General features: G+C 43.1%; 1 protein-coding gene across 1 annotated transcript; it reads left to right on the top strand.

Annotated features, from left to right (window-relative positions):
- Positions 1–32728: 32728 nt before the first annotated feature.
- Positions 32729–60617, top strand: LOC124620250 (cytochrome P450 4c3-like). The gene is made up of 2 exons (XM_047146918.1): positions 32729–32920; positions 60177–60617. The coding sequence occupies exons 1-2, from the start codon at positions 32729–32731 to the stop codon at positions 60615–60617; spliced, it is 633 nt and encodes a 210-aa protein (XP_047002874.1).
- The last annotated feature ends 6633 nt before the right edge of the window (positions 60618–67250 follow it).

The following is a 67250-nucleotide window of genomic DNA, read 5'->3' on the forward strand; positions in this document are numbered from 1 at the left end:
GTTTGTATTAGCTGCAACAGAAATATTTTTCCTTAATGGAAACCTCAGGTACCCATCTATGAATGTTTAGTTTCTTCATCACGCACAAGTACTTCCATCTGTTGGGCATCATTTCAAAAAATCAACAAATGCATATAGCAGCGTTGAGCAGGTCGTGACTGCCAGAATTCAGAAAAAGTTGTTGGTTAAGTACACTCCACTGCATAATTAAATATTATTATTGTTATTTTGCATGGTAATTATTCAATTAGCAGTTTATTTATTACAATAGGGAATATCTCAAAATTATTTATTTTAGTCCATAAAAAGAAGCCAAATGTTCAAAGTATCTATTGAAAATGCATACTTACATTGATATGCACGATGTATCTAAAATCATTTAAAAAATCAAAAAGTTAAATATGTCTGCGAACCAGCAAATGTATAAATCTGAAGAGGTTGAAAAAATGAGCCAACCAGTTGCAAAAGAAAGGTTTATTAGTCCTTGACCTAGGTTTCGATACTTCTAAAAAAACTTCTTCGGAAGGAGTGGGCCCTAAAACGTATATAATCGGTTACAAAAATTATTTTTACAAACATAACAAAACAGTAATAATAGAAAAAATTTATGAGGTAAGCATACTCACTTGTAACATCACATGGTGGTACAATAGATTAGCTGAAGCCGAGCGGCTCTTGTCATGTATAAATATACATTAGAAGAACTTGAATTTTATAAATATCTTTCTAAGAGAGTCGGTAACATTTTGAACGATTAGTTGCAGTTCGAGAGTAAGCACTTCCTTGATGGATTTAAACCGCTGCTTCGGGCATGGATGTGTGTGATGTCCTTAGGTTTAAGTAGTTTTACGTTCTAGGGGGCTGATGACCGCAGATGTTAAATCCCATAGTGCTCAGAGCCATTTGAATCATTTTTGAACGGCAACATAATACGTATTTATCTATCTCCGCTAATATCGGCGAATGTGACATTTCCCCCAAAATATTTATTCTCTACTATTGACCTACTGACATTTCCTATCATTGGGTTTCATTTTTCGTGGCCTTATGAACACATGTTCCTGTAGTTCATATTCCAAAAATAATATTGGTACAGTTACGCAGAAGGTTCTCAGTTTTACAGTACAATATAACTTTATTCATTTTGTTCTGTCCCCCACCCGTTTTGGTAACAGAAGTAATTTTTTGTAATAGTTATCTTCTGCACGCTAAATCTATTGCTGTATCACGTTGCTACATAAATGTTTTACAGATAATTTTGTATTTAATGTGTACCTGGAAAATTATCGCATTTATTAGTGGCCTTCTATAAGAGGTTGTCGTATTACATTAATGTAAAATTATTACTTAACACCAGCAAGACGCAGTGCTTACAAAAGAGTGTTACAAAAAGGTACGGCCAAACTTTCAGGAAACATTCCTCACACACAAAGAAAGAAAATATGTTATGTGGACATGTGTCCGAAAACGCTTACTTTCCATGTTAGAGCTCATTTTATTACTTCTCTTCAAATCACATTAATCATGGAATGGAAACACACAGCAACAGAACGTACCAGCGTGACTTCAAACACTTTGTTACAGGAAATGTTCAAAATATACTCCGTTAGCGAGGATACATGCATCCACCCTCCGTCGCATGGAATCCCTGATGCGCTGATGCAGCCCTGGAGAATGGCGTATTGTATCACAACCGTCCACAATACGAGCACGAAGAGTCTCTACATTTGGTACCGGGGTTGCGGAGATAAGAGCTTTCAAATGCCCCCATAAATGAAAGTCAAGAGGGTTGAGGTCAGGAGAGCGTGGAGGCCATGGAATTGGTCCGCCTCTACCAATCCACCGGTCACCGAATCTATTGTTGAGAAGCGTACGAACATTTCGACTGAAATGTGCAGGAGCTCCATCGTGCATGAACCACATGTTGTGTCGTACTTGTAAAGGCACATGTTCTAGCAGCACAGGTAGAGTATCCCGTACGAAATCATGATAACGTGCTCCATTGAGCGTAGGTGGAAGAACATGGGGCCCAATCAAGACATCACCAACAATGCCTGCCCAAACGTTCACAGAAAATCTGTGTTGATGACGTGATTGCACAATTGCGTGCGGATTCTCGTCTGCCCACACATGTTGATTGTGAAAATTTACAATTTTATCACGTTGGAATGAAGCCTCATCCGTAAAGAGAGCATTTGCACTGAAATGAGGATTGACACATTGTTGGATGAACCATTCGCAGAAGTGTACCCGTGGAGGCCAATCAGCTGCTGATAGTGCCTGCACACGCTGTACATGGTACGGAAACAACTGGTTCTCCCGTAGCACTCTCCATACAGTGATGTGGTCAACGTTACCTTGTACAGCAGCAACCTCTCTGACGCTGACATTAGGGTTATCGTCAACTGCACGAAGAATTGCCTCGTCCATTGCAGGTGCCCTCGTCGTTCTAGGTCGTCCCCAGTCGCGAGTCATAGGCTGGAATGTTCTGTGCTCCCTAAGACGCCGGTCAATTGCTTCGAACGTCTTCCTGTCGGGACACCTTCGTTCTGGAAATCTGTCTCGATACAAACGTACCGCGCCACGGCTATTGCCCCGTGCTAATCCATACATCAAATGGGCATCTGCTAACTCCGCATTTGTAAACATTGCACTGACTGCAAAACCACGTTCGTGATGAACACTAACCTGCTGATGCTACGTACTGATGTGCTTGATGCTAGGACTGTAGGGCAATGAGTCGCATGTCAACACAAGCACCGAAGTCAGCATTACCTTCCTTCAATTGGGGCAACTGGCGGTGAATCGAGGAAGTACAGTACATACTGACGAAACTAAAATGAGCTCTAACATGGAAATTAAGCGTTTGCGGACACATGTCCACATAACATCTTTTCTTTATTTGTGTGTGAGGAATGTTTCCTGAAAGTTTGGCCGTACCTTTTTGGAACACCCTGTATAACGCCCACTGCTTTCCTATTTCCCTTATCGCCAAAGTTTCCGTAGTGTTAAGCGGGAGTTTTTTTCTTTTTTCTTTTTAGTGACGTTGTTGGAGCTTATTTGGTCTTATTTCTCCCATCCCTTGTAATAGTGGTCTTTTGTAAATAGAACTCTAGCCTCTGCACGCCTAATTTGTTTTCGATATTACTCTGTCAGCAAATGAATTAGTAATTTTATACGCAATGTATACCAGTAGATCTATTGCAGTTTTAGCAGCCTTGTAGAAGAAATTTCATTTTTACTTCAGTGTAAAAGCTGTTATTTAACACAAACAAGTCGCAGTTCTTACGCGCATGTAGTTACCGTCCTCTGCTGCCCAATATTTCCTGATCACTTGAGGCTGTATATTTGAATAGTTGGTCTTTGTCTCTGACTTGATGCACATTTAACTTATGCAAATATTTTGTCCTACGACTCCTGTTATAATTTTTTGTTGGCAAGAGCCTATACCAGTGGGCATTTACCAGCGGGAATTTATTCTGAAGTACGCTAAATGTAATCTGGCTATTATCTAAAGCCACAGCATATGATAAGTCTTGTTTTTATGTCAGTTTTAGATAATGCAGGAGCCGCTCGGCTCCAGCTAATCTAATGTACCACCATGTGATGTAACAAGGGGGTATGCTTACCCCAAAAAAAACATCTGAGGTCATCAGTCCCCTAGACTTAGAACTACTTAAACCTAACTAACCCAAGGACATCACACACATCCATGCCCGAGGCAGGATTCGAACCTGCGACCGTAGCAGCCGGGTGGTTCCCGACAGAAACGCCTAGAACCGCTAGGCCACCGCGGCCGGCAGAAAATTACAATTAATAACAACTTAAACTGGAACGATCACATAGATGATGTGGGGAAGGTGAACCAAACACTGCGTTTTGTTGGCAGAACACTTAGAAAATGTATTAGGTCTACTAAAGAGACTGGCCAAACTATCATTGTCCGTGCTCTTCTGGAGTACTGCTGCGCAGTATGGGATCTGTATCAGATAGGGTTGACAGAGGACGTCGAAAAATTTCAAAGAAGACCACCTCGTTTTGTAATATCGCGAAATTGGAGGGAGGGAGAGAGAGACAGAGAGTCACAGATGTGATAACCGAGCCGGCCGCGGTGGTCTAGCGGTTCTAGGCGCGCAGTCCGGAACCGCGCGGCTGCTGCGGTCGCAGGTTCGAATCCTGCCTCGGGCATGGATGTGTGTGATGTCCTTAGGTTAGTTAGGTTTAAGTAGTTCTAAGTTCTAGGGGACTGATGACCTAAGCTGTTAAGTCCCATAGTGCTCAGAGCCATTTTTTTTTTTTTTGTGATAACCGACTTCGAGTGGTAATCACTAAAACAAAAGTTTTCTTCAGAATGAGGCGTCCAGCGGCCTCCCCTATTACAAGATGCATCTAAACCACAAACCTATGCACCAGCACCCCAAGCGGGCATATCTGTAACTACATACTGGTTCATGCGAGATATACCTGGCGCACACCAGCAGTAGACGGTAATAACGCGGGAAACGCAAACAGAACTGTCTGACCTCTTCTAAAGTCGTTTGTTCTACCGCGCGAAGCTCAAGGGGCGCTGTGTGACATATTGGAATGTTACTCGTTCAAAATATTTATGTGAGCTCAAAGTTCCTACTTAATACGATATTCTTTCCATCATTGCTTATTAAGTGATTGTTATTCTCTTATGTAGGTTACTATTGTTCTGAATTACAGACTCAACAGTTAGTTTTATATTATGACACTTGCTTATACAGGTATAAGTACTTATAAATTTACTTTTTACAGCTGTTTGCACATGGAAGACCCACTACGCACGCCCCACGCCATTATAATCCCCTGCTGACATGTGGTTGTCTCCATACCCGTACACGTCCATCCGCTCGATACAATATGAAAAGAGACTCATCCGACCAGGAAACATCTTTTCCAGCCATTAACGGTCCAATGTTGGCACTGACGGGCCCAGGCGAGGCGTAAAGCTTTGTGTCGTGCAGTCATCGAGGGTATACTAGTGGGCCTTGGGCTCCGAAAGCCCATATCGTTGATGTTTCATTGAATGGTTCGCCCGCTGACATGTGTTGATGGCCCAGCATTGAAATCTGCAGCAATTTGCCGATGCGTTGCACTTCTGTCAAGTTGAACGATTCTCTTCAGTCGTTATTGGTCCCGTTCTTGCAGGATCTTTTTCCGGCCGCAGCGATGCCGGAGATTTGATGTTTTACCGGATTCCTGATATTCACGGTACGCTCGTGAAACTGACGTGCGGGAAAATCCCCACTTCATCGCTACCTCGGAGATGCTGTGTCCCCATCGCTCGTGCGCCGACTTTTAACGCCGCGTTCAAGGTCACTTAAAACTTGATAATCTGCCATTGCAGTAGCAGTAACCGACCTAACAACTGCGCCAGATGCTTGTGTTACATAGGCATTGCCGACCGCAGCGCCGTGTTCTCCCTGTTTAGATATCACTGTATTCGAATACGCATGCCTATACTAGTTTCTTTGGCGCTTCAGTGCATAAGGAGAGATGGGAGAGGAAAAATGGGCTTAATGCGACAGCTCACGATAATCGGAAAATACGGGCTAGAATCCTGGTCCAGCACAAATTTTCATGTGTCGCTGTCGGGTGGTAAATCTATACCTGACATAGATGACTATAAATTCGCAGTCAGCTTCATAATTTCGAAATTAATTTCGTGCGCCTGTGGATCAACATCAGTATCAGTTCTTTCAGACGTGCATGCAAGTTTCTACGAAACTGGTGTTTTAGGTACATTACGCTACATATTCACCATAAAATAAACAATAATAGGAGAAATATGTGAAGCACGGTGACAACAGACCACACGGCAAGACCGCAAATTTTGAACTGTCTGTTAATCGTCGAAAACAGTACTGCATTACTCTCTCTGTCTTCTCCACAGGAGCTGAAGAAATTCGTGGACAAATTCAACGACGCTGGACGCTTCTTGTGCGAGCAACTAGCAGAAAGCAAAGGAGCAGAAGTCGAAGTGTCCCACTCACTCGTTCACACTACATTCCGCTCGGCTATAGCCACTATTTTCGACCTCGACCTGAACTGGATCTTTCCAGATCAGCACCGGCAGTCTGAAGTGATTGATCTGTGGATTGATTTCGGAGAAGCTTTATCGGTAAGTTGATGAAATATCCTTTGACTTATATTTAAACTTTCCATCACTGACGGAACCGCGAGATTGCAGTCATACAGTGATAAAATGGCCGTAAGAACGAATTTTCCTCAGATTGCAATAAAATTAACTGTCACCTTGTTTTACAATGATCTACTCCGAAGAATTCAGCCTCATCTTCTGATATTCTGATATACCCATTGACATTATATAATTACAGTTTTACTGTAACACACTGCATACATGAGACAATTGTACTGCTTTTTGACTATATGTTAACAACTCGGGCTTTTATAACACGACGTTACCCTGTTTAATCATATGGTTTTGACTTCGCTTCTGGCACAAAAACCCGTGACAGTGCTGGAGTATGCCATATACGCAGTGGTGTTTGTCAATTTAAGGCATAAACTAACTGGTAACTCCGTTACATGATGTTTTACAAAAGTACATTGGACTATATCATTGTATTAATATTTCTTGCGTGTGACTATATGAAATTGTAAATTTATGTGCGTTTCTAACTTTAATGTCAGGACATTAAATAGTCTCACGAATAGATCAAACCATTTGTTAACACATGTTCAACAAATAATGGAATTATTTCATCTACGCAATGGTGTATTGTTTAATGTGAACGGTAACATCTGAAGATGAAACTAAAATCCTCGAAACTGAATCCGGCAGCAAGAAATTTAAAGCCACTTAATTGCAGTGTTAGGCAAATTAATTCTTACTCTAGGTGTTACGACTTGTTTACGTCCGAAAATTTTGGTAACTTTCGTATCATTTGTCAAATTTTCTAACGGGCTCAGTCAGTGCCTCTGTTACATGGACCACCTACTTTTTTCTTTTGAATGCTTTCTGCTAGGAAAAGTCGGTAGGACGTAACGATAAAAAGACTTTCTACTAACGTAAGTATCGCAAGTACCAAGAGCAGTTTAAAACGCGACCACATCCAGTACACTTCATTTGTGACTGATTCTCGTCTTGCGCCTGTATGAGTGGAACGTATTTGCTTCGTTGCAGAAATCTTCATGTCCTGGGAGTCCCCATACAGCTTTTGGATCATTATCTACTTATAGCATCAGGCAAGGCTAAAGTTTTAGAATTTTGAAAGTAATTATATTTTCCGAAACAATTTACACAGCCCAACAATGCAGACTTCGCCTCTGAAAACCGAACCACTACTACCGCTGACGTGGCCTCAACCACGCCGCTTTTACAGTAATGCATAACTGTTAGTTACATTGTTTATTTCATACTTTTAATGAAAATACAATGACAGTTTACCTAGCTAATGAATTTCGTGTTGAGAATATCATTGGCAGTTTCCAAAGATCTTTACAGCACAATAATTTCATAAATCCATCGAGGTTCCGATACTCAATTATATAAACAGTAACAATGACAGGAATATAAATATGAGTTATTGTGGCATTACGGGAACTAAACGATCCTAGTACTTTCTTTGATATCTTAGATTTACCATGTTCTTGTGAGCTATTAATTTTTATCTAGAAAGATATAGAAATCAATATTCTGATCTTTGTTTATGATCTGACAATCGTCAGAGGCTTTGTACTTTTTAATTACAAATTTCAACAAGATAAATGTATTACTGTATCGTACACTTACGTATATGCCGCAGAAGTTGACTCCTGTGAGTAAACCCAACACGCAGTATGAATATTGTAATCCCCGATTGGAAGAGGTATAGGTAGTTTCGTTTTATCCAACACCGTTCCGTTAAATTTCAAGTTCATAATGTAAACTTTGGCCAACTCGACGTAATGCTGCCCTTGTGGTCTTCATTGTGACCATTGGTCTGATTCAGCTCTTCTTGCCAGTCTATCTTGTGCACGTCTGTTCATCTCTGCAAAACCCGTTTGAAGCTGCACACTATAGTTCAACCTTCGTCTCCCTCTACAATTCACCCCGACCCCATTCTCACACACTTTTCTCCATAAACAAATTTGCGAGCAACCGGAGGCATATACTGATAAACCAAAACAATTAGGTCACTGCCCACCGCGACGTTGGGTGCCACCTGGTGGCGTTGTGGGCACGTGACGCCATAACAAAAGTACGTAAGTGAGGCAGACACGAAGACCGAAGATATGGGCTCCAAATGGGGAAATCCATTGGGGTAAACGACCTTGACACAGAGCAGATCTTTATTATGCAGATCCTGTGAACTAGTATCTCGAAAACGGCGAAATTGGTCGAATGTTCACGCGCTACTGTCGTGAGCGTCTACTGAAAGATGTAGAAGGAAAGTAAGACTGCCACTAGGCGCTAAATCATTGGACGTCCACGACTCATCACAGAACGTGGGGTTCGGAAGCTTGTCTGGTCTGTAAAGTAGAACAAATTGTGATCTGTGACATTTTTGACGAAAGAGCACAGTGCTGGCGAACCCACAAGTGTTTCGGAGCACACGTGTCGTCGGAAATTGTTGAACCTGGAGCTTCACAGAGGACCACCCCTATGTGTTCACCTCTCCTCTGCAATTACCTCCTTGAGATCCAAATAAGTTACTGATCTGCTATCTTTTTCCGTTGAAGAGATCATTATTACATTTCTTTCAGCTGCATGCCACATGAGAGCCGAAAGAAATCTAGATCCGTTGACCTTTTCTAAAGGAGAAACCAAAGGACAAAGATGAATAAGCAAGAGATTAGAAACTGTAACGTTTAGTAACAGTAAGTGTGGAATGCTGGAACATAATTCAATAGTTAAAACTGGTCAGTGATGAAACCAAACTGCAAAAGGATCGAATAGTTGAAAACGACACAAAGTAGTATGTCTCTGTCTCTTATTTTCCGCGTGTGGTGCTGTACACTCATTAGTAGAGGATTTACAGAAACTACATGAACAGTTTATAAAAATTTAAATATGAATAACATTAGATTGCTTAATGCTGGACACATCTCAAAAAAGAAAAAAGTCAATGACATAAAAGAGGAGTTGTTGAACATTTTATAGTCAATGACATAAAAGAGGAGTTGTTGAACATTTTATAGTAGTTAACAGAGCTATATCACAGCAAGTTATTAAAGAATGAATCAATAAAATGAGGTGTTACATTTTTACAGAGCTATTTATTTATTTAAAAAGCGCTGTTACCGGTTTCGAGCCGACAGGTTCATCTTCAGACGGCTAGTTCACGTTTTACATTAGCTTTCGCCTTTTGTTTTCGCAACTGATGAAATTTCCTTGGGGTGGTGGTGCCAATGAAAAATCCGCGCTATTATCTTCTAGTGTAGATTTCTTATGATCTTGCAGCAGCGAAAACTGTATGGTGCACTTTTATACTTCATTTATATACAATTCATTTAATCGTATTGAAAACCTTAAACAAGATAACACAAAAGTCATTTACTCATGTTGTGAACATTTATTAGTTGCTTAATGATATTTCCTCATGGTGCTGAATTGATTAAAACATGTAAATAAGAAAGGAAATAATGTGTATAAAACCATAAGCGAGAATATATAACTTCCAATTTTTAGAAACAAGGATACTGCAAAACTTTTAAAGCAGTAGAAGGAAAAATAGATACAATAGAGACAACGCTTATGACTGATGAACTCAGGCAAGATGAATCTGTTTGTAAGAAGCAATTTATGTCAAAGGCAACAGGAGAAAGAAAGCCATTTTATCAGAATAATTTAGAAAATCTTTTAGGAATCTAGTACACTAATACAGGACCTTAAAATAAATATGTACTGAAGCTTCTTCAGATGACTTCTGTACAATAATAATGATGTTATTATGTTTATTTGAATATGATACTTTAATTGCAAAACTTAATTAAATACTGTATAATTCGATTATCTGAGTAAACTCTTTCACTTGATGATTAAAATTCTTCCGAGTATTGTAACATGTCAATGTATAAAATACTTTAATTGTAAATTGTAAAAAACAACGTTTCAAGTGTATTACAATGGCCTTCATCCGGTCAAGACTGTTATGGTGGGGGAAAGGGGTCTCTGTTTATGGCGGGCGATCAGTCTCAATATGTCAACCAGTCTTACCCTGAGGTAGGTGGTTGTAACATTGTCAAAACGTTAGTTTTACAATTTATAATTAAAGGTTTTTATACAATGACATCGTACAACACCCAGAAGAATTCTAATCATCATGACACTGGCTGCAGAAGCTTACACAATTATGGCTTCCACTTGGGTTTCTCTTGCTTCGATATAGAAACCTCATTGCAGTACAAATTCAGCAGTCCTACTATTTTCAGCAATTTCATATAATCCATCAATATATATTTTTTTCTATTTGTGACTGAATTATTGGCAATGAAACAATTACAACTTACAAGTTTAGTTATACATACAGAAAAAATTACAAATCTGCAGAAACCAGGAAGATTAAGTAAATCAAGCTATGAGATTTTTGATAATCATGCATTATGTGAAATTAAGATTGTGAAAAGGTTTTTGTAGCTGATAGTAAGTATGTTTGTATTGAAAATGTCGTTAATACGACCAGGTAAATAATTATAGGTGTACTGCACAAGTCTATAACACATTATTTGAGTTACATATTTTATTTGTGAAAACAGAACTTTTTTTAAAAATCAAATACTAAATTTGAGATAATTCAAATGTAGAGGTAAGGACTGTACATTAATTAATTTTAATCACTGTGCATATTTTTATCTATATTAACCAAAATAAAAATTAGTACACTAGTATACTCTGGTAAAATTTGTGGGGCGTCTTTTTGAACATAACTTCTCTATTATTATTTCCACAATATTTATTTGTTTGCAGAAGTACATGTTTTTACAACCTACTGTGGCAAGTAGAACATGATTTCTAGTTGTATTTTATATCCACACATATTTATAACAACATTTGTTAACAGTTTATGTAAAATGTATCTCGTTTTATACTCCTTATAATACTGAATATTTCAAACAAATTCGTTTCAGTGTTGAGGCTATCAAAACTACTCATATAAATCACTTCAGGTTACAGTATTATCCCTTTAGTACATTACAACTGATGAGTAATATGAATGCCTAGTCTCACAGATCTTTTCTAATACTAAAACTCATATATCTTCGTTGACAGGAAATTTTATACCGTCCAATGACCATATTCAGCTGGACCAGGTGGATGACTAAAGAAGGTCGGATATTGACAAAATTCAAAACTGTTGTCAGATACATAACTGACCGTGTATTCGCCTTAGGCAGGAAAAGACTTGATAGTTCAAAGGCCAGTGAAAGATCGCTCTTGGCTTGGATTCTTAAAGAAAAGAATTCAGGAACGACATTTACTGACAAGGAACTTCATGATGAAGTGAGTATCCTCACCCCAGAGATGTAAGTAAATTTTCCATACTTGTTACATGTGTCACAAGAGTGACTCGTTTGTGGTATCCTTATGCATTATATGTCCAACAGGGAACAGAACTAGATATCAGAAACTATCTTTGGTAGGCTTGTAAGCAATGAATTTTTGAAAAGTTAAGGCACCATGCTTGTTATGGGGTGGCAGCTGTGCTGTTTAGCATGCTCCTAAGTTGCTATAGTCCAATCTCTTGTGATCCACCGACAAGAGAAGCATCCCATAGGGTCAAGCAAATTAATTTGAAGGAAATGATAGCGCCATGTAAACGGAAATATCTTTCTCAAAGAATAACTATTATGGATGACCCAAGTATGAAAATCGGTGTACGACACCTTACAGTTAGATATATTAATGACAGAAGGCATAATCTATCCATAACGGAAACAAGCGGTCTCGACAACAATCAAATTGATTATCGCAACTCAGTAACACTTGAATTACCCACTACGAAAAACCACTGAACATTTAACGAATATACAAAGGATTATAATTGTGAAATATAACCTTGGCGTGGGTTGGTGGCCATGATAACAGCATAATTATGAGAATAATTCGTGGATATGACAATGAATGCAAAAGTGATTGTTTGGTTACAGAAAGACTACGGAAAAAGGGCACAAACACCAATAAATCGCCTAAGTGCACAATGAAAGCAACTATCTGGCTGCGAAGGGTTAACACTGTGCAGCTGGCTCCTGCAGAAAATTAACTGGATCGTGTCCCTACCACATCAGCGCTTGCAACGCTGGCCAATTACTAGAACATTTTTGCCAGCATAAATGTGGAAGCCAACAGCAGTAGCGACTTTGGTTATGAGTTCACCTTGCCCTCTATACTCAGTACTCAAGTGTAAACATCCTTCTATATGACAGCCAGGCTCGCCTCATCAGTTATCTTTTCTATTGCTGGCCTGTAAGTCTTCATTCCATGAACACCTAGAAGCAAGCGTTCTCTGTCTTTACGCTCTGGAACCTGGTTGTCTCTGTCAGAGCCGGCATGGCACTGACCAATAGATGCAGGCAATGCGAGTTCCATGCAGTAAAAAATTTGTAATACAGTTACACAAACTCTTATGCTTGCAGTTTTCTTTATTACAAACCAATTGTGCTGTGGCCTGGGGATGAAGGCAGGAGAGTTCTCTTGATCTATGATATGATTATGAAGCGAACCTATCGAAAGTCTTGCATGCAGGCACACTCGAGAAAATGTGTGCTCTACAGAAAATAACACTATGAGCAAATAGGAATATTTTTTTCTGAAATTTAAACCAAAACGATCGATTGTGGTGTGGCAGCTGATGCAACAGCGTTTCTCATGTTGGCCTCTGGAAGGCTACACCTGGCTAAGATTTTTATCTTTCTAAGAAGATTCTTCGGACAATTTTATTTTTTGCCACATAGCTGCTCGTGTACATTGTTTAGAGTGCGGTGATTGTACAAAGTGTATGTGGTTTTTGCTATCTGCAGTGAAATGCAGCTCGGATATAAGTTCATGACTCTGACTGTTTCTTTAAGAAAACTCATTTCTCTTCCCAGCCAGCTCGAAGGCTTTCGTCTGCAGTCTTTCAATGTAATAAAAGAAGGGAAAAGGAGAAGTAACTGACTGCTGAGGCACTGGTGTACTGTTTTTTGTCTGCAGTGTACCGTAGCAGAGCATATAATATCCTGTGATGTGTCAGTTTTACAGAAAACCTGTCATGGAACAATGTGAAGTTCTACAATTTTTGTAAATTATGAGACAACGACGCTTGACTGTGTATTTGCAGCTAATTAAATAAAAAAACTGACTAAATATGCTAGCTGTAGGAACGTCAACAGGTAACATTACAACAGTTTTGACGCATAAAATTTCTTTTACGACCACAGCTTTTGAATTTCAGATATCCTTTACCAAATAATATCAGAAATATCACTAGAACAGGAAACAGTTATATGCCCAGCATATTAATATAAATCTTTTTAGGTTACCTTTTAGGATTTGTTTATTATTGCTATGGGGAAAGAAAAGATTGGCAGGCAGACTATTATGGAAGTTCATAAAACGTACTGGCGATGAGGGTATATGAAACTGCTCACTGTCGACAGTAGCACATTGTCCGGCAGTATGCATAAAAGATGTGTTCGATGGAGGTGATGGCAGCAATATGGAACAGGAGAGATAACTGCCAGCTAGGACTCCCTGATAGTCATCACTTATGGGCGAAAGCAGAAACCTGTTGCGTCGTACCAGTAAACGTTGAAAGTCTTACATCAGGATGAGAAGTGGTGTGTTTTTATGTGAAGGCTAGCATCGAAGTATCCACATCAAGGAGGTGACAGAGGGTTTCTCCCCTAGCATTCTGCAGAGTTCTGTAACAATGTGTTCATGCATCTGATTGGTCAGCCCTGGTTCTCCATCTCGCCAATCCAAAGACACAGCCCAGGATGGGAAAACTCATTTAATGAAAGTGGTTTATTTTTTTCGCTTTTTAATGTGTCCCTTGCTAATACGATGAGAAAAATTCGTATCACCGACGACATTTTATACGAGTAGTTAACACTCAAGTGTAAAAATATGCTGTTTTGGTGATTTAAATAAAAATATTTCGCACATACTACTTCAATTAGTAAATTTTGAATTTCATTCCTTCGGCTCTTCTTTTTGGGCAAGCGTTACCTGTATCAGTAAAAATGCTATTATCACCTTTACATCCAGTCTCAGCAAGCTACCATTGCCAGATTGTATCCACTAGCTGCGGGCCTGCTACCCATGCTACGTCAAAATGTTACCGACTTGCTGCCTTTCAACTAGTCGAACTTCCATCTGCTATTGGCTGACGACTTTGACGTTCCATAGTTCTACCTCAGCCATACAGGTGTTCCTCTCCATCACCATCTGAATGGGAAAATTTTCTTCCTGTCTATCATCGCCTGTGCAGGTACAACTCGCCACAGCAAGCCCCCACTGACCATGCGGAGGACCACGATTTGATTCTGCACACACCTTGCACCGAGCTGCATATTTGTAACAGTCGGCCCAGCTGCATGTGTTGGCTGTCGGAATCCGCCCTGCTCTGACTGTAGGGTCAGCGCTGCATGTGGAGTGCTGAACACACCACATCACTGGGCCACTATCTGCTGACATGGTGATGCCACATATCAGCTGCGGGAGGAGGGCGCTTGCTTGCCTCAACAAGTTTCGCCAACAGAGTCCAGCCTGTCCCTTGGGGGCGTTTGCCATCTTCTTGTACCAACATGACTGTTTTAGTTTGCTGTGGAATGAAAAGAATATTTAACATTGTCGTTTACATGTCGGAACATCAGACAATCGTCTGGTAAGCACCTGTCGTACCACATGAGACCATGCTTAGGGTGGTGAAGCACAACCCTGTCTGACAACTAGCAGCTGAGTTCTGCCACTCACTGCAGCGGTCATCAACCCCGGTATCTAAAAGTGGCACCAGAAGTGTTGCTGCCACAGACAGATGGATCGAGGATGACGTCACCAGCTCCAGGTTGAAGCATCAAGAACGCAGTGTGGTGAGTTCACTGTCTGTTGCCTTTTTTGCCTGCACATGTCATGGAGGGTCAGCGTGTTTTCTAGCAGGTTTCTAATGGTGTTGTGCCAATTGATCTCAGATAGCCATTTGAGGTCGTGTAAAAATTTATGCTAATTTGCGACAATTAATATGCACAATCACTTATTCTGAATTAGCTATGTGGCGCATTGTTTTGGTATATATAAAATACAAATGGTTCAAATGGCTCTGAGCACTATGGGACTTAACATCTGAGGTCATCAGTCCCCTAGAACGTAGAGCTACTTAAACCTAACTAACCTAAGGACATCACACATATCCATGCCCGAGACAGGATTCGAACCTGCGACCGTAGCAGTTTCACGGTTCCGGACTGAAGCGCCTAGAACCGCACGGTCACCGCGGCCGGCTATAAAGTACAGAACAGCCACTTAGGAACAGACGTTGGGTAAGAGAAAGATGTGTTATAACACTTTAGGTGTTTTTCTCGTCAACACAATTTGTTTTCCTATTGTCTGAGACAAAAGTTGTATAATGCCAACGTCGGAAACACAGCTGATGCCCACTCAAGAAGCGATTGAATCTTTGATAGATTAGGCAACTCAGTTGAAGGAAGGTAACGGAGACCTGCATAAGCAAGTAGATACATGGTACATGGAGATGTAAATGCAGCTAGTTCCCAAATAGAGGACAGAGCCATGGCCAGTGTAACCGCTCTGTTTTGGTCTAGCTGCAGCCTGTTTGCTTAATCCTCTTCAGGCTAGACATCTGAGTATGTGTTGGCATTTATAGACGGTATATTAGCAGCTATATGTCGCGGTTTCTAGACAAATGAACAGTTGTTACAAATGACCAAATTGCAAAGACTTACGTATCACAAGGACTTAAGAAATGCGCTTACATTCGAGCAGTTTAAAGAAGGTCTCGTACACTGCAATATGAAGGAAAATAACTCTATATTCTGTCCTAAACAGCTGAGTGGGGTGCTCTAGAGGCGAAATGAATCAAGGTAAATTTTGTCGGCAGAATAAGACAGATTAATACTAACAGTTATGAGTTGACAGAAGCGAAGAAAGTCACTTTCCACGAAGTGCAGCATAGCGCAGGGCATTGCGTGCTTTCCTAAAAGACTACCACCGAATATGTCACGGAGGGTACATACAAAAAACCCAAACGATCTGTCTACCGCTATCAGGGTACAGCAAACAAGGAGTATCTTCCGTGTCGATGTAATGTGTTGCTGTTGTGGGCGTTAAGGTGCAACGACAGACAGAGTCGCCTGACACTATGTAAAGGATGTGGAGTGGTTGGGTAGTGAGAGCAGGATCGTCGAAACAAGAAGCAAAATCGGCAACGACGAGGTAATCAAGTCGTTAAACACCAGTGCCAATTCCCAGTTGCGCCATATGACGCTCCCAATAAATTTCAGTGATGCGAAGACTTTTGCAGAGGAGACGTTAGAGAGCGGAAGTCATTATTAGGCACAGGGGCTTACATGACAAGTCTTGGCCTCTTGTGTAAGAGGCGGTTTAATCCTGCACATTACGGGTTACATGGCATAGGGACTAATAGTGCAGAATCGCTTGGCTCCGTGATATTAGGTTTCCAGGTTGGAGAAAAACTGTTGTGAGAGAGTATGGCAGTTCTGCCCCATACCGGCGCAGTGTACGTCGCGATCCGAGGGTTAGATTTTGCAGTACTATACGAGGTGCATTCAAGTTCTAAGGCCTCCGATTTTTTTTCTAATTAACTACTCACCCGAAATCGATGAAAATGGCGTTACTTCTCGACGTAATCGCCCTGCAGACGTACACGTTTTTCACAACGCTGACGCCATGATTCCATGGCAGTGGCGAAGGCTTCTTTAGGCGTCTGTTTTGACCACTGGAAAATCGCTGAGGCAATAGCAGCACGGCTGGTGAATGTGCGGCCACGGAGAGCGTCTTTCATTGTTGGAAAAAGCCAAAAGTCACTAGGAGCCAGGTCAGGTGAGTAGGAAGCATGAGGAATCACTTCAAAGTTGTTATCACGAAGAAACTGTTGCGTAACGTTAGCTCGATGTGCGGGTGCGTTGTCTTGGTGAAACAGCACACGCGCAGCCCTTCCCGGTCGTTTTTGTTGCAGTGCAGGAAGGAATTTGTTCTTCAAAACATTTTCGTAGGATGCACCTGTTACCGTAGTGCCCTTGTGAACGCAATGGGTAAGGATTACGCCCTCGCTGTCCCAGAACATGGACACCATAATTTTTTCAGCACTGGCGGTTACCCGAAATTTTTTTGGTGGCGGTGAATCTGTGTGCTTCCATTGAGCTGACTGGCGCTTTGTTTCTGGATTGAAAAATGGCATCCACGTCTCATCCATTGTCACAACCGACGAAAAGAAAGTCCCATTCGTGCTGTTGTTGCACGTCAACATTGCTTGGCAACATGCCACACGGGCAGCCGTGTGGTCGTCCTTCAGCATTCGTGGCACCCACCTGGATGACACTTTTCGCATTTTCAGGTCGTCATGCAGGATTGAGTGCACAGAACCCACAGAAATGCCAACTCTGGAGGCGATCTGTTCAACAGTCATTTGGCGATCCCCCAAAACAATTCTCTCCACTTTCTCGATCATGTCGTCAGACCGGCTTGTGCGAGCCCGAGGTTGTTTCGGTTTGTTGTCACACAATGTTCTGCCTTCATTAAACTGTCGCACCCACGAACGCACTTTCGACACATCCATAACTCCATCACCCCATGTCTCCTTCAACTGTCGATGAATTTCAATTGGTTTCACACCACGCAAATTCAGAAAACGAATGATTGCACGCTGTTCAAGTAAGGAAAATGTCGCCATTTTAAGTATTTAAAACAGTTCTCATTCTCGCCGCTGGCGGTAAAATTCCATCTGCCGTATGGTGCTGCCATCTCTGGGACGTATTGACAATGAACGCGGCCTCATTTTAAAACAATGCGCATGTTTCTATCTCTTTCCAGTCCGGAGAAATAAAATCGGAGGCCTTAGAACTTGAATGCACCTCGTACTTAATTCGGAAGACTACGGGCGTCTGAAGGTTTACATCCTGACATCAATTACTTTATCTTGTAATCCATTCACTTGTCTACCTGATCATGTGTCTGCTAAAACAGGGACCAAAAGGTTTCCATTACACGTTGATCGAATAGAATTCCTTCAACAATCATAGTACACTTCACCTCCAGACATTAGTTTTACCAGCTCTTCTTTAAAGAGGTCACAGAAATCATAGATCAGTAAAAAGCAACAGCTTTACCGGCTATGACTACTTCTTCCAAAGTACTAAAATTTTGTTCTTACTCGGTTACGACGATCTTGATTAACATTTTAAATCAATCGATGAATCAAAGTGTATTTCCAGAAAGACCGAACCTATCGGTACTGACACCAACATTTCGGCTGTCTTCCTATCCTTGGGACGCTATCTGTACTTGGGTTTCATATGTTGATCAACGAATTGGACCACTGGGAAGGAGGCGCATTGGACACGAGTTGTCGACCTAGGTACATACCACACAATAGACACGTCTGGACAAACCCCTTGCATAAATGCCACATAGTTGCAAATGAAGCCCTGAGTTACTTAAAATCTAATTGCGTACTCAAGGTCAAAGTGTGATAGCGTCTACAACTGTTACTATCAAACGCCATCAAAACATTCACAACAATGTTTCACTGAATGAACAGCTTATCACTTTCATAAAAAAGGCTTCCAATCCCCTTCGGTCCGCGAATGCGCCGCAACGTACGAATATGTTCCAGAAAGCAGCGTGCGAAAATTCGATTTTTCAGGGGGTCTTATATCGGGTTGTATTAGTAACAGAGATAAGAGCTTAAATATTTTAGGTAGCCCTTGAACTAGCGACCATCTGCGTAGCTGTCGGAAGAACGAATATACTGTAGCCGCCTTAGAGTTTTTTTTTTTTTTTTTTTTTTTTTTTTTTTTTTTTTTTTTTTTGCCTTAGGTGTGGTCTAGGGTGGAGCATAGGTGGCTTGTAAAAGTACCATTTATTCATGGGCGGTTCCTGAGAAAACCACGAAAGAACTTGATTTTTGTGTACCAAAAATACCAATACTTCTAAAATTTCTGTTCATGGCACATCGTCGAAGATCTTAAGATGATGTTCTCGGGGAAATTTGACAATTTTTTCGATATCATAATTCGTCACCGAGATCCAGATGCTCAAAGTTGACCTACTTATGCAGAACACCGTGAACACCGACTTTTAGGCTTTTTGCATCATGGATAGCAATTATCTAAATAAATAACCATAGAAAATGACTCAGATCTGAACCATACTGTATACACCATTTTTCAAATTTACGGAAACATTTATACATTAACAAGATATACCCGGATCCATGATTTTTAGGTACCAAAAGTACGAATTGTGGGGATAGTCAGTGCTGGAATTTCTCTTCATGGCAGATCGTCGAAATTTCAAGGAAACATCCTGAAGATGATGTTCTCGGGGAACCATGAAACTTTTTTTTCGACATCATTATCAGTTACCGAGATGAAGAGGTAAAGTTACCATACTTGTGCACGAAGAATAGCATGTGATATCCGGTCTGAGGTGAATTCTAGTTGTGACTAATAAAGTGAATACATGGCAAGGGTTCTGGGGTTATTGCAACGGTTGTGAGGTCACCAAACTGTGACCTCATTCCTTTACCAGTAAAAACTTGTGACACCCTGTCACTCTTTAACGGGAACCCGTCCGCCGCTCGTGGTCTCGCGGTTGCGTTCTCGCTTCCCGAGCACGGGGTCCCGGGTTCGATTCCCGGCGGGGTCAGGAATTTTCACCTGCCTCGAGATGACTGGGTGTTTGTGTTGTCCTCATCATTTCATCATCATCCAGGAAAGTGGCGAAATTGGGCTGAGCAAAGGTTGGGAAATTGTACGGGCGCTGATAACCGCGCCGTTGAGCGCCCTACAAACCAAACATCATCATCATCATCATTAACGGGAACTTCACGCCTATACGCGCTGTCCTGATCTGGAAATTATTCGATGACAGTGCAAGTAATTTACAAGAAAATACTTTGTCACACGAAATGGTTCGTACTAGCAAATCAAAGACCGCATTTTTTGGTTTACTCTAGCTGTTGCCTAAAAATATTGTCCATTTTTACTTAAAGTAGTATAAAGTGAAATTGCGTTGGAGGGGAGACGATTTTGTGTTAACCTTATATTTTACATTTTTGTTGCTTGTACACTGAGGAGCCAAAGAAAGTGGTACACCTGCCTAATATCGTATAGGGCCCTCGCGAGCATGCAAAAGTGCCGCAGCTCGACATGGCGTGGCATAGACTCGACTAATGTCTTAAATAGTGCTGGAGGCAAATGACACCATGAATCCCGCAAGGCTGTCCATAAATCCATAAGAGTGCGAGGACGTGGAGATTTCTTCTGAACAGTACGTTGCAGGGCATACCAGATATGCTCAATAATGTTCATGTCTGGAGAGGCCGGTGGCCAGCAGAAGTGTTTAAATTCAGAAGAGTGTTCGTGGAACCACTCTGTAGCAATTCTGGACATGTGGTGTGTCGAATTGTTCTGCTGGAATTGCCGAAGTACGTCGGAATGGACAATGGACATGAAAGGATGCAGGTGATCAGACAAGATGCTTACACACGCGTCTCCTGTCAGAGTCGTATCTAGACGTATCAGGAGCCCCATATCCCTCAAACTGCAAACGTCCCACATCATTACAGAGCCTCCACCAGGTTGAACAGTCCCCTGTTGACATACAGGCCCATGGATTCATGAGGTTGTCTCCATATGCGTACACGTCCATACGCTAGATGCAATTTGAAACGAGACTCGTCCGACCAGGCAGCATGTTTCCAGTCATCAATAGCCTATGTAACTGTTGACGGGCTCAGGAGGGGCGTAAAGCTTTGTGACGTGCAGTCATCGATGGTACACGAGAGGGTCTTCGGCTGCGAAAGCCCATATCGATTACGTTTCGTTGAATGGTTCGCACGCTGACACATGTTGACGGCCCAGCGTTGAAATCTGCAGCAATATACGGGAGGGTTGCACTTCTCCCACGTTGAACGATTGTCTTCAGTCGTCGTTGGTCCCGTTCTCGCAGGATCTTTTTCCAGCTGCACTGATGCTGGAGATTTGATGTTTTACCTGAGTCCTAATATTCACGCTACACTCGTGAAATGCTTGTACTGGAAAATCCTCACTTCATTGCTACCTCGAGGATTCTGTGTCCCATCGCTCGTGCGCCGACTATAGCACCACGTTCAAACTCACTTACTTCCTTATAACCTGCTATTTTAGCAGCAGTAACCAATCTAACAACTGCTCCAGGCATTTGTTGTCTTACATAGGCGTTGTCGACCGCAACGCCGTATTCTCCCTGTTTACATATCTCTGTATTTGAATGCCGGCCGAAGTGGCCGTGCGGTTAAAGGCGCTGCAGTCTGGAACCGCAAGACCGCTACGGTCGCAGGTTCGAATCCTGCCTCGGGCATGGATGTTTGTGATGTCCTTAGGTTAGTTAGGTTTAACTAGTTCTAAGTTCTAGGGGACTAATGACCTCAGCAGTTGAGTCCCATAGTGCTCAGAGCCATTTGAACCATTTTTGTATTTGAATACGCGTGCCATTACCAGTTTCTTTGGCTCTTCAGGGTATGTGTCAAAGTGTGTACAAGTGTTGCAGTATACAAACAGTCAAAACTTTACTCACTTACGAAGTTCGTTTTATACAAGCAGCACACCCTGCTGTAACAGGGAAAACAAGGGATCCAGCTGAAACATCCTCCTGTCGAAACACAGAAAAGTCTTTTAAGACTGTCAGAAAAATGGGGAACCAACCGCCTCAATCCACGTTCCGCCTTCCTCCCAAAAACTGTGACTTGCGAACATATTTGCGCTTTCTTGTGCTAAAAGAAAGTATGAGAAATAAAGTAATGGAGAAAGAAATAGCAAACAGTGCCAGTAGGAGAGAAAGAGAGAGGAAACAGTGATGGTGGGAGAGAGAAAGTGGCAGTGAAAGCGATATGAATGAATTCAAGGGCAATAGAAGCCAAAGATATTGGAGGTAGTGACGGCCAGTGATTGACAGTGGCAGTGAAAGAGACAAGTAGATGGAGGTAGTAGCAGTGGGGGAAAAAGGGAGAGGAGACAACGGAAACGAAAAAGAGACTTGAGCCAAGACCATACATAGCCTGTGGGGTCTTTCCCCCCCCCCCCCCCCCCCCTCCGCCCGCCAACACGCCTCTCCCCGCCCCCCCTCATCCCACCCCCATCCCACAGACTGGAGAACTTTAAAACTAGAAAATTTGCCTACTTTCCGACATCTCCTATATCCTTGTGTCAAAATTTCAAAAGGGTGAAAACCCGAGCATACCATCTCCAAAGACACACGTGAAGACGAGACAGTGGTGGCTGCACAGAAACAAAGCAGACTGTAAGTGAGAAAGAAAGAGACAGTGTCAGTGTGAGTGAAAAAGATTGAGACAAAGACGATGACAGTAGAATAGAGAGACAGTGAAAGTGGTGGAAAGGACGAGTGAGAATAAAGGGATGAAGACAGTGATAGTTGGAGAAACAGACTGGATAAAGTGGCAATGGGACAAAAGGGAGACAGTGGGTTCAAAGTGGGTCTGAGCACTATGGGACTTAACATCTGTGGTCATCAGTCCCCTAGAACTTAGAACTACTTAAACCTAACTAACCTAAGGACATCACACACATCCATGCCCGAGGCAGGATTCGAACCTGCGACCATAGCAGTCTCACGGTTCCGGACTGCGCGCCTAGAACCGCTAGACCACCGCGGCCGGCCGAGACAGTGGGAGAGAGACATTTATAGACAGTAGCAGTAAGGGTAACGCCGAGTACGAAGGCTTCACTACAAAGACTGGATAAAGGTGTTTAGAATTTCTGTGTTAAGACAGTGAGAACATGTTCGCATGTCAAAAATTTTAGTGAGGAATGTGGGATGAGAAATGAGGCTGGTGGTTCCTTACTTCTCTGTCAGTATCTTTTTAAAGAGGGGCAAATTTGCCTTTCTGTGCTCCTGTAGGAACATTTTTAATCTGGTTAAAAATGCCTCAAACCAGTTGTGCGTTCAGACAGGCGGGAACCCACCCCATCAATTCATCTAAACGCTTCTCTTCAAATACGAACCACCATCAAAATTGATTTAAGAACATATCACTGTATTTTCACTGTATTTATACAGCAGTGCGCCACTACGATTCCATAACCTGAGTTGACAATCAAGTTACAATTATGTCCTTCAGAAACAGTCCTGTCTTGCCGCGTATATCTTTATAACACCAGCTGCAACTTAGACCTCTTTTATTAGACAATATTTTAAATAAACTCAGAGTACAGCCGCCGAGGTCGTGTTCTCGTTGGCGGCTGCCCGCTGTTAATGGTCTCGTCCACCGATCGGCGTGCAGACAGCGGCGTAGAGTTATTTACATCGCTCGTTCTGCAGCATTTTTAACTACGATTAGGCGTAGAAACTGCCCCCATTATGGATGGTGGTTGTGTTCTTAGCTGCCTCGACATTAAACAACATCCCTGGACAACTAGACCGGTAGATTGCCTAGGAAAGTAAATTAATACAGTCATTATAAGCGTGCCGTTACAGCATAAAAAAAAGAGAAGAGCTAGGGCTCTCTCATCATGGACCAATCTTCTTCCTTTCTGTGTTTTCGAAAACTTTTATATAGTAGCTTAGAATATTTAACTACCTTTGAGGGAGTAAACCTTTAAAAACAGCTCAATTTGGCTTCTGGAAATTCGTGAAACAAAGACTTTTCTTTTTTACGTTCTTCTGGGTCCACAGCGTGATATAAGTCTTGTAACAAAATTAAATATACTCTGACGGAAAGAAAAATTAGTACACCCTTTTAAAGGTTTCCAGTTGACTGAAGATGTAATGTTGCGACAGTGTACATGGAGTACATGAAATGATACATTTACAGATCAATACCACAAGCGATTCTAAGGCATCAGGTATCGACCTATGCTGAAACACCCGTATTAGTATACTGTGTAGCCTCCACAGGTGGCAATACAGACGCTGACTCTGGCATTCAGTCGATCGTACAGATGGAGGATACTGTCCTGGGGTACATTATGCCACGCCTGCCCGACCTGTTCACATAGTTCTGTAACAGTTGCAGGTTGAGAAGACGCTTCAGTCAATTCTCGTCCCATCGTATCCCACACGTGCCCGATTGGAGCCAAGTCCAAAAATCGTGCTGGCCGCGGAAACTGCTGTACGTCTTGCAGAGCACGTTGAGTTTCACATGCAGTGTGTGGATGAGCATTATCCTGTTTCAACAACACGTTCTCTTCCTGTTGCGAGATAGGCAAAAGAAGGGGGCCAACTAGGGTGACCAACTTTTCTAAACGAAAATAAGGGAGATTCTTATATCCTTGACAAAAAATAAGGGAGATTAACAGCACGGTAAAATTTCGCCAAAAATCAAAGCAGTATTTGTGAAAGTAGACTATTTATTTACACATCACAATTACTTATACATATTTTGCAACATTTTGCCTCAGTCAGTAGTTTTACATGATTTTTAGAAAATTCAAGGAATTCGCTACACGAATAAGGAAAATTCATGACAACTTGTAGTTCAGATTTGATGAAGTTTGTGCTATTTCTGTTCCTTACATCAGTTCACTTATTATTCATAAGAGAAAATACTCTCCCAGTGAGAGCATTACTTCCTAGTATACTCATAACAAAACAAACCAGCTTACCCAAGTTATCAAAATTAACATTATTTGATTTCAAAGTTGTAAAAACCTGTATCCATTTCCGGCTAATATTACCATCTAAAGAGACAGTACATTTAATTGTATCATTAGAACTACAAAACTCCTCACATAATTCATCTTCATTAATACAATCCAGCTTAAGATATTCTACAACTTCATGCATGTCATTGAATGTCAATTCCCTTTTTAGACATAGTGGGATTAAACTCTTTAAACTATTAACAAATTTACTACCTAAGTAAGAATATAAACAATCATAGAATTCAATGAAGCTGTTCTCACTACTAGATTTCAAATTTAAATCAAGAACAGAGGCTAATAATTGATGAGTACCACCACCAAAAAACCTATCTCCCTTTCTCTGTCTAATTTTACGAATTAGTAAGTTTACAGCTTCATGAGATTCCATAATACTAAGGTCGGAATTCTCCAAATACTTTGCTTTTTGAATGAAAACATTTCCAATATTCACAAAAAACTAATACAAGCTTGAACAATTGTTTCTACTTCCGTATTTAATTGTAAAAAGACTTTTTCAGAACTTTAGGACAGTCTGATTCATCTATGCTTTTAAAATAGCTTTTTATAGGCTCCCCATTTTTAAAAGCCTTTCTACAGCAGGAGTGAGAGATAACCATCTAGTATTCACATGTCGCAAGATTTCAGACCATTCCATATCAACAAATTCAAAAAACGATTTTAACGTTTCCCTTCGTTTGGCAGAACAGGAAAAGTGACTATATATTTTTAACACCAACACTCAACATCTACATATTGTAAGCAGTTGCAAGCACATTTCATTGCATTATAAAGTACATGAAGTATGACAATTGGAAACATTTTCCTGTTTAAGTGATTGGAGGCATCTGTTGCTAAAGAAAAGAACATGAAACACTTCTTGGGGGTCATTTAAAACTTCCAGAAAATGGGGCCAATACGTTCATTATCATCATTTCAGCTTTAGTTCGTCCGCAAGATATTTTCTTTGACACATTAGATTCACTGAACACGTTTTTCGAAACTTTGACAGCACAGTCGAAGCTTCTATAGCTATATATATATATATATTACCGTTCTGGGTGCTGTAAACAATCGTTCTTGCCGCCATGCGTGATGCTAAACTCCCGTTTGCAAATTGAGCAGTTTGCTTTATAAGCATTTGACCGTGCTGGTCCATTCCAGGAATATAAAGCTTCCCATTTCGTAAGATACGTACACATATACTTTGTTTTCTTTTTTGGTGGCGTTTTAGCTTCGTCTTCGCTGCCCATCACAAAATCTTGAACAAGTTAACGTCGATTCACAGTAAGCACTGGCACAGAAACAAAGTCACATCTAACAGCCAAGCGTCGGTCGATCATTTCAAAGATATCGATAGACCTAATGTCGACATCTATGGTCGAAGGTCGATATAGAATTAGTTGTCTCTGGTGTCTACCAACGAATCCTGAAAGTGCGTGCAAAATTTAAATGATTGAAAAATATTTTTACATACCGGTACGTGATAAGAAAAATAAAGTTAAAAACGGGAGATAAACGGCCACTGAACCTGAAACGACGGGAGCCGGGAGATTATGAAAAAATGTCTCTAAATATGGGAGATCCTGGGAAATACGTGAGAGTTGGTCACCCTAGGTCTAACAGTATTCTGCGCATATCGACTGCTCGTTAGCGCACACTCCAGAAACACCAAAGGTGAACGGGAGTTGTAGCTGATCGCACCTCAGACCGTAAGGCCTGTGGTGCGGCGAGTGTGTCTTGGAGGAATACACTCTGTGAGACAGCGCTACTCACCAGCTCTACGTCATACGCTCAAACGACCGTTATTTGCTTGTACCAGTCGAGCCGTGCACTTCGATGCTGTGACGTCATTGGAAGACGAGCTAGAGCAGTTCGTGCTCGTAGTCCCACTGCTAATAACCGGTTCGCAACAGTTCGTGTAACACGTCTAGGCTCACGAGCCTCTTTGTTTGAGCTGTGGTAGCGCACGATCCGCCACTGCCGCCCTTAACAATACGGCGATCCTGATGGACATCTGGGCTGCGTGGACGTCCAGAATATCGTCTGCAGGTGTGAGGATGTTCACACGATCACTGATACCAGCGACTTTGCACAACTGATGCAGCATGCCCAACTTGTGCGGCAAGTCTCCGAAAGGAACATGCCACCACTCAGAATGCCGCAATTTGACCTCTTTCAAAATCACTCAGTTGCTTGTGGGATGTACAAGTGCGACTCCGTGGCATGGCTACATTCTTGGTTCACACGTCTGCATCACACAGAGCCTACTGGCTGTGAGCATTCCCCATTAAACGGTAGACCAAATGGCGCTGTGGTAGCTATCCCATTATGCTGTTCCTAACAGTTACCTGTATAAAAATGAATACAAACGTCTCAAAAATGAGATCGACAGGAAGTGCAAAAAGGCTAAGCAGGGATGACTGGAGGACAAATGTAAGAATGTAGAGGCTTATCTCACTAGGGGGTAAGATAGATGCTCCATACAGGAAAATTAAAGAGACGCAGTTCTAAGCAAAGAAGGGAAAGCAGAAAGGTGGAAGGATTATATAGAGGGTCTATACTAGGGCGATGTACTTGAGGACAACATTGTGGAAATGGAAGAGGATGTAGAAGACGATGAAATGGGAGATATGATAGTGAGTGATGAGTTTGACAGAGCATTGAAAGAAGGCCCCGGGAGTAGACAACATTCCATTAAAACTACTGATAGCCTTGGGAGAGCCAGTCCTGACAAAACTCTACCATCTGGTAAGCAACATGTATGAGACAGGCGATAAACCCTCAGACATCAAGAAGAATATAATAATTCCAATCCCAAAGAAATCAGATGTTGACAGATATGAAAATTACCGAACTATCAGTTTAATAAGTCACAGCTGCAAAATACTAACGCGAATTCTTTACAGACGAATGGAAAAACTGGTAGAAGCCGACCTCGGGGAAGATCAGTTTGGATTCCATAGAAAAATTGGAACACGTGAGGCAATACTGACCCTACGACTTATCTTAGAAGAAAGATTAAGGAAAGGCAAATCTACGTTTCTAGCACTTGTAGACTTAGAGAAAGCTTTTTACAATGTTGACTGGAATACTCTCTTTCAAATTCTGAAGGTGGCAGGGGTAAAATATAGGGAACGAAAGACTATTTACAATTTGTACAGAAACCAGATGGCAGTTGTGAGAGTCGAGGGGGATGAAAGGGAAGCAGTGGTTGGGAAGGGAGTGAGACAGGGATGTAGCCTCTCCCCGATGTTATTCAATCTGTATATTGAGCAAGCAGTAAAGGAAACAAAAGAAAAATTCGGAGTAGATATTAAAATCCATAGAGAAGAAATAAAAACTTTGAGATTCGCCGATGACATTGTAATTCTGTCAGAGACTGCAAAGGACTTGGAAGAGCAGTTGAACGGAATGGACAGTGTCTTGAAAGAAGGGTATAAGATGAACATCAACAAAAGCAAAACGAGGATAATGGAATGTAGTCGAATTAAGTCGGGTGATGCTGAGGGAATTAGATTAGGAAATGAGACACTTAAAAGTAGTAAAGGAGTTTTGCTACTTGGGGAGCAAAATAACTGATGATGGTCGAAGTAGAGAGGATATAAAATGTAGAAGCGTTTCTGAAGAAGAGAAATTTGTTAACATCGAGTATAGATTTAAGTGTCAGGAAGTCGTTTCTGAAAGTATTTTTATGGAGTGTAGCCATGTATGGAAGTGAAACATGGACGATAAATAGTTTGGACAAGAAGAGAATAGAATCTTTCGAAATGTGGTGCTACAGAAGAACGCTGAAGATTAGATGGGTAGATCACATAACTAATGAGGAGGTATTGAATAGAATTGAGGAGAAGAGGAGTTTATGGCACAACTTGACAAGGAGAAGGGATTGGTTGGTAGGACATGTTCTGAGCCATCAAGGGATCACCAATTTAGTATTGGAGGGCAGCGTGGAGGGTAAAAATCATAGAGAGAGACCAAGAGATGCATACACTAAACAGATTCAGTAGGACGTAAGTTGCAGTAGATATTGGGAGATGAACAAGCTTGCACAGGATAGAGTAGCATAGAGAGCTGCATCAAACCAGCCTCACGACTGAAGACAACAACAACAACAACATATGTACTACTATCCCCCAGGTCGCATATCCCGTCGCCTGATCAAAATCGACGCCGTCTTTCCAAGTGTACAATATTTTTCATTTCCTTACCGCAATAGGCCTGTTTCAGTTTAAGATGCGATCGTCAAGTTATGTCTAATTACTCTTGACTTCCATATTACAAATTTGCTCTCAGGAATTCCTTCCTATACAGCCGGCCGGAGTGGCCGAGCGGTTAAAGGCGCTACAGTCTGGAACCGCACGACCGCTACGGCCGCAGGTTCGAATCCTGCCTCGGGCATGGATGTGTGTGATGTCCTTAGGTTAGTTAGGTTTAAGTAGTTCTAAGTTCTAGAGGACTTATGACCACAGCAGTTGTGTCCCATAGTGCTCAGAGCCATTTGAACCTTCCTATACAAATACAACCTAAATACTCGTACCTTGGGCAGCACCCACTGTTGTTAAAAAGGACCAACAAGTTTTTGAAAACACAGATCACAAAGTCACAGACAGGAATTTAACACAAGCTGCGGTATCCACCAATGTGATGTGGAAGTCACGAATAACTGGACATAGCTTGACAGTAGCACCTGTTCCCGAAATGGGCTCATCGCAATAAGGGAATTACATTGAAGCAGCGGAATTGGGTTCATATACATTCAATTTAAGACTAAAAGGTAGATGTTGTGTACATGTACAGACAAACAGATGATTATATGTGATTTTATGTGTATAGACTGGAACGGTGAGTGAAAATTTTTACCAAGGCTGGGATCGAACCCCCCAATCTATATACATGAAATCCTATCTGTATGAGACAAGCAAATTTTCTGAAATTGTGTCATTTCATTTGTATAAGTAGTTGCTCCTGTATTTGGGGCTAAATCCCCCATTTACATTCGATGATGAGGTGCTATTCTAGAACATGGAGAGCCTCGGCAGTTCTGTTCGTGTCTAAGGGAGAATTTAAAGTAGACTGGGGCTGCAGTGACAATTTGGATCGAGGAGGCAGGCATGTCAGGGTAATCAGTGCAGTTGTGTGTACCACTGTGCGTAGGAGGTTTAGCAGTTAACGCACCAGCGTAGTAAGCAGGAAACCTGAGATCGATTCCCGACCTTCTCACAAATTTTAGCTCTCCGTTTCAGTCTACACTTATAAAATCATATCTGTATGAGACCAGTAAAGTCTCTGAAACCCTCACTTTTCAAATGGTTATATTTTCTGAAAAACTGAATGATATGTTCAAGAGAAAGAGCTTCACAAATGAGCAGATGAGTAACGCGTTGGTTCACCTCTCGCCCTTATGCATCTACATCTACATTTATACTCCGCAAGCCACCCAACAGTGTGTGGTGGAGGGCACTTTACGTGCCACTGTTATTACCTCCCTTTTCTGTTCCAGTCGCGTATGGTTCGCGGGAAGAACGACTGCCGGAAAGCCTCCGTGCGTGCTCGAATCTCTCTAATTGTACATTCGTGGTCTCCTCGGGGGGTATAAGTAGGGGGAAGCATTATATTCGATACCTCATCCAGAAACGCACCCTCTCGAAACTTCGACAGCAAGCTACACCGCAATGCACAGCGCCTCTCTTGCAGAGTCTGCCACTTTAGTTTGCTAAACATCTCCGTAACGCTATCACGCTTACCAAATAACCCTGTGACGAAAAGCGCCGCTCTTCTTTGGATCTTCTCTATCTCCTCCGTCAACCCGATCTGGTACGGATCCCACACTGATGAGCAGTACTCAAGTATAGGTCGAACGAGTGTTTTGTAAGCCACCTCCTTTGCTGATGGACTACATTTTCTAAGGACTCTCCCAATGAATCTCAACCTGTTACCCGCCTTACCAACAATTAATTTTATATGATCATTACACTTCAAATCGTTCCGCACGCATACTCCCAGATATTTTACAGAAGTGACTGCTACCAGTGTTTGTTCCGTTATCATATAATCATACAATAAAGGATCCTTCTTTCTATGTATTCGCAATACATTACATTTTTCTATGTAAAGGGTCAGTTGCCACTCCCTGCACCAAATGCCTATCCGCTGCAGATCTTCCTGCATTTCACTACATTTTTCTAATGCTGCAACTTCTCTGTATACTACAGAATCATCCGCGAAAAGCCGCATGGAACTTCCGACGCTATCTACTAGGTCATTTATATATATTGTGGAAAGCAATGGTCCCATAACACTCCCCTGTGGCTCGCCAGAGGTTACTTTAACGTCTGTAGACGTCTCTCCATTGAGAACAACATGTTGTGTTCTGTTTGCTACAAACTCTTCAATCCAGCCACACAGCTGGTCTGATATTCCGTAGGCTCTTACTTTGTTTATCAGGCGATATTGCGGAACTGTATCGAACGCCTTCCGGAAGTCAAGGAAAATAGCATCTACCTGGGAACCTGTATCTAATATTTTCTGGGTCTCACACGATCGCTGTTTCCGGTGTCCATGTTGATTCCTACAGAGTAGATTCTGGGTTTCCAGAAACGACATGATACGCGAGCAAAAAACATGTTCTAAAATTCGACAACAGATCGACGTCAGAGATATAGGTCTATAGTTTTGCGCATCTGCTCGACGACGACCCTTCTTGAAGACTGGGACTACCTGTGGTCTTTTCCAATCGTTTGGAACCTTCCGTTCCTGTAGAGACTTTCGGTACACGGCTGTTAGAAGGGGGGCAAGTTCTTTCGGGTACTCTGTGTAGAATCGAATTGGTATCCCGCCAGGTCCAGTGGACTTTTCTCTGTTGAGTGATTCCAGTTGCTTTTCTGTTCCTTGGACACTTATTTCGATGTCAGCCATTTTTTCGTTTGTGCGAGGATTTAGAACAGTCATTCGTCTTGGCACTCGCTGCTAGAGTTGCTAGATGTCCTCCTTAGGGATATCGAGGCAAATTCTGATGTCCTCTCTCACATGGTAACATCAGCGTGTATTATTCACGGGTCTGTCTGCGAGGCGTAGATACTATCCAACTGAGTACACGGAATGAAATTCGCCCAGAATTGACACCCTGCTATGGCCATGTGCATTGTTTACTATCCTTTCCAGCTGCGCTGTGAAACTGCGCTGCAGCATCCCACCTTCATCCATCGGCTGCCAAAATTTACAATTCTGCATTTGCCCTCGATACCTGTATGAATATCAGTTTGTGGCCAATTTGTATAACTACCTATTGGTGACTCCTTTTTTGTCTTAGAATTGTCTAACAAACGGTACATAGGAAGATGAAATTTAGCACGGATTACAGAGCTCGAAGCCCATAAACTCAACAGGATCTGTATTAGAGGGTTTGCACAGCCCATACGTCATTAACAACAGTGATAAAAATACACAAATCGCTCTCCAAGAATGATCTACATTCAGTAAGCAGATTTCAGCATAATTAAATAGATCTTTTTACAGCCAAGTAGAAAATGTTTCAGGGATCAGCTGGCGATTTAAAAGAAAAAGTGCTGCGTTACCCCTTTCATTCGAGAAAGTGGAATCCTTCCGCTGTTATCATAAGTATTTTATGGGTCCCATTGTGAGGCAAACAGCAGCAAAAGAAGACTACTTTGCTAAACAAATTTTCCTCCTCACACAGTCACTGTCACACTCTACAATACGAAATTGAGCACTTCTTGTTCCTCGATCTAATACAAGCAAATGAGCTGAGTAACCTAGTATGTGTTATATGAAGCAGAAGAGTAACTGCTGGTCTGTAACTTTGCTCTGTGACATGTGTGATGGTGTGAATTCTCACAGCTTTTTCTCCTCTCAGGCAGCGACAATGGCGACGGTTGGCGTCGAGACCATTACCAGCACCATGGGCTACGCACTGACTCTGCTCGGACTCCACCCAGAGTGGCAAGAACTGGCGCAGCGTGAGCTGGACGACTGCTTCGGAACTGGGGGCGACTACTTACGTCACGTCACCATGGCAGATCTTGCACAGCTTAAAGTCATCGATGCCATTCTAAAGGTACTCGTGGATTCAGTTAATTTTAATGATTCTTTCCTTGCGAAAATTTTAATAGTAAATTTCAAGGGTAGTTTTCCGCTAATTGTGGAGACAGTACACTACTGGCCATTAAAATCACTACACCAAGACGAAATGCAGCTGATAAATGGGTATTCATTGGACAAATATATTATACTAGAACTGACATGTGATTACATTTTCACGCAATTTGGGTGCATAGATCCTGAGAAATCAGTACCCAGAACAACCACCTCTGGCCGTAATAATGGCCTTGATACGCCTGGGCATTGAGTCAAACAAAGCTTGGATGTCGTGTACAGGTACAGCTGCCCATGCAGCTTCAACACGATACCACAGTTCATCAAGAGTAGTGATTGATGTATTGTGACGAGTCAGTTGCTTGGCCACCATTGACCAGACGTTTTCAATTGGTGAGAGATCTGAAGAATGTGCTGGCCAGGGCAGCAGTCGAACATTTTCTGTATCCAGAAAGCCCCGTACAGGACCTGCAACATGCGGTTGTGCATTATCCTGCTGAAATGTAGGGTTTCGTAGGGATCGAATGAAGGGTAGAGCCACAGGTCGTAACACATCTGAAATGTAACGCCCACTGTTCAAAGTGCCGTCAATGCGAACAAGAGGTGACCGAGACGTGTAACCAATGGCACCCCATACCATCACGCCGGGTGATACACCAGTATGGCGATGACGAATACACGCTTCCAATTTGCGTTCACCGTTATGTCGCCAAACACGGATGCGACCATCATGATGCTGTAAATAGAACCTGGATTCATCCGAAAAAATGACGTTTTGCCATTCGTGCACCCAGGTTCGTCGTTGAGTACACCATCGCAGGCACTCGTGCCTGTGATGCAGCGTCAAGGGTAACTGCAGCCATGATCTCCGAGCTGATAGTCCATGCTGCTGCAAACGTCGTCGAACTGTTCGTGCAGATGGTTGTCTTGCAAACGTCCCCATCTGTTGACTCAGAGATCGAGACGTGGCTGCATGATCCGTTACAGCCATGCGGATAAGATGCCTGCCATCTCCACTAGTGATACGAGGCCGTTGGCATCCAGCACGGCGTTCCGTATTACCCTCCTGAACCCACCGATTCCATATTCTGCTAGCAGTTAATGGATCTCGACCAACGCGAGCAGCAGTGTCGCGATACGATAAACCGCAATCGCGAAAGGCTTCAATCCGACCTTTATCAAAGTCAGAAACGTGATGGTACACATTTCTCCTCCTTACACGAGGCATCACAACAACGTTTCACCAGGCAACGCCGGTCAACTGCTGTTTGTGTATGAGAAATCGGTTGGAAACTTTCCTCATGTCAGCACGTTGTAGCGTTCGCCTCCGGCGCCAACCTTGTGTGAATAGTCTGAAAAGCTAATCATTTGCATATCACAGCATATTCTCCCTGTCGGTTAAATTTCGCGTCTGTAGCACGTCATCTTCGTGGTGTAGCAATTTTAATGGCCAGTAGTGTATTTTATTGTTGGTTTTACCGCATGTCAACCATAAAAAAATAAGCAGTTTCAGCAATTATGGTCGTGACATATTACTTGTTCTTATCTCATCACACATGAACTACCTTATGTATACTAAAAATTCTCATAATGATGTTATGATATGTGAACGATTATTAAATGCTCTGTCGTTTAATTACAACTTCAAAGAAAGTGCAAGTAACAGTATATAACGGATTCAGTACGCTGCAGTGCGTAAAACTTAAAGCGACACTAACTTTCGCATGATGTGTCTATAAATTTTGTAGAGAGCTCCCATGACAGGGAGTCTACCTAAAAGTGAGACTTTAGATGGGGAAGTTCTGGCATCATATTCGCAACTCCGGTGGCTTTATTAATGGAGTGATGTCACCTGGACTCAGCGAGTCCGACCTATTAGTAAGCTCCGGCGTCGTCTCACTCTTTGCTAGAGTCCCTCTCATGCATTCACTGTTACCTATCAGCAAAAAGTTCCAAGCCGATATAACAACGCTATTTCATCATGCTCTATACTCAACCTACATTTTTCAACAGTGAATATTTTGAGCAAATTGGAAGTGTTGCCACGGATAGTCCTCCCTCCCCTCTGGTAACAAACTTATCATAGATGACTCTGAGGAGAGGGCACTTGTTTCGGTAGAAAAACCAAAAGTGTAACTTGGACCAAACATAGAAAGAACTGCAATAGTATAGCACAGAAGGAAAAGAAATACACAATGAGAATAACAGAAATGACACTTTTAGTCAAATACTATGCGAGTAATTACTGTTGTTGTGGACATACATCTACACATAACAGGATTTTGTCAGAGGTCACCATTATATGAAAAATCTGTAATCTTGGGAACAGTCGCTAACTGAAATGTCTTTACTTTATGGTATCGTAAAAAATCGAACCGTTACAGTAATTTACTCCTTCTCTTTAATTTGTTACTTGTCATCCTGAAGCATACATGGGATGAATGTGACAGTGGCTCTAGGAAAATATAACTAATAGCTTTACTGTCTTCAGTTCCTTCAACCAAATAATCAAAATATCTAATTTCAGTAATAAAAATTTTGTCGTACTCCACCACGAATGGATTAAAGGCGGAGATGCGAGAGTAATACAGGAATGATAATCTCTTAAACATTCAGTTCAAACAATTTTTCCACCACAAAAATTATGTACATCCACGTAAAGGGAATAAAAGAGTACTTATGAAGATTTTACATCGTTTTGATTATTACTTCATACGAGAGTTAAATTAAGTTTATCACTGCACCAAATTGAGTAGTGATGGGGGCTGGATGGTTGATTTGGGGGAGGAGACCGAACAGCAAGGTCATCGGTCCCGTCTAATGAGGGAAGGATGGGGAAGGAAATCAGCTGCGCCGTTTCAAGGGAACCATTCCGGCATCTGCCTGAAGTGATTTAGGAAAATCACGGAAAACCGAAATCAGGATGGTCTAAACATCATCCTCCCGAATACGAGTCCAAAGGAGGCCAGAATTGGTATGCAAATTCCATAATCACACCCCGTTTGATACCTCAAGAAACAGAGATAAGCATTGCTTTCTACTGCCGATGCCACTATGGAGCCCACTGCCAACTTAGCAGAGAGAATCTTAACTCAACCTGGAGCCAGTGGCAAACGAAGAGAAATCTACTAAATTCCATAAAGTGAATGAAAAGAAAAATAATTTCCACGTGTAGGTACTACATACGTTTCGCAGATTTAGATCCGTCCGACAAACAATAAGGAACTGCAAATCAATGCACTACGAACAACATGCGATTGAGCATGTCACTGTAGATACAAATAAACCCCATAACTTCCTGAATAAAATAAAACTGAAATTTAGTTCTGTGCACAAATATCCCATGAATACTGAAGGCGTAAGTGTTTGCTGCGAAACTAACGAAAGAAGGAACTCAGTTTGGCTAAGGCCACAGACCGCGAAAAATAAATTACACTACTCCGAAACGATGAGAAAGAGTTGACCATGTAACCATTTGTCTGCCCTGAAAACCAAGATCCATCCAATAATTAATAAGGAACTGCAATACGCTGTACTCAGAGCAACATATTATGTAACACGCCATGATTCACACAAAGAAACGCCGTTTGTTTCCGAAAGAAAAATCAATTTAAATTTAGACAGCTTGGTAGAAATCACTCTCGTACTGAAGGTGGGAGCATTTACTGAAAGTTAAATAAGGGCTAAATTTGGATCCTAAGGTTGCCAATGTGACATGCAAGCTAAGTGTAACCATGTACTTCCAAATCCCGAAAACTCAGGAAAAATATGCAGTTCAGCCGCATTCTTGTCACAATTACGATCCACGAATTTATTTTACACACTGAAAGCACTTTGATTTTAGTAACTGTATGAGAGAATGAAGTTTCCTTGTACTACATCTTACGTGGCGGGCAATTCACACATACACAAAGTACATGTTCTCAAATGCACAAGAAGTAATGAATTCATCTCTGAAACGTCTCCTGCAGTCAGCAACATAATTTTCCCCAAATGTCCAAAATGGCACAAATAAAGATGGTTAAATGTTACGCAGTAGATACTTTCCAATACCTCCACTTAGTAGAACGTCTGGGGGACACCTGGTCAATCCTGAGCGAGTTAGCAGGTGAACAGAGAGTGCCTTCCACTTTCAGTGTGGAGTGGGCAGCCAAAGACGATCACAGTCACTCCTGCCAACTTAACTGTATACATGTTCAGGCACGCGATGTACGGTAATGGTAAATAGTTCTGCCTTCTGCCTTTCGACGGAAATTACTACTGTTCTTACAACTGCCCTAGCATACAGCAGATACTGGCTTCCCTTACAAACTTAACACTCACTCGTCTCATTAAAACTGAGTACTATGAAAAGGACCCATGAAAGACACAGGTATCCAAATCTCAAGATGAATATACAGAATAAATCGACTCATTTCCTTCTCAGAGGCTTATTACCTTTGCAGACAGTTAGAAAGTGATATTGTGGAGCAGAATGACTTACAAGAGATGGCTCTGCTAGAGCAGTCTATTCACACCACAGCTTCCAAAAAGAAAATACGTCGGAAGTAGCTTTGCCGTGGAAGGATAGTTCAAAACATTTTCGAAAAAAAATCTTATTTCTTTCTTTCACAGTGCCCCCAAAACCGTAACAGATTTTAGAACTGTGTGAAGTGCATCACTTAGAGCTGTGAATGTAGGAACCAAGTATTAATTCTTTTAATCATACTTAAAGTACACCACAGTATGACACAGAGGAAAAGAAACACTCCACACAGCGAAACTTATAAGGAGAATTTAACATATATGCATAAAGAGACATCATTTCAAACACTTTTTATATAAACGAATTACGAAAGTCTTGTCACCAAGTAAGGTAAAATAAACTGACATTTCCTAGAATAGTATCTTGACACTCAAGAAAATCATTAATATGGTCCGGAAAATGGACTAACGAAATCAAAAGGAAACACACGAAGTACTAGATATTACTACAACAAACTTCATTATAATACCCATCCTAAAAATGGAAACATTGAAAGCAAAGTGTATTAAATACATGACTACATAATGAAAAACAAAACTTTCACATGTATATGAAATGCAGTGAAAAACACACATCCAAATGTGACGGAAAAAAAATCCATTGTCACATACAAAATTGCATAAAAGCCCTATCATGAAGGAGCAAATAAATTATGTAAATAGTAATTAAAGAGCTAAAAATTTACGTGAGCTCACAATAAATACAAATCATTGGTGTATACGAGTGTAAAAGATAATTAGATGCTTTTGAGTAAAAGAACAAGAAATTTTAATCATAAAGTGTAGTTAGTATTAGTTCCAGAGCTAGTGCATGCAGGAACAACAAAAATGTACTTATTGTGTATGCAAATGATGGCAATTGGTTTTACATACAAACGAAATGATTAGGAGAGCAATACCTTCACAAAACTGTTAATAAAAATGAATCACAGTGCATAATATCGTGACTGCAAACGAAAACTACTTAAATAAATGTACTAGCATGATCAAATGAAATGTCGAATCACGCAAGCATGATTAAAGGTACACCAAAGCACAATTAAAGGTACTTAAATGTGTGGATAAAGAATGACCACCATGTATCCCTGGCGATAAAATATTTGAAAAGCATGCTGCTTACCAATGTTGATTAAAAAGAAGCAAAATGTAATTATATAATCAATAATTTAAGGAGCTAGCTACGTAAGGTAGGTCTATGTCAATCATCAAATTTCCAAAAATGTTAAGGTGTATGAATGATTAAAATTAACACACTTGGCACATGGTACGTCAGTAACATCAGAATACTGTAACAAATGCACACCTCCTGATATAACAAATCACTGCCTTTGGTACACTGATAGAAAAACCCACACATGTTCACACGAAGCCTAAGTTGCAGTGTATCCATACTTCACAGTTCAGTGTTCACTCACACTAGGTCACGGATGCATCTCGGTGAAGATGGGCCATTGATTTCCGATGACAGCAATTAGCTTTGTCACACGCACTGCGCTTCATGACGTCTTCGTGGCCCAACTCACTTCATCCACCATCCAACAAGTAGTAGCAGTATGTCGAAATGGAGTGCATGTCAGACATAAGTGACATGTCGGCTCCTGTGTTTATTGCCCAAGACTGCCCATGACATGTACATCAGGAACATGTATTCTTCTCACCATCAGCATGATTTTTTTCCATCGGTGACAGAGTTGACTATCATTAACCAGTGTTCTTGCCAGAATTTGCGTGCTGCCCATAAGAATGCATTCAGTATGAATCGCATTCATTGCAGACAAATAGTGAAGAATAAGAATAGCTCACATCATCCACTCAAATATCATTCATAGCACACATTTTACGTCCGTTATAGTACCTGTCTTCAATGCCATCACTCTCTAATACTGTACAACACATATGTTTCATCATTACCGTGACTGAATACCGTACAATAACCCGAACTTCACACAAGCCTTCACTGATATAGTCACACTCTGCAACATTTTAATTCCAAAAAATCACTTCAAGCAACTAACTGCGCCATGGTGGATCCAAGCGCTACCTTCCTAACACAAAAATCATGTGTGGAATAATAAGAGATCTCACTGTGCACAGGTTTCAAAATGTCATTGTAATGAAAAATAAAATAAAACCGGATTTGAAAAATTTTTGCGATTCCTGTCTACATCTACATCTATATCTACGTGGATACTCAGCAGATAACATTTATGTGTCTGGCAGAGGGTTCATCGAACCACCTTCACAACAATTCTCTATTATTCCATTCTGGAACATGGCGCGGAAAAAACAAGCACGTATATCTTTCCGTTCAAATGGTTCAAATGGCTCTGAGCACTATGGGACTCAACTGCTGTGGTCATCAGTCCCCTAGAACTTAGAACTACTTAAACCTAACTAACCTAAGAACATCACACACATCCATGCCCGAGGCAGGATTCGAACCTGCGACCGTAGCAGCAGCGCGGCTCCGGACTGGAGCGCCTAGAACCGCACGCCCACATATCTTTCCGTGCCAGCTCCGATTTCCCTTATTTTATTACGCTGATGGTTTACCCCTATGTGGGTTTGTATCAACAAAATATTTTTGCATTCGGAAGAAAAAGTTGGCGATTGAAATTTCGTGAGAAGATCCCGCAGCATCGACAAACCCCTTTGTTTTAATGATGTCCACCCCACATCCTGTATCATCTCCATGAAACTCTCACCCCTATTTCTCGAAAATACAAAACGTGCTGCCATTCTTTGGACTTTCTCGATTAATTACGTTAGTCCTACCTGGTAAGGATTCCACACCGCGAAGCAAAAGAGGATGGTCAAGGGTAATTTAGTAAGTCTCTTTAATAGACCTGTTACATCTAGTAATGTTCTGCCAATCAATTTGGGTTGTTATAATTGTAATTCCTAGGTATTTTGTTGAATTTACGGCGTTTTGATTTTATTGCTTTATCGCGTAACCGAGGTTTAACAGATTCCCTTTAGCACTCATGAGGATGAAATCACACTTTTCATTATTTAGCGTCAGTTGTCAATTTGGGACCATACATATATGTGTTATAAATCGCTTTGCAATTCGTTTTGATCTACTGATGACCTTAGGCCTACTAGACGATAAAGCACAGCATCATCCTCAAACAACCTCAAATTGTCTCCTGAATCGTTTATACAGATTAGGACCAGCAGAGGGCCTACAACACTACCTTGGAGAACGCCAGGCACCACGTCTGTTGTACTCGATGACTTTCCGTCGATTACTACGAGTTATGAGCGCTTTGACAGGATATCACGTATCCAGTCGCATAACTGAAACGATCTTCCTTAAGCACGCAGTTTGATTACAAGCTGCTTGTGTGGTACGATGTCAGAAACCTTCTGAAAATCTTGAAATACGGAATAAGTCTGAAATTCCTTGTCGACAGCACTCAACACTTCGTGTGAGTAAAGAGCTACTTGTGTTTCATAACAACAGTGTTTTCTAAATCCGTGTTGACTATGTATCAACAGACCGTTCTGCTGTCACAAAATTCTGCTGCATATCGACGTTAATGATATGATCCTGTATTTTAGTGGATTACTCCTACTGCCTTTCTTGAATATGGGTGTGACCTGTGCAACTTTCCAGTCTTTTGGTACGGATCATTTGTCGAACGACAGTCGTATATGATAGTTAAGTATGGAGCTACTGCATCACCATACTGTGAAAGGAGCCTAATTGGTATACAGTCTGGACGGGAAGAATTGCTTTTATTGACTTATGTTGCATGACTACTCCGAGTGTATCTACTTCTAAGTTACTCATGTTAGCAGCTGTGCTTAATTCGAATTCTGGAATGTTTACTTCGTTTTCTTTGGTGAAGGAATTTCAGGAGGCCGTGCTTTGTAGCTCTGCTTTAGCAGCAATGTCATCAGCAGTATTTCCATTAGTATCGCGCACAGAAGTCACTGATTGTGTCATTCCGCTAGCACACTTTATAGGACCAGAATCTCTCCGGATTTTCTGCCAGATTTCGTTATGGAAACCATTATAAGCATCTCACATTGAAGTCCACGCTAAATTTGGAGGTTTCGTAAAAGGTCGCCAATCGTTGGGATTTTGCGTTCGTTTAAATTTGGCATGCCTTTTTCGTTGTTTCTGCAACAGTGTTATGACTTATTTTGTGTACTACGTGGGATCAGTTCCACCGTTTGTTATTTGGTATAAATCTCTCAGTTGCTGTCGATACTATTTCTTTGAATTGAAGCCCATCCCGTCTACACTCACCGTGTTAATTTGGAAGGAGTGGAGATCGTCTCTCGGGAAGACGTCAAGCGAATTTTTATCTGCTTTTCTGAATAGGTATATTTTTCAGTTATTATTGGTTTTTCCGTCTTATACTTAACGAAATTTAATTAAAGAGACTTTTACATCATGCTCTTTTTGCTTTTGTTTATAAAGCATCTTTCGTGGTCATTCTGCAAATTGGTTACTTATGTTGGTACATTTTTGGTTGCTTTAGATTAAAAACAGCGTTTTCTTTTATACAGTTGGAGTGTAATTTACTTACGGTGTTTCTGCCTCAAAACGCGATCTGTACTGGAGTTCAGTTCCAAAAATCAATGGCAGCTTAATTCAGGAAGTGTTTCAAGAATGCGGCAGCTACGGTTTTCCCTGTAGCTTTTCATAAGAGCATACGAGTAACGGATTTTTGTCATTTCAGTATCAACAAAAATACATCAAAATCTTACGTAAATTCGTGGGATAGATCGAAACAAGTCGGTCACAGCCAAGTGGAGGATAACAGCATATGACACAGAAGGAGATTTCGCCTTCTGACATGCTTTGAGGTCATGCATACTTCTGTCAACCGGCGAATTCTTTTCAGCATATTGCTGTAATATCATGCTTCCCTCAGTTCGTTAAAATGTTTGCAGCCGTCAAAGTATGCATGGCTGAGGTGAATATACCACGCAGTCCTATTGATCAGATCATAGGAAATAACTAACGGCCGTCGATAATCCCCCAAAACTCGGTGTTCGAATAGGATAACATTAATTACTATAAAGTACTGTCATAAAGCCACATTTCATATGTGGGTAGAAAACCGCACTCAAATGGATTCCAGCATATCAGTTGAAAGTAAACACCTGCAGTGACTAAATAGAGACGTCTTTGGAAGAGTAGCATGAACATGCAACATGCGACTAAGGACAATCATGTCCACCGATCGGGTCTGTATTATTACGTTACACGCAGAAGGCTTGGCGATTATGGAAGCTGCGCGACGTATGCCGGAGTCAAGGTGACGTGGTATGGACACAGAACAGGCAATACGAAGAAGCGAGGTCCATTATCACACTGAATGCGAGGTCCCCTGCGGACATAAATTCGTGGTAGCGAGTTCACTAAACTTTCAAATTATTCTGTGCCAATCTCTTTTAATACTGCCATGATTCTTCTCGCGGGTAGTTTTTGAGGGTTGTTTTGGTAGCATTGACACGAAAACAGGTGATAGTTCCGAGTATGGATGAATTGGAATGTGGTTCCTTGATTTTGATGACGATGGAGCCTCTCCTGGAATTAAGTTTGGTAGTGCTGGTAGGTATTGTTAAATGTGACAGAGGAGTGTTTTGGCGGTTAGGAATTTGGTTGGTTGATTTGGGGAGAGGGGACCAAGCAGCGAGCTCATGAGTCCCATCGGATTAGGGAGGGATGGGGAAGGCAGTCGACCGTGCCCTTTCAAAGGAACCATCCCGGAATTTGCTCGGAACGATTTAGGGAAATAGTGGAAAACTTAAATCAGGGTGGCTGGACACGGGTTTTAACCGTCGTTCTCCCGAATGCGAGTCCAGTGCACCACATGGCTGGTTGTAGGAGTTTGGGGTCACATCTAATCAATAAAAAGGAAGAGCAAGGGTTTTTTGGTACTTTGATTATTTCGACCTGTATGTCGCCAGTGTCTGAAAGAGTTAGCTGGATCTTTTCGGTTTCACCCTCATGTTAACTTCTACTGGGTCTTTTGTTAGTTTTCGTGATAGGTTTAGGCTGTGCTGGAGGTGAGTTTACCGTAGAGAATGCTTACCTGCAGACATCGTTGTACGGCCTGTAGCTATTGTTGTTGCTGGTCGTGTGATTGCTTATGATGATGGTGTGATTAATGCAATTGCTGGTGATGTTGTGGCTGTGGAAGCTGCTGGCGATGATGCAACTGGTGCTGCGATTTCTGGTGGTGATGATACCGTTGGCTGGGCGGTCGATGTCGCCATTGTTGGTTCTGGAGTGCTGTGGAAACATCCTGCCTAAATCTGACAGCTAGTCGTTGACAATGTTGTTGTCCAGATAGCTGGCAGCATTGTGTAGATTGCTGGTGATATTGCAGTAGCAGGAGTTCTTAGGAGTGTACTCATTCTGATAGTTTGGTTGGTGCAATAGGACCCGGCGATGGAGGTAGAGTCCGTCCACGGCAGGAGATGACAACTCGGGGTCGGTGTGGTGAATATCTCTGGCTGTGAATCCAGCGGTGGCGATAGTACCCTGATGCGCTAAGAGAGGGATTTTAACTAACAGATTTCGAATCTGGAAGAGTATCTTCTAGCACTTTGAGAATTAACGCTACCTTTGTGTGTGCTGATAGGCTGCTGGTACGCCGGCTGTGACTTCGTGTTTGTTGCTCGCTACTCAACCTCGCGATCACTGAGTTATACGCAGCCACCTCTAGTGTGTTGTCAGTTGTTCTGATTTCAGTCGCTTCTTTGATTATACTACTCCAGAAGCCGTTAATACAAGCCATGACAGGTGTATCGCCAAATTTGTCTGGTGACCATGTCATAGAGTATGCTCAGACAAAGCGGTTTTTGGGAGGTAAAGTGCACACTTTTGTCCAACGTCACATTTCCGACCTCTGAGGGTATTTTCCAAGTCCCTGACGCCTCTTTAACCAGACTCAGTAGTTACAAGATTGCCGACGAAAAACTAAAGATATATTTATTTTGTATGTCTTCAGCACGCGCCTTATCCGAGACGCAACCACAGAATGGCAGATATGATAACTTCTTTTCTTGCTCCTCACTGCGATTCTTATTTGCGATCCTTTTAGTTATACGCTGATGGTTGTAACTGTTGACCGTCGTTCCTGCTCTTGCGTAGGTGCTCAGTTCGTGTGGCAGCTAATCAGCGCTTGAAATGTTTCTTCAGCGATGTACCAGCGTTTTTTATGAGGGAGAGCTTTTGCTCTAGGAGATCGCGATGACGAACCGTTGTGAATAGCTTCTCTGTAGGCACTGTAACTAAGGCATGCGTTTCGTTTAGCGATGGACGATCACATGGAAGAAGAGCAAGCCATCGCCATTTTCTACTTCCGCAGTGAACTCGATGATCTGGGATCCCGAAAAAGTAGGACAAACGGAAGAGATCGGAGTAGTTCACAATGGTACAGCTGCATTTTCTACGGGTAGGCTGTCAACACGCGAGTTTCCGAAGTACGCACGCAATAAACTGGGAATTCCTGGAGAGAAGAACACGTTCTTTCCGCGAAACACTGTTGAGAAATGTTCTAGTAAGTTACGGGAATGCACTCGGCTGACATCTTCCACAACCATCATGTGCATAGGCTGCCATTTGCCTTGAAAACAGCAGGGCGTGCACCTGTCGGTACACCGGTGGCTGTCGAAGACGTCACCTGACTGCATTCCTGTGAGTTATTTCAACAGTTTACGTGCCGAGAGGTACTCAGCCCGATCGAGTTGGTCCCAACATTCTCGATTTTGTATAAATGCGGGGAGTTAGGTCGCCTGGAGGTAGGGTAAACTCACCCTTCTGCTCTTCGAACCACGCAGATACACTGCGAGCTGTGTGACACGTTGCATTGTCCTGCTGGTAGCTGCCGTCGTGCCGAGGAAAAACAGTCTGCATGTAGAGGTGCAGATGGTCCCCAAGGATAGATACTTACTTGTATTGATCCACTGTGCCATCCAGAATGATTGGATCACCAAGGCAAAGCAACGAAAACACTCCACAGACCATAAAGTGCCCTCCTCCGTCCTAGATTCTTCCGATAATTGTTGCAGGGTATTTGCTTTCAGAGGTTTCGCGCCATACACACCAACCAGCATCTATCATGTCGCCACTCAGCGGACGTACAATTGCGGTACTGGAGCGCAAATTCCAGCCTTCGTCGCCGATGAACAGCAGTCAGCATGGATACATGAACCAGGGACATGCTGCAGATGTCCATACACAGCCACGATCCCTGAACAGTCAGGTCTTGCTTTGCATGGCCTCCACGTTCACCTGACCTAACGCCATGCGATTTTTCTCATGGGGCTTCATCAAGGATCGTGTGTACGTGCCTCCGCTACCAGCAGACCTCCCTGAATTACGAAACCGGATTGAAGCAGCTGCTGCTACAATCACTGAAGACACACTTATCAACGTAAGGCAACAACTCGGCTATAGACTTGATGTGTGCGGTGTGACAAATGGTGCTCACATTGAACATTTCTAAGGTTCTTGGTAAAACTGTGAGTTGCTCTTTCATTTGACATATCATTTATAACTGTAAGTTTAACATAATGAATATTGTTAAGCGTTAAAACCCCGATATTCATTTATAAACGCCCTGTATTTTAGTTCTGCGTAACCGGCATTTTTCGGTGTTTATTTGGTCTCAGATATAACGGGTCTTCTGTAGTTTTTACTATTAACCGAGTAAAAAACCCTAAAAATCCATTATCAATAGCAGCAGTGCTAAAATTTTTCGTTGTTAAATAAACTAAACTAAACGCCTCCCGAAAAGGTCATGAAGGCCCAGCGGCACAGACTGGCCGCCGTGTCATCCTCAGCCCATAGGCGTCACTGGATGCGGATATGGAGGATCATGTGGTCAGCAAACCGCTCTTCCGACCGTATGTCAGTCTCGGAAACCGGAGTTGTTAAAATAGCCTTTCTTTAAAAAAGGAGTAATTCTTATTCATAAAATTTGCATTCGTTTGAAGTATTGCGTTATTATAGAAAATGGAAAAAGTGATCAGTGTTATTTTAATAACAGTGCTGACAGAAATGAGGAACAATTAAATGGCATAACAATTGGTACAGCATTGCTGAGGCAATAATGACCTGTTGTGGTGTGTCGTGGCTTAAGGCACGCGTGTACGTGCAGTGAGCAAGATCTACCGCTACCTGGTCAATAAAATTGTTTCTAGATGTCGTAGCGGGACATCCGCTGTGTTGCAAAACGGCACCAACGCTACGCTTACGAAGTGACATAGTAGTGAAGTACATGCTTCATTTGCCTTAAAAGGCTAAAGATCTGCCTCTTATTTCTACCAGTTAGTAAAAGGAGAAGAATATTATTTTAACAGTAATAAAGTAAAAACACAACAACAGTTCATTCAAAGTATACAATAAAAACCGAAGGTAGCACATCTGTTGTCTGTGTCTATATAATGCCACTATCAGCTTGTAGACGGACACATTAACACGAAAAACATAGTTCTTCAGCCTCAGTTTTCATTCTTTAGCACTGACTACTCGTAATATCCAAATAATCGTATGAACCCCGATTACAACATAATTTCTGAGCAGAGCTTAAAAAAATTTGAACCAACAGGCGAATACCACAGATTTTTTTGTAGTATTCAACCACTTTCACTTTTCGATAAAAGCAGTGAACGGTGGACGGAATAAGTTTTCTTTTATCTGCCTGTTAAATTTAATGTTTTGATTCTTTATACACTGGAGAGCCAAGGAAACTGGTACACCTGTTCAATATCGTGTAAGGCCCCGCGAGCACTCAGAAATGCCGCAAGACGATGTGGCATGCATTCGACTAATGTCTGAAGTAGTGCTGGAGTGAAGTGACACCACTCTTACGGATTTATGGACAGCCCTGCAGGATCCTGCGTGGCAGTCCATAAATCCGTAAGAGTACGAGGGGATGGAGATTTCTTCTGAACAGCACATTGCAAGGATTCACAGATACGATGTCTCCATACCCGTTCACGTCCATCCGCTCGATGTAATTTGAAACAAGACTCGTCCGACCAGGCAACAATGTTCCAGTCGTCAACAGTCCAATGTCGGTGTAGACGGGCCAAGGCGAGGTGTAAAGCCTTCTGTCATGCAGTCATCAAGAGTACAGGAGTGGGCCTTCAGCTCCGAAAGCCCATATCGATGATTTTTCGTTGAGTGGTTGGCATACTAACACGTGCTAATGCGCAGCATTGAAATCTGCAGCAATTGGGACTTCTGTCACGTCAAACTATTCTGTTCAGTCGTCGTTGGTCCCGTTCTTGGAGGATCTCTTGCCGGCCGCAGCGATGTCGAAGATTTGATGTTTGACAGGATTCCTGATATTCACGGTACACTCGTGAAATGATCGTGAGGGAAAATCTCCACTTCATCGGTACCCTGGAGGCGTTGTGTCCCATCGCTCGTGCGCCGACTATCCCACCATGTTCAAATTCACTTAAATCTTGATAACCTGCCATAGTAGCAGCAGTAACCAGTCTAAAAACTGCGCCAGACACTTGTCTTATAGAGGTGTTAACGACGGCAGTGCTGTATTCTGCCTGTTTACATATATCTGTATTTGAATACGCATGCCCATTCCAGTTTCTTTGGCGCTTCAGTGTATATTGAAAGAGAGAGTCAAAATTTTTCAATCTTTCTTTGATTTTTACTTTTATTAGTGGAAATAACAGGAATGAAAAACCGAAAAATCGATTATTTCAAAAATCGGTTATCTTCAGCGGTTTTAGCAGTCAGGTTAAATTATCGTGGAAATAGACCGATATAACCGAAAAGCAGCTGTTTCAGCGATTATCGCCATTCCCAGTCTATGGCCCATGGTGCACCACAGTTGCCTCGGTGCCGCTTTTGGGGGTCGAGCGGTTCTAGGCGCTACAGTCTGGAACCGCGCGACCGCTACGGTCGCAGGTTCGAATCCTGCCTCGGGCATGGATGTGTGTGATGTCCATAGGTTAGTTAGGTTTAAGTAGTTCTAAGTTCTAGGGGACTGGTGACCTTACAAGTTAAGTCCCATAGTGCTCAGAGCCATTTGAACTGGTTTTGGGTACCGCCATTTTGTCATGTACGGTATACTTCAACCACGGTGGCACAAATACAGCCGTTTCCGAACTGTTTCGGGCCTCTGCCCGAAAGCCAATGATCGTGCCGGTTTGGACTTCAAATAAGTCGCACCGTTTCCGCATTACGACGACGACTGCACTGTTTTCCACGTCACACCGACACGTTATATATACCCTCCACTGCTAGGGCTGCAACCCGCCGTCTGCGAGTGAATATTGGACATTCATGTTAAACATAGGCGGTAGTCACGTCAATGGGACAGGACCGTGGAAATCGCAACTGAAGAGTATCCAGTGTTAAACATTGTTTTTAAGTTTCTTGTCAATTTCATGGTTTAGTTTGCAACTGCTCTTTCCTCCACAACTTTGCTAAACTAATTTATTTAAAGATACACTGATGAGCCGGAACATTATGCTCACCTGCTTAATAGGTTGTTTGTCTGTCACAGGCCCCCACAACCGCACGAGCGGTCGACTGTGAAGAGGGGACAAATTGAATAGCTGGGCGGCGGCCATTAGAGTGGTATACTGACGCGCGGAGTTCGAATGTTTATACATCGCTTTTGGTTATACAATGCCTTCCCTTGAGTTAGGTCGCAAACATATTGCCTCATTTAAATACGTTACTACAGTAAACTTTTTAATTTATGAACAAACAGCAACTAGTCACTGTTAATGAATTTATCTTACGTACTATATGGAATCTGCCGTAGCTAAAAGTTATGTACTGGACCCCTAGCATTTTTCGTAGTTCATTTACGATAGATGTACGCAAAATGCATCAAAATACTCGAAGATTTGCCCACTATATTAATGGATATTTTCTGACTCTACCTTGCTTTAGATTTTATGACGAGAAGTGCGTTGTATATGGCATAGTGCTTTGGCAACTCACAACCAAATTATCAAGTTTCAACCTAACCTAGACCATGAAAACACTACCGATAAGCCAACTTTCTTCAAAATGATCAGAACATGTAAAATGGTATTCTGTCGGTCGGAAATCTTGCTTCCTGACAGCGTGTAACCATTTTTGTAACAGCTGTGGTTTTGAGAAAGGAAACCTGCAAATAGATGCACAGACATTTTTCTTTATTTTCGCAAAATTATGATCCGTCCATTCGTGTTACAAAAACATTTATTAAGCAAGCGCACTGACATACAAAACAACTTAAAATATTCACATACCTGTGAAATGTAATATTCGTTCCTTTCTCGAATTTATTTGTACAATTAATCGCTGCACAACTCTTCACCATTGTACTTCTTTTGATTGGAATGTACAGACAGTAGAATTACGAGTAACATATACTGTATGTACGCCCCAACAAATATACAACGTTGAATCAGGGTCTTCATAAACAACAATACTACACAACACATCAGACTACAACCACTATAACGGCGTCCAGCCGAAGGTTCAAATTATCCCGCGACTGCAGCGCCATCAGTGAGTCTAGTTATTTTTTACAAGGTCTTTGGTCTGTCATCACTAATTCTGTGTATCAGGGACCCGCCGGTTTGTAGGTAGGTTTATGGAGGTGTGTGGCACTAGATTTCTACGCACAGGTCACGTTATTCGTATAAATAACGGGCCGCTGATTTGCAGCGACCCCGATGGGTTCAATAGGATTTACATCAGGCGAATTTGGCCGCCGAGACAACACTGTGAGTTCACTATACTGCTCCTCAAACCACGGTAGCGCGGTTTTGGTTGCGAGACGGGGACCATTATACTGCTGAAGTATGACACCACCTGCCGGCCGCTGTGACCGAGCAGTTCCAGGCGCTTCAGTCCGGAACCGCGCGACAGCTTCGGTCGCAGGTTCGAATCCTGCCTCGGGCATGGATGTATGTGATGTCCTTAGGTGAGTTAGCTTTAAGTATTTCTAAGTTCTAGGGGACTGATGACCACAGATGTTAAGTCCCCTAGTGTTCAGAGCCATTTGAACCATTTTTGGGGGGACTGATGAGCTCAGATGTTTAAGTCCCCTAGTGCTCAGAGCCATTTGAACCATTTTTGGGGGAACTGATGAGCTCAGATGTTAAGTCCCTTAGTGCTCAGAGCCATTTGAACCATTTTTCGGGGGACTGATGAGCTCAGATGTTAAGTCCCCTAGTGCTCAGAGCCATTTGAACCATTTTTGGGGGAACTGATGAGCTCAGATGTTAAGTCCCTTCGTGCTCAGAGCCATTTCAACCATTTTTCGGGGGACTGATGAGCTCAGATGTTAAGTCCCTTAGTGCTCACAAGGGAACCTCCCCATCGCACCCCCCTCAGATTTAGTTATAAGTTGGCACAGTGGATAGGCCTTGAAAAACTGAACACAGATCAATCGAGAAAACAAGAAGAAGTTGTGTGGAACTATGAAAAAATGAGCAAAATATACAAAATGAGTAGTCCATGCGCAGATAGGTGGCAACATCAAGGATACTCTGAACGTAAGAGCGCCGTGGTCCCGTGGTTAGCGTGTGCAGCTGCGAAACGAGAGGTCCTTGGTTCAAGTCTCCCCTCAAGTGAAAAATTTTTCTTTATTTTCGCAAAATTATGATCCGTCCATTCGTTCATTGACGTCTCTGTTCACTGTAATAAGTTAAGGCTGTGTTTTGCGACCGCACCGCAAACCCGTGCGATTAGTAGACGAAACGACGTGCCTCTCCAATGGGAATCGAAAACATTTGATCGCAAGGTCATAGGTCAACCGATTCCTCCACAGGAAAACACGTCTGATATATTCTATACGACACTGGTGAGGGCATGTGCGTCACATGACAGGAATATGTTGTCGACCCACCCAACTTGTACACTTGGCGAATGGGTAAAAAGATTCTTCTACATTGCCCGATTTAGGTTTTCTTGTGGATGTTAGAATTACTCCCAAAAAAGTGATGAAAACATAAGAGTTTGTCACATAAACTGCAACAAATGAATCCAACAGTTTCACAGTCGCACAATTTTCCCTGTGCTCTGTCAAAACATGTTTTTAACGTTTTCAAATTTTTCCGTGTGTAGACCGTCAAACCCTGCATATGTCCAAGCAAATCTGAACATGTCCTGGAATTTTGGAGAGCGAATTTGATTATGTGTGAGTGCCTGAATTTTGATAATTGTCTGAAAATAAAAAATAAAATTTCACGCTCGAAGGAAGAATTGAACCAAGTACCTCTCGCTCCGCAGCTGCACACGCTAACCACGGGACCACGGCGCTACTGGCCTCGCATAACCCTTGAGTTGCTTATCTTCGCATGGACTACCCAGTTTGTATATTTTGCTTATTTTTTTCATAGTTCCACACAACTTCTTCCTGTTTTCTCGATTGATCTGTGTTCAGTTTTTCAAGGCCTATCCACTGTGCCAACTTATAACTAAATCTGAGGGGGGTGCGATGGGGAGGTTCCCTTGTCAGAGCCATTTGAACCATTTGATGACACCGGGAAAGAAATCAAGAATGAGGTGATACAGGTGGTTCGCAGCTGTCAGCGTCTGCGAGATTACTACCACAGCTTCCATGTAACCACAGGAATGTCTCCCGCAGCACAACACTGCTCTTACTAGCCTGCGTTCGTGTCGCGCTGCATGTTTAGAGCCTCCATTCACCTCGATGACAGCGTTCGTGGAGACGACCTGGTACAGCAAAAATGTGATTCACCCAAAGTGCCGACACGTTTCCATTGATCGACGGTCGAATTCCGATGGTATTCGTAATTGACTGCAATCGTAATTGACGATGTAGTTGGATCAACATGTTAACACGTACGGGCGGTCCGCTGTGGAGCTCCATGTTCAACGAAGAAAGATCAACGGTGTGCTCCGAAACACTCATGTGTGCACCAGCATTGTGCTCCTTCGGCAGAGATGCCACTGATCACCATCTATCCTACTTTACAGAGCAGACAAGCCCCACGTTCTGTGATGAGTCGTGGACATCCAACCATTTACTACCTAGTGATAGTTTCACTGTCTTTCTTCCTCTTTCCACAGATGCTCAAGTCAGTAGCACTTCAACATTCGACCAGTTTCGCATCTTTCGAGATAATCGTTCATAGGCTTTGTGTAACAATGATGTGCCCTTTGTCAAAGTCACTTGTTGTCGTTATTTTTTTTTGTGGTTTTAGGGCGCAAAACATCTATGGTCATTAGCGCCCAGCCCGTGACTTAGGAAACAGGAAAAAACCGAAATTTAAAACCAGCAGCAATGGGAACAAGGTCATAAAATTTGAGAAACTAAAAGCAGAAGGAATGCTTAAAAATCCACTACAGAAAGGGGTTGGTTGTCCCCAAAAAAAAGCTTCAAATAACTGAAGTCATTTCACTGTCACTAATAAACTGGAGAACGCGGTCGGCTGAGCGCGTGTCATCTGCTAAAATCGACGATAGATCAGGCGATAGCTGTAGACGAGAGCGTAACTGATTAAAATAGGGGCATTCAATTAAAAGGTGTCTGACCGTCCACAGCTGAGAGCAGTGGGGACAGAGTGGGGGAGGATCGCCGCTTAAAAGATGTCGATGGCTAAAAAGACAGTGCCCTATCCGGAGTCTAGCTAAAATTACCTCCTCCCGACGACGCGTTCGGGAGGAAGAGGTCCAAGCGCAAGGAAGGGCTTTCACTTCCCGCAATTTATTATGGGGAAGTGTTCACCAATGCGCATGCCATATATGAGCAACTTGGCGACATAAACCGCTCCGTAGATCGGTGAAGGGAAGCGACTGAATAGCTGGCCGAAGAAGAGAGACTGCAGCCTTGGCCGCTATATCGGCCGCCTCATTCCCACAGATACCAGCGTGTCCCGGGAGCCAGAGGAACGCCACTGAGACGCCCCCCAGGTGGAGCAAGCGCAGACAGTCCTGAATCCGGTGGACCAGAGGGTGCACAGGGTACAGAGCTTGTAGACTGAGGAGAGAGCTGAGAGAATCTGAGCAGATTACGTACTGTATCCGCTGATGGCGGCGGACGTAGTGGACAGCCTGGAGAACAGCGTAAAGCTCCGCAGTATAAACCGAACACTGGTCGGGAAGCCGAAAGTGATTTGGGGTGTCGCCAACAATATAGGCACTCCCTACACCTAACGATGTTTTCGAGCCGTCGGTGTAAATAAATGTGGCGTCAGTCATTTGTGCACATAGAGCAGCAAATGCCCGACGGTAAACAAGTGTAGGGGTACCATGCTTGGGAAATTGACATAGGTCACGGAGGAAGCAGATCCGGGGACGGAGCCAAGGCGGTGCTGTACCCCAAGTTGTCAAGAAGGTTTTAGGAAAGCGGAAGGAAAGAGAATGGAGCAGTTGATGGAAGCGGACTCCCGGGGGTAGTAGGGAGGAGGAGCGGCCTGCATACCCTACATCAAAGGAGGCGTCGAAAAAAAGGTCATGGGCTGGATTAGCAGGCATGGAAGACAGATGGCTAGCATAACGACTCAGAAGGACTGCCCGCCGATTGGACAGCGGAGGTTCAGCAGTCTCAGCATAAAGGCTTTCCACAGGGCTGGTGTCAAAAGCTCCAGACACTAAACGTAATCCACGGTGGTGGATAGAGTCGAGACGCCGAAGAATAGACGGCCGAGCAGAGGAGTAGACTATGCTTCCATAATCCAATTTCGAGCGCACTAAGGCGCGATAGAGGCGGAGAAGGACCACTCGGTCCGCTCCCCAGGAGGTACCAGTCAGGGCACGGAGGGTGTTAAGGGAACACAGACAGCGAGCCGAAAGATAGGAAACGTGGGAGGACCAGCACAGTTTTCTGTCAAACATAAGCCCCAAGAATTTAGCGACGTCGGAAAACGGAAGGTTGACAGGACCTAGATGTAAGGAGGGCGATAGAAACTCCTTACGTCGCCAAAAATTAACGCAAACGGTCTTACTGGGTGAGAAACGGAAGCCGGTTTCGATGCTCCACGAGTGGAGGCGATCGAGACATCCTTGAAGACGTCGTTCAATAAGGCTTGTCCGTTGAGAGCTGTAGTAGATCGCAAAATCGTCCACAAAGAGGGAGCCCGAGACATCAGGAAGGAGACAATCCATAATTGGATTTATGGCGATGGCAAAAAGTACAACACTTAGCACGGAGCCCTGGGGTACCCCGTTTTCTTGGGAGAAAGTACGGGAGAGAGTAGTGTTCACCCGCACCCTAAATGTGCGCTCTGCCATAAATTCGCGAAGAAAAAGGGGCAGCCGGCCTCGAAAGCCCCAAGAGAACAGTGTGCGGAGGATGCCTGTCCTCCAACAGGTATCGTATGCTCTCTCCAGATCAAAAAATATGGCTACCGTTTGGCGTTTCCGGAGAAAATTGTTCATGATATAAGTGGAGAGAGCAACAAGATGGTCAACTGCAGAACGATGCTTTCGGAATCCGCATTGGGCAGGTGTTAAAAGACTGCGGGATTCCAGCCACCAAGCTAAACGGTAATTCACCATACGCTCTAAAACCTTACAGACACTACTCGTGAGAGAAATGGGGCGATAGCTAGAGGGGAGATGTTTGTCCTTTCCAGGTTTCGGAACGGGAACGACGATAGCTTCCCGCCATTGTCTGGGAAAAGTACTGTCGGTCCAAATTCGATTATAAAGGCGGAGGAGGAAACGCAGACTATGGGTGGATAAATGCAGCAACATTTGGACATGGATACCATCCGGTCCTGGGGCGGAGGAGCGAGAAGAAGAGAGGGCATGTTGGAGTTCCCGCATGGAGAAAACAGTATTGTAGCTTTCGTGATTTTGAGAGGAGAAAGCAAGATGTCGCACGTCCGCTGCACGTTTCTTCGGGAGAAATGCTGGCGGGTAATTGGAAGAGCTCGAAATCTCAGCAAAGTGCTGACCCAATGAGTTAGAAATTGCGACGGGGTCCACTAAGGTATCATGCGCGACAGTGAGCCCAGAGACCGGGGAGAAACTAGGCGCGCCTGAGAACCGTCGAAGCCGACTCCAAACTTCCGAGGAGAGAGTGAAGGTGTTAAATGAGCTAATAAAGAATTTCCAGCTTGCCTTCTTGCTATCGCGGATGACGCGACGGCATCGCGCACGGAGCTGCTTATAGCGGATACAGTTGGCCAAAGTAGGATGGTGACGGAAAATGCGAAGAGCACGTCGCCGCTCACGTATTGCGTCATGGCATGCCTCGTTCCACCAAGGAACTGGGGGGCGCCGGGGCAATTCGGAGGTGCGTGGTATTGAATGTTCCGCAGCTGTAAGAATAACAGCGGTAATATGTGTGACCTCATCGTCGACGCTGGGAAAGCGACGGTCATCGAATGTCGCTAGAGACGAAAAAAGTGTCCAATCGGCTTGGGCAAACTTCCAGCGTCGCGGGCGCATATATGGCAGTTGAGGCTGCAGTCTAAGGACACATGGAAAGTGGTCACTCGAGTGTGTATCATCAAGGGCGAACCATTCGAAGCGCCGAGCTAGCGGAACAGTACCGACCGCAAGGTCCAAATGAGATAAATGTGTCGTGGAGGCAGACAAAAATGTGGGGGCCCCAGTGTTGAGGCAAACTAGATCCGCTTGGTGGAAGACGTCTAGCAATAGGGAGCCACGTGGACAAGGATGTGGAGATCCCCAAAGCGGGTGGTGGGCATTGAAGTCCCCAACCAGCAAATAGGGGGGTGGAAGCTGACCAAGAAGATGAAGGAGATCAGCTCGTGCCATTGGTGTGGACGATGGAATGTATACAGTACAAAGAGAGAACGTGTATCCAGAAAGAGAAAGACGGACGGCGACAGCTTGGAAGGAACTGTTTAAGGGGATTGGGTGATAATGGAGAGTTTCATGGAGAAGAATCATGAGTCCTCCATGTGCTGGGGTGCCTTCAACAGAGGGGAGGTCATATCGGACGGACTGAAAATGAGGGAGAACAAAGCGGTCATGGGGACGCAGCTTTGTTTCCTGAAGACAGAAGATGACCGGCGAGTAGGATCGTAAGAGGATGGACAATTCATCCCGATTGGCTCGAATGCCGCGGATATTCCATTGGATAATGGACATAGGGTGAACAGAAAATTGAGGACTGTGACCAAGGTCGCTGTCAACTCAACGACTGCTCAGAGCTTGCGACCGACAGCATGGAATGGCATTCAGCCGAAGGCAGAATATCCTGATCCATAGGTTGGTCAGGAGCAGCTCCTGCCACCAGCGATCGGCCGGTTGACCGGCCGCCAGCAGTGCGCCTCGGCGACACAGAGGACGGCCGAGGGCGATTTCCGCCAGGTGGTGCTGTAGATGGGACACGCCTTGGCGGAGAAGGAGAGGAACTGGGTTTCTTTGTAGCCTTCTTGGAAGTATGATGTTTAGATGAAGGAGGAACCGATGGTTGTGAAGTTGCGGTACGTAAAAACTCTTCACGAGTATGCTCTGTTTTCGAAGACTTCGTGCCTGACTTGTGGGCTCGAGATTTAGCAGAACCCGACGAAGGGTGAGCCATAGAGTGGGCAGGCGAAAGCAGGGAGGTTGAACGGGCGATCTTTGCACTGGCCGATCTGACGACCGTGGCACTAAAAGTGAGGTCGCAAGTCTGCGTGGCCGCCTCCTTTGTTGGCCGAGGAGAAGCAAGGACAGTGCTGTATTTTCCTTTCTGAGGCACGGTGGGCTGTCGACTGGCGAACAATTTTCGAGCAGCAAAGGTCGACACCTTTTCCTTTACTCTGATCTCCTGGATGAGCTTTTCGTCCTTGAAAACGGGACAATCTCGAGAGGAAGCAGCGTGGTCACCCATACAGTTGATGCAGCGAGGGGATGGAGGTGGACAAGCACCCTCATGGGCATCCCTGCCACACGTAACACATTTGGCCGGATTGGAACAGGACTGGCTGGTGTGATTGAACCGCTGACACCGATAGCAACGCGTAGGGTTTGGGACGTAAGGGCGAACGGAAATTATCTCATAGCCTGCCTTGATCTTTGATGGGAGTTGAACTCTGTCAAATGTCAAGAAGACAGTGCGGGTTGGAATGATGTTTGTGTCAACCCTCTTCATAACCCTACGAACAGCCGTTACGCCCTGGTCAGACAGGTAGTGCTGAATTTCTTCGTCAGACAAGCCATCGAGGGAGCGTGTATAAACGACTCCACGCGAGGAATTTAAAGTACGGTGCGGTTCCACCCGGACAGGGAAGGTGTGTAGTAGTGAGGTACGCAGCAATTTTTGTGCCTGGAGGGCACTGACTGTTTCTAACAACAGGGTGCCATTCCGTAATCTGGAACAAGACTTCACAGGACCTGCAATTGCGTCGACACCTTTCTGAATAATGAAAGGGTTGACCGTGGAGAAGTCGTGACCTTCGTCAGACCGAGAAACAACAAGGAACTGTGGCAACGATGGAAGAACTGACTGTGGCTGAGACTCAGTGAACTTACGTTTGTGAGCAGACAAAGTGGAAGGTGAGGAAACCATTGCGGAAGAATCCCCCATGATTACTGGCGTCTCCGATGGCGCGCTCCTCCCTTGTGGGGGCCCTCTCTGATGGCACTCCCGCCTTAGGTGATTGTTCACACCTCAGGTCACACCTCCCGACAAACGGACGGAGGGACCAATCGGCACTTTCGGAAGGTATCAGCTCGGGTAATCACCCCTCCCTGGGCCTGGCCGTTACCAGGGGGTACGTACGTGTCCTACCTGTCTACCCGGGGCGGGGAATTACGCGTTACCCCGTCACCGGCTACGCATGGAAGTGCGTGGGTCGGCCTTCAGACACGCACAGGGAGGAAGAAAGAGAAAGGGAAAGGAAAGAAGAGGGGGTCTCAAACGCCGCAGCGGAGAAAAGGGTAAAGAGAAGAGGTAAGGAAAAGAGAAGGACAAAAGAAGGAAGAAGACATACAAGCAAGGAAGGCGAAGAATGCGGTACATTTACAAGCGTCCGTCTCCGGACGTAGGTGCAAACCATACTCCCAGAGGGGGAGAAAGTGAAGGAAAGAGCCAGAGGTGAGGGGGGGGGGGGCGAAGACAGGGGATGGGGAAGGATGCGGAAAGGGAAGGTATGCAGCCCGGAAAGGAAGGAAGGCCACATTAGCTCGGGGCCCCGTGCTCGCTACGCACGTATCCACAAAAGAGTTGTGGATCCCCTGGGGGACTTGTTGTTGTTGTTGTTGTGGTCTTCAGTCCTGAGACTGGTTTGATGCAGCTCTCCATGCTACTCTATCCTGTGCAAGCTTCTTCATCTCCCAGTACCTACTGCAGCCTCCATCCTTCTGAATTTGCTTAGTGTACTCATCTCTTGGTCTCCCTCTACGATTTTTTCCCTCCACGCTGCCCTCCAATGCTAAATTTGTGATCCCTTGATGCCTCAGAACATGTCCTACCAGCCGGTCCCTTCTTCTAGTCAAGTTGTGCCACAAACTTCTCTTCTCCCCAATTCTATTCAATACCTCCTCATTAGTTATGTGAGCTACCCATCTAATCTTCATCATTCTTCTGTAGCACCACATTTCGAAAGCTTCTATTCTCTTCTTGTCTAAACTACTTATCGTCCATGTTTCACTTCCATACAGGACTACACTCCATACAAATACTTTCAGAAACGACTTCCTGACACTTAAATCTATACTCGATGTTAACAAATTTCTCTTCTTCAGAAACTCTTTCCTTGCCAATGCCAGTCTACATTTTATATCCTCTCTACTTCGACCATCATCAGTTATTTTGCTCCCCAAATAGAAAAACTCCTTTACTACTTCAAGGGTCTAATCTAATTCCCTCAGCATCACCCGACTTAGTTCGACTACATTCCATCATCCTCGTTTTGCTTTTGTTGCTGCTCATCTTATACCCTCCCTTCAAGACACTGTCCATTCCGTTCAACTGCTCTTCCAAGTCCTTTGCTGTCTCTGACAGAATTACAATGTCATCGGCGAACCTCAAATTTTCTATTTCTTCTCCATGGATTTTAATACCCACTCCGAACTTTTCTTTTGTTTCCTTTACTGCTTGCTCAATATACAGATTGAATAACATCGGGGAGAGGCTACAACCCTGTTTCACTCCCTTCCCAACCACTGCTTCCCTTTCATGCCCCTCGACTCTTATAACTGCCATTTGCTTTCTGTACAAACTGTAAATAGCCTTTCATTCCCTATATTTTACCCCTGCCACCTTCAGAATTTGAAAGAGAGTATTCCAGTCAACATTGTCAAAAGCTTTCTCTAAGTCTACAAATGCTAGAAACGTAATTTGCCTTTCCTTAATCTTTCTTCTAAGAAAAGTCAAAGGGTCAATATTGCCTCACGTGTTCCAATATTTCTATGGAATCGAAACTAATCTACCCCGAGGTCGGGGTCGCGTTAGTACTGTAAATAATTCGCGTTAGTATTTTGCAGCCGTGGCTTATTAAACTGATAGTTCGGTAATTTTCATATCTGTGAACACCTGCTTTCTTTGGGATTGGAATTATTATATTCTTCTTGAAGTCACTTACCTCAGTGGATTTCCCCATTTGTAGCCCACATCTTCCCCCGTCCATGTCTGCTTTTCCCAACGCGTCATGTGCCCGCAACGCCACCAAGTGGTATCCAACGTAGCGGTGTTCGGGGTCATAATGTTTTGGCTTACTAACGTATAAACTTCTTGAATGCTGTTTCAGAGGTCCTGACCGCAATGATATCCTGCCCATGTTTGGTTGGCTGTAGCTGCCCTCTTTCTTGTTGGCAGGAGACTGGGCGACTTTTCACGACGGTGCCCTGCATGCTGTACGTGGCGGCCGAAGATGTGCCGCTGGCTGGTGGCCGGTACATCGCAGCCCGAGGCACCACGTTGCTGATCGCCTACTACCTCATGCACCGTCACCCCGACCTCTTCCCGGAGCCGGACAAGTTCGACCCCGGCCGGTTCCTGGAGGGCGGCAGCGCCGAGTCCAGGAAAGCTTATAGCTACATTCCATTCGGCATCGGTTCGCGCAAGTGCGTGGGGGAGCGGTACGCAGTTTTGCAGATGAAGGTTGTTCTAGCGACGGTTCTGCGCCGCTACCGTATACTGCCTGGAACGAGCAGGGAGGAGCTGGAAGACAGTGTGGTTTCAATGGTATCCCAGCCAGTCACTGGGTTTCGAGTTACTTTCATCCCACGAGATAACATTCCTTCCAGTTCTGTCTGAGAGAAGACTGTGTTGGAAAAGTTATTTACGCGAGTCACTCCAAAAGAAATGCACACTATTTTTTTTAAAATCCATCTTTTGTTCTACACGTTTGAAAGTTTTACAGTGTGTAGATACATCGTTTAGGAACAATATTTTCATTTCTCCACACAATTTCCATCCCTCTCAACTGCCTTACGCCATCTTGGAACCAGCGCCTGTACACCCGCACAGTAAAATTCTGGACCAACCTGTTGGAGCCACTTTTTGGCAGCGTGCAAAAGGGAGTCATTATCTTCAAACCTCCTTCCACGAAGAGAGTCTTTCAGTTTCCCAAAGAGATGATAGTCACATGGAGCCAGGTCAGGACTGTAAGGCGGGTGTCTCAGTGTTGTCCATCCCAGTTTTGTGATCGCTTCCATGGTTTTTTTACTGACATGTGGCTGTGCATTGTCGTGCAACAGCAAAACGTCCTGCTTTTACCGATGTGGTCGAACACGACTCAGTCGAGCTTGAAGTTTCTTCAGTGTCGTCACATATGCATCAGTATTTATGGTGGTTGCACTTGGCATGATGTCCACAAGCAAGAGTCCTTCGGAATCGAAAAACACCGTAGCCATAACTTTTCCAGCAGAAGGTGTGCTTTTTTTTTTTTTTCCTTGGGTGAATTTTCATGATGCCACTCCATTGATTGCCTCTTCGTCTCTGGTAAAAAATGATGGAACCCTCTTATCACCCATCACAATTCTTCCAAGAAATTCATCTCCACCATTCTCGTACTGTTCCAAAAGTTCGCTGTATACCGTTTTTCTTCTTTCTTTGTGAGTCACTGTCAACATCCTGGCAACCCACCTGGCACAAATCTTTTTTAACGCCAACACTTTCAGTATACTGCAAACACTTCCTTCCCCTATCCCAACGTAGCGTGAAAATTCGTTCACTGTGATGCGTCTGTCAGCAGTTACCAATTCGTTAACTCTCTGCACATTGTCTGGAGTGTGTGCAGTGCGAGGCCTGCCGGTGCGAGGACAGTCCTCAATATTGCCGTGCCCGCTTTCATCACGTAACCTGCTTGCTCACCGAATAACTGTACTGCGATCGACAGCAGCATCTCCATACACCTTTTTCAACCTCTTGTGGATGTTTCCCACTGTCTCGTTTTCACAGCACAGGAATTCTATGACAGCACGTTGCTTCTGACGAACGGCAAGTTTAGCAGCCATCTTGAACACATGCGGTGACGGCGTCACTCACGGGAACAGGTTGAACTAAGTTTGAAAACAAGCGGGAAGGATGTATCTACACACTGTAAAACTTTCACAGATGCAGAAAGAAAACTGTATTTTTACCAAAATAGTGTGCATTTCTTTTGGCGTGACCCTCGTAGCTGCAAACTTTCAGTTGCCCTTGTGTTTTTACAGTCAATTCACACTGGACGTCGGCGGAACGCCCCTGTAGAGGAATGGTGTCTTCACACTAGACGGTACAGGAATACGACATGGCAGTGCCTATGTTATTCTGAATTACGCTGCAAAGTTTCTTTGGACATGGAAGCATGTCCAAAGGAGTAGGCACTGTGGCGACTACAGCCGTTATGAAACACATTAAATGTGACGAAATTGCGAATATGGACAACAATCAAATTCTAAATGGATTGACGACAATAAAATTTGTGCCGGAACGCAATTCGAACCTAGATTTCCTACTTACCGCGAGCGGTCGCCTTACCATTTGATCATCCACGCGTGACTCACTGCCATATCCAGACTTCCATATGTCGTCAGCCACGTGTCTACACCCTGTACTCGTACATCCATTATGTACATTCCCGTACAGGTGAGAGATGTTACTTGAAGCTCGCTTGCCCGATGTCGGCGGACAAAAACTATACTGCAGTGCCAGTGTTATTGGGAATTACGATGCAAAGTTCCTTTGAGCTGCAAACTTTCAGTTGCCCTTGTGTTTTTACAGTCAATTCATACTGGACGTCAGCGGAACGCCCCTGTAGAGCAATGGTGTCTTCACACTAGACGGTACAGGAATACGACATGGCAGTGCCTATGTTATTCTGAATTACGCTGGGAAGTTTCTTTGGACATGGAAGCATGTCCAAAGGAAAAGGCACTGCAGCGTCTGCAGCCGTTATGAAATACAACAAATGTATTCGCAGTTGCGAGGAAACTTCGTATCGTACTCTGACTAACACAGACACTGTAATATCGTATTTATCCGCCGACAATGCCTCCCACTGCGCAAGCTACTTTCAACTAACATCTCTCACCTGTATGGGAATATATATAAGGTATGTACAAGTACAGGCTGTAGTCGCACAGTTAACAATGTATGGAAGTTTGAGTCTGGCCATAAGGCGTGCACAGATAGCCAAATGGTAAGATGACTGCTCGCTATGGGCAGGAAATCCGGGTTCGAGTTGTGTTCCGGTACAAATTTTCATTGTCATCATTCCTTTTCTACAGCTGATGGTTGTGTATTTCACACTGCAATTACATTTAATGGAGCAGAAATTCTACGTCACTTCGTTTAGCACAGTGCAGAACAATGAAAGTACGTTTCTTACATATCATATATGATACAAAAAGACAGAAGACAGTACCAGAATGAAGGAACTAGTCGTTTGTAATCTTGGTCTCTGCCTGGCAAACAACAGAGCGCCAGAATTAATGCTACTTGCTCATGTGATAGTTGCATACATTCGCAATAAATAACTACCGACATTGGATACAGTTGATTGTGTGGTGGTAGAAGTTGTTTACTGTGTGTGTGTGTGTGTGTGTGTGTGTGTGTGTGAGTGAGTGAGTGATTGCGTTTTGTCTTTCTGGTGCAAATGTCTCTGAGCACTATGGGACTTAACATTTGTCTTTCTGCATATGATGTACTATGGTTCTTGCTCAGAATAGCCCCACGCGCCAAGGTTTTAAATTGCCTTATGCAGCGCTCCCTCATTGCATATTTGCCTTGGAAATAACTGAGTTTCCACCTGTCCAAATGTCGGTGGTGGTCGAAGACGTCACTGGGAGGCATTCTCGTAAATTGTTTGAACATTTTATACATTGAGAGAATCTCAGGTCCCACAATGGTAAAGTTTATTAAGGGCCAAAGCAAAATTCACAACTGATTTTCTTAACAAAGGCTCTGTACTGAACTATCGAGAAATGAAGCAGTAAGAAAATTTCAGAACACAGTTGCTCGTGACGACATTCTTGAATAAATGCTTCATGAGTTTGTTGTCATGTCAGATTTATGTGTAATTTCAAGCTTTCGGCGATTGGCTGTGTCGTCATCGTTGCGAGTTATTTGGGGACTGCATTGTACTTTATTTAGTTCAGTGACGACCAAGAATTCGGCTCACTACCCGTGCTCTGACACGAGTGCCATAGTGCTCAGCCTCACTGTACGTTTCCCCCACCACCACAGCGCGTTGTCTGAGCGCAAGGAGGGGGAAGAGTGGGAAACTGGAAGTGCGCCACATTTAAATGACAATGCAGTCCCACTGCATATGACTTTTTTTTATATTTCGTATTTCACAACAACATAGATCACAGCAAAACAAATTTTCTGCATTATTTAACTGTTTTTGACAGGCTCAAGACATAATTGTTATCCGCTATAAACTTTACGGACAGATACGGAAAATATAGATTTTTCGCACTCACAGTTGTGACTTTTTTGCTTGCATTATCAAAAAAATGTCCTTCACAAAAATATGTCGATCGAGATAATGTAGAACATTTGCAAACTATTTAGGGATACATGGAAACCTGTATCCGAGGAAAGCAACGTAGGCATCCTGGATTGTTTTAATGTAAAAGGATTTGCCATTAAAGTGCGAATTATCTTGCAGGCCAGTCAGTTACATATGCACATCTACAAGTGCACTATGAACTGAAGTGGTGAATGGTCTTGAAAACAGATGTAAAATTGATAGTGTCCTCAAAACTTCTAGAAAACTGTCCTAATTCTTTCAAGGCCACAATGAATTCTTTACAGCTCCCTTTTCTTTACTGGCAATGAGCTTGTGCTTGTCAGAATGCGTCCCGTTTATAACTCGATTTTCTTTTTAAAAGCTTCCCCATCAAATACTCACTTTGCAGTGTCGTACTGTGGGCAGTATGCAAGGTCTGCAATCCATTCCGGATTTTCTAATATTCGTTCCCGCACTCCTTTTTCCTTCATATATTCCACAATAACATGTTTTAAACCGAAAAATCTTCCAGGCATGGCCCTTGACTGAACCAACGTACTTTGCAGTACTCTTTGTTCATCTCCATCGACAACTGTTGCAACTGTCAGTGGAATAATGCGGGAAACTCCAGAAATTTTACTCTCCGTACCACTAATTTCTTCAAGTGCTGTATGCCTGCAAATTGAGCAAAAAGTGCTTGTTGATGTAGAGAACGATAAATTCCGTCTGTTGTGGATTGTAATCTCTTACTCTATCATTGTCAAGTGGATCTCCAAAATCTTTCTGGATGGTACTGTAATATTGTTTCATTGCAAATTGGTAGTACCCGTCACATATGGGACTGCATAATACACACTGAGAATTCTCATCCCTCTCTTCTGTCATTCCCACTCATTTTTAAATGCTTGTGACGATAGATCACTAGAATGAATGTTTGTAAACAGCCACTGGATCTGTGATTGTCTTTCATACAAAGAACAAATGTCGATGGGTAAACACTGCTGACACCACGATTCCGCCGAACTGAAGAGAGTCGTTCCGACCGAAAAATGCTACCCCGCAATATTAAGTAAGATGTCGCGCTGTGCCGAGTACTTCCGAGAAGGACCGAACAAAGACCAGACGAGTCGAACCTTGGCCCACACGCTGCCCACACACTCGGCACGCGTGAAGTTTGGCACGCCGTGGCCGACCGTGTGCCATGGAGTATGGCAGTACGTCACGGATGTTCCCTACGCTACCAGACATTATGTTGTTGGTACAACGTTGGTTGCGATGCTGATTTCTTTAGATGCTAGTAACTTCGATAATTTCTCTGCAGCATGAAGCTGAAAGGTAACAGAAATAGCTGATCCTCCGTCGAACGAAACTAGTGTCGTTACCAAAGTTATTCCGTCACGCCTACCATTACGTCAAACGTAAGTTGTTTTTTTTTCTTCTTTAGAAGTGCATAATTTTTCACTATTTGAACCATTTTCATCTAAAAAATATTTTTATTAATGCAAGTTATTATTTACGCATGGTTTAAGCCTTTTCCTTGTCCCAGTATTGTATTGTAAAATCTAATTGTTCCCAAGAAATTTAACGTTGACGTTCCGTTCAGTGCCGTTCCGCTGACGACCAGTGTGAATGCCGCCATTTGAAAACTGTTGTGGAATGTTTCAATGTTCTGTTCTATTCCGTCAACTACGAATCGAGATTTACCCGATTGTTCTGCAGTAAGGAACGAGTCTCCAAATTGCAATACAGCTAAGTAATGTGTCAGACAAGTTTAATTGTACCTCCCCTATTCTGGGATAGATTGGTGTCAGTGCGCTGCCCAAAAAAAAGACGTTTTTTGATACCCCAATTGCTAAGGAAGCAAGAAAAAATTATTTAATTAATTTGGCAAGATTAAGGCATTAGGGGGTATATATTTTACATTAGATTCATTACAATATTTGCAAATTACCATCACATCAACAGTGCAGAGGAAGTAACATAATTTATATATATTCTTTCATAGCAAGTACAACAATAAAGACAAACTGCCACCAAGGAGATTTAAATATAGTAGCTAGTAACAATGGACACGACGGAAGGGAGTGTAGGATGGAGGCGCAGAACAATGAGACTGAAAAAATGTGTAGCCAGGAGGAAGCAAAGTGGCTTGACTTATTGAGCAATAACAAGGGAAATAAGTACACCTGACACTTGGCTGCATTTAGGTCACTTTTTGGCAAACGAGAGACGTTAGTTTTGGAAGGGGGGGGGGGGGGGGAGAGAATGATATTCTGTTTGCAGAAGGTAGCGCTTTAGCTCCTCCTTCAAAACAATACGGCATGGAAATTCGCACAGAACTCACGGCAGCTTGTTCCAGAGGTGGACAGCACTAACAGAAAGGGAATTTACTAATGATCTTGTTTTACGGTCGGGCATGGCAATCATTAATGGGAACTTACGTTTCGGTTATAATGAGATGACATACTTGATCTCTGATGTGGAGTACTGGGGTGCACGCACACCAAGAAACCATTAAAGTAGATATTGGTAACAGTTGGCCGAAATGTTATATAACGTTAGTGAAAGCAATAAAACTGAAACATCCCCTTAGAAAAAAATTATAATGACTGTGCTGGTAAACGTCTTACGTTATTTGATTTTCAAACAGCTGAGCAAAACTCAACGTACTCAGCCATTTCTCTCTTTACTTATTCTGATCAACTCTAAACTGACACACAATAATTTTTTTAGCGCAACGCAATTTGACTTTCAATAATCCCTACAGAAGAAGGGCACTGACTAACAACAACCTCTACCTTACATGAATCATTTACCTCACAAAAATCTTCGTTACTCAAGTTGCTGCAATACAGCGAGCGCCAATACTGCCAGCTAAATAAAAGATTCTAACTACTGAAGTCACTAACTACTGATAGGCATTGTTAGCAAATGAAAGATTTTGATAGAGA

The sequence above is a fragment of the Schistocerca americana genome, chromosome 6, assembly GCF_021461395.2.
Source record: "Schistocerca americana isolate TAMUIC-IGC-003095 chromosome 6, iqSchAmer2.1, whole genome shotgun sequence".
NCBI classification, from domain to species: Eukaryota; Metazoa; Arthropoda; class Insecta; order Orthoptera; family Acrididae; genus Schistocerca; species Schistocerca americana.

Coding starts and splice junctions, on each gene's coding strand:
- LOC124620250 (XM_047146918.1), top strand. CDS start 32,729: ATGGCGACGGTTGGCGTCGAGACCATTACCAGCACCATGGGCTACGCA. Junction 32,921..60,176: donor TCATCGATGCCATTCTAAAG/GTACTCGTGGAT, acceptor TCTTGTTGGCAG/GAGACTGGGCGACTTTTCAC.